The sequence below is a fragment of the Chelonia mydas genome, chromosome 1 (genome assembly GCF_015237465.2).
Source record: "Chelonia mydas isolate rCheMyd1 chromosome 1, rCheMyd1.pri.v2, whole genome shotgun sequence".
Classification (NCBI taxonomy): Eukaryota; Metazoa; Chordata; order Testudines; family Cheloniidae; genus Chelonia; species Chelonia mydas.
The window spans coordinates 210,182,361-210,233,558 of NC_057849.1; the positions used below are offsets into that span (position 1 = coordinate 210,182,361).

Consider the following 51,198-nt stretch of genomic DNA (forward strand, 5'->3'; position numbering starts at 1 on the left):
GGGCATCCCAGGTTCATTAAGTGGATCCCAAGTCCCAAGCCACATGCCTAAGAGAACTCTACTTGCCCACACAAGGCCCAACTCCAGTTTCCTTCCTCAGCCTTTGAGGAGGCAGGAATTAATCCCAGAAACAAATGCTGCATTCAGAGAAAAACCAACACTTATATCTGGGCAGAGACAAAACCTGGATTACAACAAAGAGGCCATTCAGAAGCCCTCATGGGCGGGTGGTGGTGTCACATACACCTCCATCCACAGCAGTGGTCCAGAATACTGAATTCCCAATGGCAGATGTAGAGAGGGATGCTCTGTAACCCAATTAAGTGTGAAGCTGGGCAGGAAACCTTTTCCTGTCTTGTGAGAATTTTCAATATTTCCCACCCCAATCAGAATGAAAAGTCAAAATCTTTAATATTTTACAAGCCAAAAACCTAAACAAAAAAAGATCAGGTCAATAGAAATCTTTCATTTAGACATTTTAAGATGTTAAATTTTAATTTTTATTACAATTAACTTAAATTCCAAAGCAAAAAGTCATTTTGAACCCAAAAGAGAAAGTATTACTGAAAGGGACCTTGACGGGTCATCTAGTCCAGTCCCTTGCACTGAGTCAGGACTAACTATTATCTAGACCGTTCCCTGGCAGGTGTTTGTCTGACCTGTTCTTAAAAATTTCCAAAGACAAAGATTCCCGAACCTCCCTAGGTAACTTGTTCCCGTGCTTAACTACCCTTACAGTTAAGAAGATTTTCCTAATGTCTAACCTAAATCTTCCTTGTTGCATTTTAAGCCCATTATTCCTTGTGCTATCCTCTGTGGTTAAGGAGAACAATTTATCACCCTGCTCTTTATGAAATCTTTTATGTACTTGAAGACTTATGATACCTTCTCTTCTGCAGACTAAACAAAACCAATTTTTTTCAATCTTTCCTCATAGGTTATGTTTTCTAGATCTTTAATCAATTTTGTTGCCCTCCTCTACACTTTCTCCAAATTATTCACATCTTTCCAGAAGTGTGGTGCCCAGAACTGGACACAGTATTCCTGGTGAGGCCTTATCAGTGCTGAGTAGAGTGAAGAATTACTTCCTGTGTCTTGCTTTCAACACTCCAGCTAATACATCCCAGATTGACGTTGGCTTTTTTTGCAACAGTATTACATTGACTCATATTTAGTTTGTGATCCACTATAACCCTTAGATCCTTTTCTTCAATACTTCTTGCTAGGCAGTCATTTTCCATTTTTGTGTATGTGCAACTGATTATTTCTTCCTAAGTGGAGTACTTTCCATTTGTCCTTATTGAATTTCATCCTATTTATTTCAGACCTTCTTCAGATCTCACTCACAACTTTAGCCCAGTGATTAGGGTCCTTACCTTGGATGTGGGAGACCCCAGCTTGAAGTTTCCCCTCCACCTGATGGGGAGAAGGGATTTGAACCGGGCTGTCACCTCTCAGATATTTGCTCAAACCACTGGGATATGAACTAGTTTGATGGGAGGCTTCTTCAATCTCTCCTTTTGAAGCTGTTGCACTTTGATTAAATAATGACAAAGTCATTGGCCCAGAGAGAGGAAGTGAGCCTGGGAATGATTCTGTAGCCTGGTGGTTAGAGCCCTCACCTAGGGGGCGGGACACCCAGGATCCAATTTCCCTGCTCCAATACTTTTTTTAAAATTATGTATCTGGAGAGGAAAAGTTACAACTGGAGACACTGAGAGAGTCCAGCATCACAATAGCCCAGAGGTTAGATTACTGTGAGAGGTGCAAGACCCCAGTTCCGATCACTGCTCCCCCTCAGGCAGAGGTGGGACTTGAACTGTGGGTCTCCCATACGCCCAGTGAGTACCCTAACCACTAGGCTAATAGTTATGAGGGAAGTGCAATTGCCTGACCCTGAAAGAGGGTTTGCAGCTGAGAATCCTAAGCACAGGAAGTCCTTCTTCCCCCATAATCATTCCTCCTTATCTGCTGTGACAATTATTCCTGATCAGCTACCCAGGTTTATATATATACTTATATAAGCATTGTATATTTAAGTGAAAGGTTTCCCAGACTATCTGGAGTTCTATGGGCATAGAGGCAATCAGGATTATTAAATACACTCTAACGCATAGAATACCTGAACAGGGTTACTTATAGGTCAAGGGTTAGTGTTCCAAACCCCATAACATTGCCCTGGCAGAAGTCAGGTCTGTCCTGAACAAAGGAAGGAAAGTTCCTTTCCTGAAATTGTATTTAAGGAGTAAACAGTGTCATCAAGGAGGCAGGGGAGACAAAGGACATTCAGACAGGTGAAAAAAACAGCAGGGAATATCCTTCCACATGGAATCTTTACCTCCTGGTTCTCAGCGGGAAACGTTTTTCAAGAGGGGCACTGAAATTATAGAAAGGAGGGACAAACATCCCAAGAATTCATTGCATTCTCTGCACCTGAGAAGAGAAAAGGAATCAGTTGTTGGCCCTGGGGAAGGGGTCCTGACCTGAGAGTTTGGTCAGTAATCTGCTGGAGCACGTGGCAAGAAAGTTTGCTTTCCATCTAAGACAGTTTCTTACGTAGATAGTAATAAATGTTTTATCTTTATTTTTCTGTAAACCATTTCTTTTATGCCTCATTACTTATACTTATTTAAAATCTATCTCTTTGTAGTTAATAAACTTATTTTACTGTTTTATCTAATCCAGAGTGTTTAGGTTGGAGACTTTCACTGTTGCACTGCATACTTTTAGCCGGTCAGATGAGTTTCTAGCAGAAAGATAGTGAGCATTTGCAAGTCTTGTTCGGAACCAGTATCCAACGTCAGGATTAACGAATGACAATGCACTTAACAGTGGCCTCCAATCTGCAGTGTGTGGTATCTCTCACTTACATAGAAAATATGATGTGACAGCCATATTTGTTCGCATAAACTGTGCTGTGTCTCCAGCATTCTTAACAGCCTCATTAAGTATTTCTAAAATTGGCTTTGACAGTGACTGGCTTGTAAGATTTTCTGCATGTCGATGCAGTCCAGAGGCTTGGTGTTTTGCAGCCTTTTCATGTAGGTTGTCAGCATTGGCATTACTGATTGGTCTGGCAAACCAAATGTGATGCTCCCCTCTGGTGTTATCTGGACCGGTGATCTGCTAGGTCACTCCAATCCTCGACTCTGGGAGCCAGCCTTACCCTGCTCTGCTGTGAGAACCCCCACTCCTGGGTTGTTCACACACAGCCTCTGGCATGTAAGCTGCTCCTTGGATTGTGTAACCAAATGACACTAGCCAATATCTCTGGTCCCAGACACAACCCTAGGAACCTCCGTCTTGCAGTGTCCAGTTATGCCCGCTGGACACTGCAAGCTTATATGAGTTCGTCAATTTCACAAAGAAATTTATATGCCAGGCTTGTTAGCCCAAGGGGAGTCTCTGACACTCTTCAAACCAAATGCACTGCTTCAGGTAGAATAAACAAATAGATTTATTAACTACAAAGATAGATTTTAAGTAATTATAAGTGATAGGCAAAAATTCAGAGTGGTTACCTAAATAAAATAAAATATAATCACGCAGTCTAAACTCTCAACCCTATTAGACTGGGCAGCAACTAAATTAAGCAGTTTTTCTCACCCCACTGGATATTGCAGTCCTTAACATACAGGTTTATTCCTTAAACCTGGGCCAATCTCCTGTGTTGGAGTTTTGTCTTCTTCTCAGTGTCTTGGTTGCTTGCAGCATAGGTGGGGGCAGGAGAATGGCACAGTGTGTGTCCACTTTGTCTGTTTTATACCCTCAGTCCATTTGCTTGGGGAGCACAAGTCCAGGCATGTCTAGGGGGGGCATTGCTGAGTCTCTCCAAGCAAGGTTGAGCAATTCCTCTGGTATGGCCTCATGCAGATGAGTCATTGCATTGTAGCTCCCTTGCTGGACAATGGCTGTTGATGGGTTGTTTGACATCCCGCCCGAGTGTTGGTTACTTTCCTTGCTGTTGCCTCTGGGGAGCTAATGTCTGGCTGATTCCCCAATTTACTGCATATTTTAGTGACCACCATACAACACAATTCTCATAACTTCACATGCATTAATGATACACATATATGGATAGAGAAATGATTTTCAGCAGATCATAACCTTTCCCCGATACCTTACAAGGCATGCTTTATATGTAAGATGACGATCATATGAAAATGAGGAATATAGGGGTTACAGTACACTCCCCCAAGGTATAGAATGTCACACCAATCTCCTCCACTTTTACTATATAAATCCATAGTACCCCCACATCTTGAATACTGCATGCAGTTCTGGTCACCCCATCCCAAAAAAGATATGTTGGAGTTGAAAAGGGTGCAGAACTCAAATGATTAGGGATATGGAACAGATTCTATAGGAGAAAAGATTAAAAAGACTGGGACTTTTCAGCTTTGAAAAGAGACGACTAAGAGACTTCACTTATTATTCTATGATTCTAAGATTACATCTTCTGTGTATCTGCCCAAATGCCAGGCATTTCCTATACTCATGCTAGTTGAACATCACTGACATTGTTTCCTGCTTTCCATGTTTTTGTCCTTGATCAATTTAATTTAATTTCTGTGAACTTTTCCCTCACTGATTTAGCTATTATACTCTCAGTCATACGCTCTGTGCTTTTCTCGGGGCTTTTTATTTGTGTTCCTGTTTGTTTTGCTACTTGGCATATACATATTGCCCTTTCTAGTGTCAGCTCCATCTCCCTTAGTAGCCATTCATGGACTTCTTTATTATTGCACCCAAGGACAATTTGGTCTTAAATTAGAGTTTATTTTCATATTCCATATTCACAGGACTGACCTTTTAGTTTTAAGTCTTCTTTATTATTATAAATATAGTGCCCTTGTGGTCAAGATGGGGAAAATATTTATTTACAGAGGAATGAATGGAGAAGAATGATAGAGAGAGCAGTAAAATAGGATTATATTTCACACGAGGACCTACAAGCCCAGTCATAACACAATACAGAAGGAGAGACACTAAGCATTGTGTCTAGATCCAGAGTTCAGGAATCCTGGGCAGAGTTGTAGTCCTGCAGTGAGTCTTGGGTGCTCCTGGTCATCTTTGGTGCCAGAAAACCTTCCTCAACAAACCTTTCCAATGCCCTTTTCTGCTGCTCTCTGCAAACCCAAAAAGAGTGGCAATCTCCACACTTAAATAACTACAGCCTCCCTCCTCATTCCCAGTGCAAAGTCACAAGGCTCAGTACTTGTGGCACTATACAGTTTTGGGTAACAGTGATACTGGATCTGGCTCCAGTTTATCCTTCATAGTTCCTTAGCCTGTGATTGCCAGAAGTTGGGAATGGGCAACAGGGAATGGATCACTTGATGATTACCTTTTCTGGTCATTCCCTCTGGGGCACCTGGCATTGGCCACTGTTGGAAGACAGGATACTGGGCTAGACGGACCATTAGTCTGACCCAATATGGCCGTTCTCATGTTCCCGGCATGGTGCTCCTACTTGCTCCTGTCCTGAAACGTCGCTGGCCACAGCTCTGTTCATTTGGGCTTTAGGCTGGTTCTCGGCTGCTTTGCTATATCAGGGCCTACTTCCTGTAGTTCCTCTTGTCTGGAGCTACAGTCACACACACAACCCTGTTGCTCTCCTTCTCTCCACTCCTTCCCCTTGGAACAACCAGCTCTTCCTCTACCTCAGAATGAGATATGAAAGGGGCCATGATCTCTGAACCCCAAGAGGGGTTACATCATAGAATCATAGAATATCAGGGTTGGAAGGGAACTCAGGATGTCATCTAGTCCAACTCCCTGCTCAAAGCAGGACCAATCCCCAACCAAATCATCCCAGTCAGGGCTTTGTCAAGCCTGACCTTAAAAAACTCCAAGGATGGACATTCCACCACCTCCCTAGGTAACCTAATCCAGTTCTTCACCACCCTCCTAGTGAAATATTTTTTCCTAACATCCAACCTATACCTCCCCCACTGCAACTTGAGACCATTACTCCTTCTTCTGTCATCTGCTACCACTGAGAACAGCCTAGATCCATCCTCTTTGGAGCCCCCTTTCAAGTAGTTGAAAGCAGCTATCAAATCCCTCCTCATTCTTCTTTTCTGCAGACTAAATAATCCCAGTTCCCTCAGCCTCTCCTCATAAATCATGTGTTCCAGCCCCCTAATCATTTTTGTTGCCCTCTGCTGGACTCTTTCCAATTTTTCCACATCCTTCTTGTAGTCTGGGGCCCAAAACTGCACACAGTACTCCAATTGAGGCCTCACCAATGCCGAATAGAGGGGAATGATCACGTCCCTCGATCTGCTGGCAATGCTCCTATTTATACAGCCCAAAATGATGTTAGCCTTCTTGGCAACAAGGGCACACAATTGACTCATATCTAGCTTCTCATCCACTGTAACCCCTAGGTCCTTTTCTGCAGAACTGCTGCCTAGTCACTCGGTTCCTAGTCTGTAGCAGTGCATGGGATTCTTCAGGACTCTGCAATTCTCCTTGTTGAACCTCATCAGATTTCTTTTGGCCCAATCCTCTAATTTTTCTAGGTCCCTCTGTATCCTATCCCTATCCTCCAGTGTATCTACACCTCCTCCCAGTTTAGTGTCATCTGCAAACTTGCTGAGGGTGCAATCCACACCATCCTCCGGCTCATTAATGAAGATATTGAACAAAAACAGCCCCAGGACCAACCCTTGGGGCACTCTGCTTGATACAGGCTGCCAACTAGACATGGAGCCATAAATGGGAGGCTGAGGCTAGCATTGCTGGTGAAGAACAGAGACCAGGATTGGCAAGAGAATATACATATGGAAGACCAGAGATGTGAATGGCCTTGAAGTTTGAATTTTATGGAATGAGAAAGGTGGAACCAGTTAAGGGACTGAAAGAAGGATTGATGAGGTCAGAAGGACTGGCTAGGATGACAATCTTAGTATTACTGTTGTTTCCAGCACTCAATGCAGCATGAATTTGTCGCTAAATCCATTCTAAATGCAATTTTGAAACATTTCTATCCCTCAGACTCTCATGCTGCTCTCCAGGAGCTAGGATTGGCCTGTCTACAGGATTAATTTTGAAAGCCTAAAATTTTCTTCTTAGCTTCTCCTATTCCTTGGACACCTCTCCTCAATAACATCTGACATCAGATAGATTACTTGTTTTCATAGAATCATAGAATATCAGGGTTGGAAGGGACCTCAGTAGGTCATTAGGAAAATAAGATAAGCCTTAGTTTCAGGGAAAATGGGGCACAGTGGGTCTCAAGAATTGTTTCTCTGTATCTTTTCCCCTTATTATTTTATTTTCAACTTAGTCATCATCACTTCCATGATTCTGAAATCTAAGGAGATAGAATCATAGAATCATATCATCTAGTCCAACCCCCCGCTCAAAGCAGGACGAACCCCAACTAAATCATCGCAGACAGGGCTTTGTCAAGCCAGACCTTAAAAACCTCTAAGGATGGAGATTCCACCACCTCCCTAGGCAACCCATTCCAGTGCTTCACTACCCTCCTAGTGAAATAGTGTTTCTTAATATCCAACCTAGACCTCCCACACTGCAACTTGAGACCATTGCTCCTTGTTCTGTCATCTGCCACCACTGAGAACAGCTGAGCTCTATCCTCATTGGAAACCCCCTTCAGGTAGTTGAAGGCTGCTATCAAATCCGCCCTCACTGTTCTCTGGTGCAGACTAAATAAGCCCAGTTCCTTCAGCCTCTTCTCGTAAGTTATGTGCCCAGCCCTCTGATCATTTTCATTGCCCTCCGCTGGACTCTCTCCAATTTGTCCACATCCTTTCTGTAGTGCGAGGCCCAAAATGGGGTGCAGGACTCCAGATGTGGCCTCACCAGTGCCGAATAGAGGGTGATAATCACTTCCCTTGATCTGCTGGCAATGCTCCTACTAATGCAGCCCAATATGCCGTTAGCCTTCTTGGAAACAAGGGCACACAGCTGATTCATATCCAGCTTCTCATCCACTGTAATCCCCAGGTCCTTTTCTGCAGAACAGCTGCTTAGCCAGTCGGTCCCCAGCCTGTAGCAGTGCATGGGATTATTCCATCCCAAGTGCAGGACTCTGCTCTTGTCCTGGTTGAACCTCATCAGATTTCTTTTGTCCCAAACCTCCAATTTGCCTAGGTCACTCTGAACCCTATCCCTGCCCTCCAGTGTATCTACCTCTCCCCCCAAGTTTAGTGTCATCTGGGAACTTGCTGAGAGTGCAATTAATCCCATCATCCAGATCATTGATAAAGATGTTGAACAAAACCGGCCCCAGGACTGACCCCTGGGGCACTCCACTTGATATCAGCTGCCAACTAGACATCGAGCCATTGATCACTACCTGTTGAGCCCGACAATCTAGCCAGCTTTCTATCCACTTTATAGTCCATTCATCCAGTCCATACTTTTTTAACTTGCTGGCAAGAATACTGTGGGAGACCATATCAAAAGCTTTGTTAAAGTGAAGATATGTCAAGTCCACTGCTTTCCCCATATCCACAGAGCCAGTTATCTCATCATAGAAGGCAATCAGGATGGTCAGGCACGACTTGCCCTTGGTGAATCCATGTTGACTGTTCCTGATCACCTTTCTCTCCTCCAAGTGCTTCAAAATGGTTTCCTTGATGACCTGCTCCATGATTTTTCCAGGGGCTGAGGTGTGGCTGACCGGTCTGTAGTTCCCCGGGTTCTCCTTCCCTTTTTTAAAGATGGGCACTATATTTGCCTTTGTCCAATTGTCTGGAACCTCCCCCAATCACCGCAAGTTTTCAAAGGTAATGGCCAATGGCTCTGCAATCACATCAGCCAATTCCCTCAGCACCCTCGGATGCATTAGATCTGGACCCATGGACTTGTGCTTGTCCAGTTTTTCTAAATAGTCCTTAACCTGTTCTTTCACCACTGAGGGCTGCTCACCTCCTCCCCATACAGTGTTGCCCAGGACAGCAGTGTGGGAGCTGACGTTGTCTGTGAAGATCAAGGCAAAAAAAGCATTGAGTACTTCAGCTTTTTCCACACCATCTCTCACTGGATTGCGTCCCCTATTCATTAAGGGTCTCACCCTTTACCTGACCTTTTTCTTGTTGCTAACATACCTGCAGAAACCCTTCTTGTTACCTTTCACATCCCTTGCTAGCTGCAATTCCAATTGTGTTTTGGCCTTCCTGATTACACCTCTGCATGCCCTAGCAATATTTTCATACTTCTTCCTAGTCATCTGTCCAAAGTTCCACTTCTTGTAAGCTTCCTTTTTGTGTTTAAGCTCACCAAAGATTTTTCTGTTAAGCCAAGATGGTTGCCTGCCATATTTGCTATTCTTTCTGCACATTGGGTGGTTTGTTCCTGCACCCTCAATAAGGCTTCTTTAAAATAGAGCCTGCTCTCCCGGACTCCTTTCCCTCTCATATTAGCTTCCCAAGGGATCCTGCCCATCAGTTCCCTAAGGGAGTAAAAGTCTGCTTTTCTGAAGTCCAGAGTCCATATTTTGCTACTCTCCTTTCTTCCTTTTGTCAAGATCCTGAACTCAACCATCTGAAGGTTATTGCTGCCCAGGTTGCCACCCACTTCTACTTCCCCTACCAGTTCTTCCCTGTTTGTAAGCAGCAGGTCAAGAGAAGAACAACCCCTGGTTGGTTCCTCTGGTAGCTCCACCAGGAATTTGTCCCCAACACTTTCCAAAAACTTCCTGGATTGTCTGTGCATTGCTGTATTGCTCTCCCAGTAGATGTCAGGGTGATTGAAGTCCCCCCTTAGTACCAGGGCCTGTGTTCTGGAAAGTTCAGTTAATGTCCGAAGAAATCCTCTTCTACCTCATCCTCCTGGTCTGGTGGTCTATAGCTCACGCCCACCATGACATCACCCTTGTTGCTCTTGCCTCTAAACTTAACCCAAAGACTCTCAACAGGCTTTTCTCCAGTTTCATACTGGAGCTCTGAGCAATCATACTGCTCTCTTACATACAGTGCAACTCCTCCACTTTTCCTCCCCTGCCTGTCCTTCCTGAACAGTTTATACCCATCCATGACAGTGCTCTAGTTATGTGAGTTACCCCACCAAGTCTCTGTTATTCCAATCACATCATAGTTCTTTGACTGTGCCAGGACTTCCAATTCTTCCTGCTTGTTTCCCAGGCTTCTTGCTTTCGTGTACATGCACCTAAGATAACTAGCTGATTGCCCTGTTTCTCAGTCTGAATGAGGATGCCTCCCCATTGCACCCTCCTCCTTGTGTTTTGTCCCGGTATCCCACTTCCCCACTTACCTCAGGGCTTAGGTCACCATCCCCCCGGAGAACCTAGTTTAAAGCCCTCCTCAGTAGGTTAGCTAGCCTGCCTGTGAAGATGCTCTTCCCTCTACTGATCAGGGGGATCCCATCTCTTCCTATCAATCCTTCTTCCCAGAACAACATTCATGGTCGAAGAATCCAAAGCCCTCTCTCTGACACCACCTGCGTAAGCACGCATTTACATCCACAATTCAACGATCCCTAACTGGGCCTTTTTCTTCAACAGGGAGGATGGACGAGAACACAACTTGCACCTCAAACTCCTTTATCCTTCTTCTTCCCAGAGCCACGTAGTATCATTGGTGCCCACGTGGAGAAGTAGAAAGGGGTAGCGGTTCAAGGGCTTGATCAGTCTGGGCAGACACTCTGTCACATCCTGAATTCTAGCTCCAGGCAAGCAGCACACTTCTCGAGTCTCTCGGTCTGGTTGGCAGATGGATGACTGTGACACTCACAATACCACTGAAAGTCTTCTGCGGTGTTGCTGGCAGTGGTGCTCACTGAAACTGGGTTGCAGCAATGCCTGCCACAGGACTGGCCTTACCATGAGGCTAAGTGAGGCGGCTGCCTCAGGTGCCAGACTGTGGGGGGAGGGGGAGTGCCACGAGGACCCAGAGTGTAGAAAATTGTGTCTGCTGCTGGTGCATATGTATTCTCTCTGCTCTAGATGCACAGAGATGGTGGAGTGCTGTGCTGGAGAAAGGAGGACACAAGAGACATAACAGGCAGGCAGGAGAAAAGGTGAGAGGGAATAACAGAAAGCAGCAGGAGCTGCATGGAGAAAGAGGAGGAGGAGCCTCTTTTCTACCTCTCTAACACCCCCAGGAGCCTGGACTGATTAACACCAGCTTCTCAGGGAGCTTCCTGTTTCCTGCTGCTTCCCTGAACCCACTTGAGGAGAACAGGCAGTCAACTGAAGTAGTAGGAGCCAGTTAGGCCCTTAAGACGCTGATATCTTCCCTCACTCAGGCCCTGCTACCAGCCTGCTTATTTGTCCCCTTCAACTCAGTGTTGAGAGCCACTATAGCTGGCACAGAACAGCAATCATGAGTGAAAGAAGAAAACGCCCCTCTGGGACAGCATTCAGAAAAAGAAAGAAAGCAAAGGAAGCTTTTCTATCTAAGCCGGAAGGAGTTCTCCTGAGATACATAGACACAAATGTTCACGGTGAGCCTTCCAGCCCCATTGAGGATGTGAGTGGTGAGGAGATGCCTGATCTTCCAGTTAGTCAGAGTGCAGGTGACCTGGCAGCTACTGCAGCACCCATATCTCCATCTCAAAGGGATGTAAACATGCACATTCCTGAAGAAAAGTGTAGATCAGAGGAGAGTGTGGTGGAGGCACAAGAAACAGCTGCTGCTGAGTTTAGTTCCTTAAGTCTAGATGATCCAGGACTGTGGACCCACTTGAGCAGTAGCCTGAGGGACTTCCTTGTACTGCATGGGCTGCAGCAAGTGAAAAACTTCATGTTCCCCAAAGACAATGAAAATAGAAGTTTCCATCCCACACATTACTGGTGTGAAATCCCCAATGGTGACAAAGTGGAGAGGCCATGGCTTATGTACTCAAAACCCCAGAATGCTGCATACTGTTTTTGTTGCAAACTCTTCCAGTCTAATGTTCCAGCCACATTGGGTTCTACAGGAACAAAGGACTGGAAAAATCTGGCTAGAAATCTGGCATGCCATGAGAAGGCAACAAATCACCAGAGAGCATTCTATCGGTGGAAAGAGCTTGAGATGAGACTAAGGTTAAAGGCCACCATAGATGATTAGCATCAAGAGAAGATTGCATCAGAATCTCTTTACTGGCAAAGTGTTCTGAAAAGGCTCATTGCCATTGTGAGAATGCTTGCTACACAAAATCTAGCACTGCGTGGCACTTCAGATCAGCTGTATGTGCCAAACAATGGAAGCTTCCTTAACACTGTGGAGCTGATGGCTGAGTTTGATGCTGTACTCCAGGAGCATCTAAGAAGAGTCACCACCCAAGAAATGTACGCACACCATTACCTTGGAAAAAACATTTCAAAATGAGATCATACATTTACTGGCAACAAAAGTCAAACAGAAGATTGTGGCAGATCTGAAGTCAGCAATATATTACTCTGTTATTCTGGACTGCACACCTGAGATCAGCCATACGGAACAAATGACTTTAATGGTGCATTTTGTAACAACAACAGAACCTAGTGAAAATGTCCCTACAATGGTGACTGTCAGAGAGAATTTTCTAGAATTTATTGACATTGATGATACTATAGGTGCTGGTATGACAAATATGCTTCTTAAAAAGCTGGAAGATATGGGAATTGCGATAGCTGACATGAGAGCTCAGGGCTACGATAATGGTACCAACATGAGAGGAAAGAACAGAGGAGTGCAGACATGGATCCGAGAGTTAAACCCTCAAGCTTTTTTTGTGCCATGCAGTTCTCATTCATTGAACTTGGTGGTCAGTGATGCAGCATCAGCTTCTAGTGAGGCTGCTGAATTTTTTAATGTAATTCAAAGCATCTATGTATTTTTCTCTGCATCAACTCATCGATGGCAAATTTTGAAGCAACATCCAGAAACATCCTCTCTGACACTGAAACCACTGAGTGCCACATGATGGGAAAGTTGAGTGGAGGCAATAAAGCCTATCAAACACCAAATTGGGAAGATAGATGATGCCATAGTTGCCATTATGGAGGATAATGCTATGACAGGAACTGTTCGTGGGAGAACAGTGGCAGAGGGAAATGGAATCACCAGAAACATACATAACTTCAAATGTCTGTGTGGCTTAGTGTTGTGGCATGACATACTGTTTGAAATAAATGTTGTAAGCGAGAGACTCCAAGGTGTTGACCTTGACATATCTGGAGCAATGGAACATCTGGACAAAGCAAAGTCATACCTACAGTATTACCGGTCAGATGAGGGATTTCAAAACATTTTGAAGAGTGCACAGAAGTTGGCAGAGGAACTTCACACAAGCTATTTTCCCACCCATTCAAGAATACAAGTCACCGAAGAAGAAGACATTTTGATTACGAGGAACAGGATAATCCCATAAAAGACCCCAAACAACAATTCAAAGCTGAATTCTTTAATGAGGTGCTAGATTGTGCAATACAGTCTGTTGAAGAACGTTTCATGCAGCTCAAGGAACACAGCAGTATATTTGAGATGTTGTATGATATTCAAAAACTCCTCACTATACCTGAAGAAGACCTACACCAGCAATGCAGGGCACTAGAGACAGTGTTGACACATGATGACATGTGCGATATTGATGCGAGTGATTTAGGTGATGAACTGAAAGCCCTTTCAAGATACATTTCAGCAGGATCAACTCCAAAGGCTGTTCTGGAATATATAGATTCATAGATACTGAGGTCAGAAGGGACCATTATGATCATTCTAGTCCAACCTCCTGCACAACACAGGCCACAGAATCTCACCCACCCACCCCTGCAAAAAACCTCTCACCTATATCTGAGCTATTGAAGTCCTCAAATCGTGGTTTAAAGACTTCAAGGAGCAGAGAATCCTCTAGTAAGTGACCTGTGCCCCATGCTACAGAGGAAGGCGAAAAACCTCCAGGGCCTCTTCCAATGTGCCCTGGAGGAAAATTCCTTCCCGACCCCAAATATGGCGATCAGCTAAACCTTGAGCATATGGGCAAGATTCACCAGCCAGACACCCAGGAAAGAATTCTCTGTAGTAACTCAGATCCCACCCCATCTAACATCCCATCACAGGCCATTGGTCCTATTTACCATGAATATTTAAAGATCAATTAATTACCAAAATCATGTTATCCCATCATACCATCTCTTCCATAAACTTATCGAGTTTAATCTTGAAGCCAGATAGGTCTTATGCCCCCAGTGCTTCCCTTGGAAGGCTATTCCAAAACTTCACTCCTCTGATGGTTAGAAACCTTCATCTAATTTCAAGTCTAAACTTCCCAATGACCAGTTTATATCCATTTGTTCTTGTGTCCACATTGATACTGAGCTTAAATAATTCCTCTCCCTCTCCGGTATTTATCCCTCTGATATATTTATAGAGAGCAATCATATCTCCCCTCAACCTTCTTTTAGTTAGGCTAAACAAGCCAAGCTTCTTGAGTCTCCTTTCATAAGACAGGTTTTCCATTCCTCGGATCATCCTAGTAGCCCTTCTCTGTACCTGTTCCAGTCTGAATTCATCCTGGGAGACCAGAACTGCACACAGTATTCCAGGTGAGGTCTCACCAGTGCCTTGTATAACAGTACTAAAACCTCCTTATCTCTACTGGAAATACCTCGCCTGATGTATCCCAAGACCACATTAGCTTTTTTCACAGCCATATCACATTGGCGGCTCATAGTCATCCTTTGATCAATCAATACTCCAAGGTCCTTCTCCTCCTCCATTACTTCTAATTGATGTGTCCCCAGTTTATAACTAAAATTCTTGTTATTAATCCCTAAATGCATAACCTTACACTTCTCACTATTAAGTTTCATCCTATTACTATTACTCTAGTTTACAAGGTCATCCAAATCTTCCTGTATGATTTCCCGGTCCTTCTCTAAATTGGCAATACCTCCCAGCTTTGTATCATCTGCAAACTTTCTTAGCACACTCCCACTTTTTGTGCCGAGGTCAGTAATAAAAAGATTAAATAAGATTGGTCCCAAAACTGATCCCTGAGGAACTCCACTGGTAACCTCCCTCCAGCCTGACAGTTCACCTTTCAGTAGGACCCGCGGTAGTCTCCCTGTTAACTAATTCCTTATTCAACTTTCAATTTTCATATTGATCCCCATCTTTTCCAATTTAACTAATAATTCCCCATGAGGCACGGTATCAAACACCTTACTGAAATCTAGGTAAATTAGATCCATTGCATTTCCTTTGTCTAAAAAATCTGTTGCTTTCTCAAAGAAGGAGATCAGGTTGGTTTGGCACGATCTACCTTTTGTAAAACCATGTTGTATTTTGTCCCATTTACCATTGACTTCAATGTCCTTAATTACTTTCTCCTTCAAAATTTTTTCCAAGACCTTGCATACTACAGATGTCAAACTAACAGGCCTGTAGTTACCCGGATCACTTTTTTTTCCTTTCTTAAAAAAACAGGAACTATGTTATCAATTCTCCAATCATATGGTACAACCCCTGAGTTTACAGATTCATTAAAAATTCTTGCTTGTGAGCTTGCAATTTCTTGTGCCAATTCCTTTAATATTCTTGGAAGATGATTATTTGGGCCCCCCGATTTGGTCCCATTAAGCTGTTCGAGTTTCGTTTCTACCTCAGATATGGTAATATCTACCTCCATATCCTCATTCCCATTTTTCATGCTACCATTATCCCTAAGATCCTCTTTAGCCTTATTAAAGACTGAGGCAAAGTATTTGTTTAGATATTGGGCCATGCCTAGATTATCCTTGACCTCCACTCCATCCTTAGTGTTTAGCGTCCCACTTCTTCTTTCTTTGTTTTCTTCTTATTTATATGGCTAGAGAACCTTTTAATATTGGTTTTAATTCCCTTTGCAAGGTCCAACTCTACTTGACTTTTAGCCTGTCTCACTTTATCCCTACATGTTCTGACCTCAATAAGGTAGCTTTCCTTGCTGATCCCTCCCATCTTCCACTCCCTGTAGGCTTTCTGCTTTTTCTTAATCACCTCTCTGAGATGCTTGCTCATCCAGCTTGGTCTACAACTCCTGCCTATGAATTTTCCCTCCTTTCTTGGGATGCAGGCTTCCGACAGCTTCTGCAGCTTTGATTTAAAGTAATCCCAGGCCTCCTCTGCCTTTAGATCCATAAATTCTTCAGTCCAATCCACTTCCCTTACTAATTTCCTTAATTTTTTAAAGTCAGCTCTTTTGAAATCAAAAACCCTAGTTGCAGATTTATTTTTGTTAATCCTTCCGTTCAGTTTGAACTGAATTAGCTGATGATCGCTTGAACCAAGATTATCCCCTACAACCATTTCTTCTATGAGGTCCTCACTACTCACCAAAACCAAATCTAAAATGGCATCCCCTCTAGTCGGTTCAGCAACTACTTGCTGAAGGAATCCATCTGCTATCGCATCTAGGAAAATCTGAGCCCTATTATTATTACTAGCACTCGTCCTCCAGTCTATATCTGGGAAGTTAAAGTCTCCCATGATCACGCAGTTTCCATCAGTATTTACTTCATTAAAAACATTAAAAAGAGCTCTATCCATATCCAAATTAGATCCCAGCGGACTATAGCACACCCCAAGCACTATCCCAGGGGAGGCTTTAATAGTTTTCTTCTCCAATGTAATTTTTGCCCAGACGGACTCTGTCTTATCCATTCCATCGCTTCTTATTTCTTTACATTCTACCTCATCATTGATATACAATGCTACTCCACCACCTTTACCTTTATTTCTGTCTTTCCTAAACAGCACATACCCTTCAATACCCGTAGTCCAGTCATGACTACTATTCCACCATGTTTCTGTTACCCCTATAATATCTGGTTTCACTTCCTGCACCAGTAGCTCTAGTTCCTCCATTTTGTTACCTAGGCTCCTCGTATTGGTGTACAAACATCTTAATTTTTCCTGTTTGGCCTCGCTCACATTCTGTGCCCTTTTAGGCACGGTCATTCTACAGCCAGTATAACCTATTAGACTTGTATCCACACTGCCCTTCCTCCTTATATACATTCTCCTACCCACAGCTGTATCCTTTTTTACTTCGTTTTCTTCCCTCTGAATGCTAAAATCTGGCTTGGAGATTACCTGGACATCTCCCAACCATCTTCCCCAAATTCCTAGTTTAAAGCTCTCTTAATCAGTTGTGCCAGCCTCCATCCTAGAAGTCTGTTTCCTTCCCTACTCAGATGAAGTCCATCCCGAGAGAACTGTCCTCTGTCCATGAATGCCTCCCAGTGGCCATACATCCCAAAGTCCTCATTATAGCACCACTGCCTAAGCCATCTGTTGATAGTCATAATCTTGTCACCCTTTTGCTGCCCTTTTCTAGGAACAGGCAGAATCCCACTAAAGATCACCTGAGCCTTGATTTCCTTAAGCGTCTTCCCCAGCCTAGCATAGTCTCCCTTAATACTTTCCAGTGAGAATCTAGCCGTATCATTTATTCCCACATGAAGGATAATTAGGGGATTCTTTCCTGCTCCCTTTAGGATCCCTTTCAACCCCAGGTCTACATCCCGTATCTTAGCACCTGGAAGACAGCACACCCTTCTATTCTCTGGATCAGCTCATGTGCACAAATAAGATGACCACCCTCTTTCCAAATGCTTTTGTTGCTCTGCGCATACTTCTAACACTTCCTGTAACAGTTGCCAGTGGAGAACGCAGCTTCTCCAAGCTGAAGTTAATAAAAACACATCTATGCTCCACAATGACACAGGAGAGGCTGGTCGGCCTTGCAATCATCTCAATGTAGCATGAGCTGGCCCAGACTGTGGACTTTCAGGAAGCAGTTCAAATCTTTACAACCAAGGTATGGAAAGCACCACTTTGATTATTCAAACAGTTAAAAATGCCAGTGTTTACTATGCAGACACGAAAAGTTACATTTGCTGTTCAGGCGTTTGAAAGTTAAGTGTTACTTAAAATTTTTGAACAAGGCATTTTAAGTTGTTAGTTCTCCTTTATTGGGGTAGGTAGCAGAGCAGTACCATGAGAGGAGTAGAACAGGAAGAGGGGCCCAAGCGAGGGGGCATGGAGGCGTCATTTGAGCTCCCTGCCTCAGGTGCCAAAATGTTGTGAGGCAGCCCTGGCCTGCTAACAGCTGCAGAGAAGTAAGCGTGCCATGGTTTTGCCTTCAGAACTGAGTGCCTGGAGACCAGATTTCCGTGTCCGTGATGTGATTTTCACGGCTGCAAATTTGGTAGACCCCTAGTTATGATTCAGGCAAACACTGGGGATTGTTCTTCTTGTACCAAATAGCTTCATTGTCTTCCAGATAATGGAAGTGTCTTGGCCACAGTCCACAGTTCCATGATAAAGCCAGGAAGAGCACTCAGCTCTCCACTGGGCTACGCTTGCCTCCCTGGTAAGTCAGGTAGGGAACTTGAACACAGAGACCACAGGCTAGACTCTGATTTCATTCATATCAGTATAAATAGGGAGTGAATGCATTCACTTCATTGGAGTTACTCTGGGTTTACACCAGAATAACTGACAGAAGAATCTCACCCCATGTTTTAAGAAGTACAGAGACACGAGCTGATCATTGGTTGCTTAGACAACCTTGCATAATAAATTCAATATTTAAGTGACCTTAAGCAGATTAAATTCACAGGTAAATCTATAAAAAGAGAAGTTCCTGTGAGCGCTTTGTGAGGGGGCAGCGCATTTCAAACTACCAGAGTGAGAACTTCCTGTGCAGTTTCAGATGGGCCATTGTAGTGTGAATAATTCTTCCTCTCTCAGCTCCTGTTGTCCATCTCCTTACAAGGCAGTGACAGGGTGACCCCGGACTGTCTCTCTCCATCCTCAAGGGATTTTCATGAAGGACAAAACCATTTGTGGCACTTCAAGGTCTAGTTCCTGCCCGGCAGCCTCCTATCAAAGAGCTACAAAGGTATGAGTTCCACATTCTTCAGGGACTGTCATTGTTAGAGCATGTAGTTGTAAGAGGCATAGTTTATTACTTTGATATACTTCAAGAAATCAGTGAAATTAGTGATTCTCGAATAGACATATGTCTGCCTCCTGTACAATATTTTTCTTCTGAGTACAAGTTAAGAGACAGTATGAAATATAGTACCATTTCATTATTATTATTTGTAATAAGTGACTGTTGAAGGATTTGTTATCACAGGTGTTAGAATTCTACATTTCTGTATTTTATGCATCTCTGGTGCAGTATGTAGATTATCTAATTGTATATGGCAAATCTAGCAGATCAGCATAAACTGGGGAAGACCAGAGATCTAATATCTTAATTTTTAGTAAGGAATTTGACAGTGTTTCTCAAGAAATCTTACTTAGCAAATTACTTCAAATAGTCTTGGATAAGAACATTATCACTGAATTAAAAACTGGTTGAAGTACTGTGAAAAAAGTGTAATGATAAATGGAAATAGACTGAGTTTAGTGTCAGGATCTTTGTTATTTATCATCTTTATCTTCATAAATAGTCTGGAAACTGGAGTACATAGCCTGTTAATGTAATGTAAACTAATGTCATGTAATTCTCAGATGATGCTAAATGGAGGGTTGTTGCAAACACAAACAAGATCAGATAGATAATCCAAACACATCTGGAAAGTTTAGCAAAATAAGCAGAACATTATATTAAAACTGTAACATCTGATGTAATAATCCAACACGACTATTCAGTGGTAGGGAGCAATGGAAGTCAGTAATGATGAAAGAAATCTAGGAGTGAGAATGGAGAACAGATTAAACATGTACTTGCAATGTGTTATGTTTCCAAAAAGGTAAATAACATTTTGTTCATATGTAGATGCACTATGTTACAGGATTGTCTCTCTATGGCTCTGATGAGAGTGTACCTAGAATACCACACTCAATTCTGTGCACTTCCATTTTGAGTCATTATTATTAGTATTTTATTGTTTATTTGTTGAACACCTAGTGTGTAGCTATCTGTACAGAATATAAGGGAGATGGCCCAAGATTTTCAAAAAATTCATGGAGGATAGGTCCATCAATGGCTATTAGCCAGGATGGGCAGGAATGGTGTACCTTGCCTCTGTTTGCCAGAAGTTGAGAATGGGTGACAGGGAATGGATCACTTGATGATTTACCTGTTCTGTTCATTCCCTCTGAAGTACCTGGCATTGGCCACTGTCGGAAGATAGGACACCGGGTTAGATGGACCTTTGGTCTGACCCAGTATGGCCATTCTTATGGTCTTATGTTCTTAAAAATGGGTGTCTGAACTTAGGTTCCTAAATTAATATATATAGGCATCTGAAAGTAGATTTATGTTAAAAAATATTGAGCACCCATCAGCCCCTCTGAAGTCTATGGTTAGTACTGGGTGCTCAGCACTTTTGAAAATCTGGCTGCTTAAATAGGCACCCACACATAGACTTGGAAGCTTAATGTTTAGCACCAATTTTTGAACATTTTGGCCATGGTCCCTAATCCAAAGATTTAGATAAACATGGCTTTTAAAAAAATAATTAAAAAAAAGGCAGAAAGTGGTTGGAAGTTTTGAAGGAATTCAGAGAAAAGACATGAACTTTATTAAAGGGGCTGGAGGGATTGACTTATAAACAAAAGATGGAAGAACTAAGTGTGTATAGTGAACTTTGTGCAAACCATGACTTAAAGGGGATGCACAATAACTGTTTAGAAATATTGAAAGTGTATCAGCATCAAAGAGGAAATAGATCGCTCAGAGTGGTGTGAGGTTGTAGAGCTAGGTGTAAAGGGAGGGAGGTAAGACAAATATGTTTCCCAAGGTAAGGGGTGGAAATCCCTCTGCAAGAAACATTTAAAATTAGACTAGATAAAGCTCTAGACAGAATCCTACGATAAACATATGAAAATATAAGCCCCAGTCTGTTTTCAATGCAGGATTGTTGTATAGACCATGGGGGGTGGGGGTGGGGAAGAGGGTCTCTATTTCACAGGCTAGAGAAGGGAAGCAATCTCCAGGCCCAAGTCCCTTTTCATCCCCTTCTTTATTGTTTACAACAATGAGAACAAACAAAAATGAGAAAAATAACTCAACTGAAAACACTGCTCATAATCCTCAGAGGCTTCCCTGCCTCAACCAGCCAATGGGAAAGAGGACTCCTTTCCCCTGTGACCTTTCTGGACCCTGATTCCTGTTCTTCCCTGCCATGTGAGAGTCAGGGGTCTCTTAACCGTTCCAGTCTGCTGCATTATCCTTGTTACAGACTTCCAAAGGATGAAATAAATGACATTAATATGGGACTGACATCTTCACTTCTATCTCTGCAGCATGAGGCCACATTCTGACCTCTTTTGGACTGTGTAAATCTGGACTAACTCCACTGATTCCCATGGAATTATGCCAGATGTACACAGGGCTGTCTCATACATAACTTGGTCCTGTGACTCTGTACTCGAACTCAGTGTGCATAGTACTAAAGGATATCACACAAGGGGAGGAGCAGATGGAGGAGGTGCGCCAATCAAGTGTCAGTTCTTGGAGGCACTGGAGTATAAAGTTTTGTTCCTAAATCCATATATAGGTACCTAAGGGTGGGATTTTTAACAAAAGTGCCTAAATGATTTAGGTGCACAATCCCTATTAAAGTCATTGGTATAAAACAGGGCCTCTAGAAACCTAAAGGGAGAGCAGAGAGGGGCATCCCTTGTAATATTGCACATGTTTGACATGTGCTGTCAGCATTTCCCCCAGCACAGCCATCCCTGTCAGCAAGGGGAGGGGGCCACAATCCAGTTCCCGCATTACCCAGAAATTGTCTGACTGGGGGCTCTTTTGCTACTGGCAGAGCTAACTGTTGCCACTAACGATTGAGTTCTCCAGCATTAGGAGCCAGATTGTGTCCACCCTCCCTCCACTGCCAGAGCAAGTGAAATTGTAGCTCTATCTTTGAAACTCCTAAATCTGTCCCTGCGGGGTTTTATTTATTTGTTTGTTTTTCTTTTCTGAATCCCTCTAGTTTGTCAGTGTGTATTAATGTGTTCCCCATTCAGAACTATGTGCCACATTCCCAGTGCAGTGAGAAGGAGGCTTGGTTCTTCCAAACCCTCAGTTATTCTGCTATTAGATCCTGACGATTGCTGTTGTTCTTCCTTAGTACATGTATCAGTTTCCTTCTGATCCCATTTTTCATCTCACTCTACTGAACCCAACTTTTCTATCTCAGAATGCACCAGAAATGAGTGAGCAGGCAGTGACCTATGTAGACCTAAAATTTCAAACTCTTTCCAAGGAGCAGAAGAAAAAGGCACCTAAGAACACCAGGGACAAAGGTGTGGTATGTTTGTAAGCATTTGAGACCATATCTGCTATTACTGATATTTTATTTTCCATGTTAAATCTCTTCCTTGAGCTGTACACATAGTACCTGACCTTATCTACTTATATTATTAGCTTTTTCTTCAGTGTCAGGCACAGTTATTTTAATAATTTGTTAACATCTGTCAGGCACTGAAATGCTCCTAGAATGGTACACTGTATTCAGGCATGGGGAGCAAAAGTTATCGTACCTTTGGACCCCTGGAACACAGTTCTGTGATTGTGTTATCGCAAACCAGTCCATGTCAATGGCTGTTGTTGATTTGCCCTGTGATCAAGGAGACACGGTCTCTTTAAGTCATGCCTTGTGGTTGGAGGATCAAAAAAGATGACGTGTGAATTCTTCTCTCCTTTCTGAAACCTATTTGTATGTGAATAAATTACCATTTTTTCTATGCTTTGCCTTCAATATCATGAAGTCATGAGTGATCCTTAATTGTCCACATTTATTTACCATCCCAGAGCCTTAAGATCATTCCTGTCCAGCAGAGAAATTCCTGAGCTACAGAGGATTTCCACTGAGCATCCAAGAAGTTGAGCAGTTAGTTTCTGAGAAGATGACATTTAAAAATGCTCTTTAAAAAACAGAAAAAAATGGGTTTTTTGAAATTTTACATTTCAAGCTTGTCATTAGCAGAATGAATGTGTCAAGGGTAGTCAAACAGATACATTATTTTAACTGGATATTTCCATAACTTTTAATTCTTAGCTTTTTAGCTGTAATTTTCTGATAATAGTGTACGTATGAAGAGTTATATAAGACACTTGAACAACTTTAGATGTTACAACACTTTTGGGTAAGACTCTGAATAGGAATCAGATATTGGAAACAAGCTGATAAGATGCATACGCTGAATTCACAGATGTTGGTTGGTTGACCCCAGTATACTGACAGGCTACTGCAGACCATTGTGCTTTGGGACAAAACCTTTTAATACCAAAGTTCTGCCATGTCCTACATACTGCAGTGACAGTTTTATAGCTCTATAGATTGTAATCAGATCTGTCGACTTTTGTCAGTGCAATGAATGAAATTCACTGTTTCTATGCTATAACCCACTAGAAATAAACGAGGAGGTGGTGACCTACACAGAACTGAAATGCCATAATGCTTCTGAGCAGCAGAGGAGACGAACGACTACGAACCCCCAGGGCAAAGGTACTGTGAGCTACATGCTGCTGACTCCACACATACTACTATTTAACTGTCCATCGTCTAACACCTTCCTTGAACTGGATGAGAACATTAAAAGCAAAACTCCATATAAAGAATCAGGATTTAAATACACAAAATCAATACAATCAATGGCTAAGATGCCACAAGCATTATCCACCTGGCTTCCTTGCACATTCTTTATATTAAGATATAAAATTAATCCTTACAAATAAATTCAGAGCAGTGCTATGTATCTATGTAATACAGGGAATTGGGCCATATTGTTCTCAGCTGCTGTATGAATGTTTGCAGGGAGAGGAGCAGAGGGTACTAGGCATGCCCTGCCTTCTATCCCCAAATGCATTGGCCAGATATTCTCTTCCCAGCTGCAGGGATTGTTCCCTCCTAGAATGTACAGAGGCATTGGCCACCCCAAAGTGGATGGAGGGAGAAATACAACTATGGCCTTATCTAGCCCCCACCCCCAGAGCCAGCGCTAGACATAAGCAGACTAAGCAATTGCTTAGGTCCCTGACCAGCTCCATGGGGTCCCCATTCACTTTTTATTATAAAAACTTTCCTGATTTAGAATTAGGGCATAAAATACCCCTGTTTAGAGCCCACAATGGACTAGCACCATCACTGCCTCCCCCACGAGGTAACACAGGGGAGCAGCTCCACCATCCTATAAGATGGTGCCGTGAGTGCTCTCCCCTTGCACACGTGAGAGCTCGCGGAGGGACTGTGCCGCAGAAGACACAGTCCCCACCTAGACTTTCTGCTGGTGGGGGCTCCACACTGGCCCAACATGGGGCTGTCCGAAAAGGCACAGTTGAGCCCTTAATGCTATTTTTAAGGTGCCCTTGAAGGTGGAGCTCCCAAGAGGGAAGGGGGAGCCCTTTTTATTCTTCCGAGAACTCCCTTGTTCTCAGCCTCCTTATCCTTACCCCACCTTAATGAGTGTACACGGTACTAGCAGTGAATGAACATAATGCTTCCCCTCTTTTATAAACCGCTTCATAGAAGCAGTTTGGACCACTGCACAGGGCTTCTAACTGGCAGCCAGGAGAGTTGGGTTTATTCACTCCCTTGGTAAGCCTGGGAAAGCACTTCACCTCTCTCTGTTTCAATTTCCCCATCTGTAAAATGGGGATAATAGTTTCCTACCTTTTTAAGTGCTACAGTTGAAAAGCTCCATATAAGTGAGAAGGTGGAAGGAATATACCTTAATGGTATTCTATTAGGACCCCAGAACACAGTTCTGTTGCCATCAAGTCCCATATAAAACAGTCTGCCTCCTGACTAAGGCTTTGTTAAGGCTAGATCCTGTTCTCCGGATATCTTGACCTGTATAACTTTGAACAGGGCAAGAGTTTTCATTCCATAGTTCAAGAGCCCTAACAACTTGTTCTGACAAATCTGAATATAGGTATAGGTGAAGGTAGGGGGAGGAGAATGAATACTTGTGTGTGGTTGAGCTGCATTTCACTAACACAGAGAATACGAATTGCTTATGCCTAGTTTGGGATTTAAAAGCCTTCCCCCATATAATTCTGTACTTCTCCCTTTTCTCTCTCTCAGATTCTTCTGCTCCATCTCCTGCATGGAGGCTTATAGCAGGGATTTTGGGGATCTTCTGTTTGGCTTTGGTCATAGCAGTGGGGGTTTTGGCTGCAAATGGTAAGCTTGAGCAAAGAAGATATTGAGCACCAGATTCTGTGCTGACATACAGTAACTCCTCGCTTAACTTTGTAGTTATATTTCTGAAAAATGCTACTTTAAGCGAAATGATGTTAAGCGAATCCAATTTCCCCATAAAAATTAATGTAAATGGTGGGGTTAAGTTCCAGGGAAATTTTTTTTGCCAGACAAAAGACTATATTATATATATATATGCACACACATATACACAGTATAAGTTTTAAACAATTTAATACTGTACACAGCAATGATGATTGTGAAGCTTGGTTGAGGTGGTGGAGTCAGAGGGTGGAAGAGGGTGGGATATGTCTCAGGGAATGCTTTATTGCTAAATAATGAACTAGCACTCGGCTGAGCCCTCAAGGGTTAACACATTGTTCTTAATGTAGCCCCACACTCTACAAGGCAGCAGGAATGGAGGGAGGGGAGACAGCATGGCAGAGAGAGACAGAGACACACACCATGTGTGAGAGAGAAAGAGAGATGTGCATTGCCCCTTTAAGTATGCTGACCGCACTCTAAGTACATTGACTTTTTAAGTAGATCAGCAAGTTGATACAGCAGCTGCTGCCAGCAAGCTCCCTCCATCCTGAGACTGGTCATGTCCCCCCTGCTCTGTGGAGATGGCCCGATGGGGTAAAGGAGCAGGGGTCAGGAGCAGGAAGAAGGGCATACTCTGACATTAGCATCCCTTTTCCCCCCATCTTGCACAGCAAGCAGGAGGCTCCCTGGGGCAGCTCCAAGGCAGAGGGCAGGAGCAGCACACGGCAGAGGGGGTCGGGACAGCTGAACTGCCCGGCAATTGATAGCCTGCTGGGCGGCTGCCGCACAGGGAATTTAGGGGAGCTGGGAGCTGATGGGGGGCTGCCGGTCCACCCTGGTTCCAAGCCCCCACCAACTAGCTCCAACGGGCTGCTCTTTCTGCAAGCGGTGGACAAAGCAGGCGGCTGCCAAACAACGTTATAAGGGAGCACTGACCAACTTTAAACAAGCATGTTCCCTAACTGATAAGCAAGGTAACAATGAAACGACGTTAACTAGGATGACTTTAAGTGAGGAGTTACTGTACTCCTTGTGTAACTGCTGGAGAGTAAATCTCATGAGGTGTAAGTCAGTAAAGAGCTGCAATGCTTAGCTCCTGTGAAAATCGGGCCACTTATTTAGATGCCTAATTATGGCTTTAGGGGGCTTGGTATGGACACCAGCTGGATTCTTTCACATTCTCTCCCTCACACACACCCAAACCGGGGACCCCCTTTGCAGAGTTTCTAGGGACAACTGCAGCTGACAAGCCTCTGGCATAACAACTCCAACTGGCCACATCTCCCTAGAGCTAGAAGGGGCAGAGGGTCCTCCAGAACAAATATGAAGCATAGACATTGTGTTGGACCCCTGCAGAATCATAAATCTGGGTTCTAAACCACTGGCTTCAGCCTCATGGGCCAAAACACATCCCCCGTGTGAGCATTCCTCTGGGCTGATACTGTCCACAGTGTAAGGTCTTCCTTGCAAAGATTCCAGGGCTTTTCACTTACCACTTTCTTCCTAAGTATCTGATTTTTCTGTTTTGAAGTCTTACTTGGAAAATGGGATTTTTCTGCTTTGTGGTCACTACAAACATTACCTGTGTTCAACCCAGATGTTGGAAATCAGGAGGTTTTCAATTGCTATATTCTGTAACTCTTCAGAGAGTCAAGATTTTCAGCCACACAGTGTTTTGTCAGGGGGGGTTAAGTTCAAAATGTTAATTTTAAGATGACTTTTAACAAGAAAAAGTATCTGACATTTTACATATAACATAACATGTTCTAGCAATATAACAGACACTCTGCCCGATGGCATAACTGCAGGTAGAACTTGGCCCTTTGTGTCCCTATAAAGCACAATATATTGATCTGTAAAACTGTGCTGCAATTTACTTTTAAGGGGTACATTATATTGTTATATTACTTTGGCTTTCAGTTTTTCAGATCTCCCTTGTACCATGTAGACAGCACGATAACCTCACCCAGCACCAGGAAATTACCCAAGGTAAGAACAGAAACCTGCCAATGGCTTTGAACAGGAAAGATACACATCAATTGGCTTCAGGAGGGCAATTTTTTTCTTCTAAAAATGTGCTGTAACTTTAGACTGAAATAATTTCATATGGAATTCCCAACACTGTTGCTACACTGATGGATATCAGAATATGACATTTTGGTTCATTAGATTCCAGTTCTTTTTATCCTTATTTACCAAAATTTTACATTCACTGAAAAACTCAGAAGCGAGTCTTAAGGGAACATAAGGGAGGCTAAGCTGGTTTAAGTCACATGTTGAAAGCCCATCAGAGAGGAGTGTAGGAAGAAAAAAACAGTTAACAGGAGGGAATAATACAATCACAGAAATGTAGATCGGGGAAGGACCTCAAGTGGCCATTTAGTCCAGTTACCTGCACTGAGGCAGGTCCAAATATACCTAGATCACCCTGACTGGTGTTTGTCTAAACTGTTCTTAAAAACCCCCAAAGATGAGGATTCCACAACCTCCCTTGGAAGACTATTGCAATGCTTTAAAATCCTTATACTTGGAAGTTTTTTTCTAATCCTAACCCAATTCTTCCTCTTGTTGCAGATTAAATTGATTACTTCTTGTCACCTCCCAGTCTTCTCTTCTGTACATTAAGCATGCACAGTCTTTTCAACTTTTCTCATATGTCAGATTATCATTTTTGATGCTCTCCTCTGGAGTCCCGCCAATATGACCACATCTTTCCGAAATGTGGCACCCAGAAATGGACATAGGACTCAAACTGAGGCCTTACCAGTGCTGAATACAGAGGGACAGTTACCTCTAATGTCTTACATATGACACATGTTAATACACCCCAAAATTATATTAAAATTATTTTGTAACTCCATCACATTGGGGGCCCATATTCAATTTGTGATCCACTATAAACTCCAGATGGCTTTCAGCTGGTTCCCAAGGCAAGAAAGAAATCTGTGCCTTGTGGAAGTTTTAATGTAAGTTGGTAAGAATAAGTTTAGGGGGTCTTTCATGCAGGTCCCCAGATCTGTACCCTAGAGTTCAGAGTGGGGAAGGAACCTTGACATCCCCTAGGGGGAAAACAAACAAACAGGATTTGTATATAAAAGGAAAGTGATGTAGGCACAGTAATAATTACTTTATTTGCTATAGAACAAGAGTCCTCATGCCAGCATCAAAATATGAGCAACCATGTGAATTTCAAGATTGTTTGTGATGCACTTGACCCAAAATCAAACTACAACAGAAAATATATTATTACAAATTGAACTTAATACTTCTAATAAAGTAACATCTAGAGGCCCCAATCAGATATGGGCCTCCGTTATATTAGATGTTGTAAAAACACACCATAAGAGACAGTCCCTATGTGAGAGAGATGACAAACTTAATACAAACGAACCATAATAAGTAAATTAAACAGTCAAGTGGAGGGAATTGGGGAGGAAGGACAAGGGTAACAGCAACAGAAGAAAGATAAATTGTATTTTTTTTCCAAGGGTGGAAGTTTCTTTGTCCAGAAAACTGGTTTCCCCATGGAGAGAAATGTTACCACTTTTCTACTGAATCCAAACCTTGGCTGGAGAGTCAAAAGGCCTGCTCTTCTTCTGGCTCCAGACTCCTCCTGATAGAAAACAAAGAAGAGCTGGTAGAGTATCTTTCTCTTTGGAAAGCTACATATTCAAAACAGCTGATAGAAGATTTGTGAGTGAAAAGAGGATTGTGGAAAATGAGATTTGGCTTCATTTGGTACCTTGCTTTATGATGATTTTTTTTCTTGAAGGCAAATTACCTCATACCTCCTCTTCTCTTCCCAGCATTAGAGCCATAACTGAACCCTAAATTAATTTAAAAGGCACCTGATACAAAGCAAAACCCAAATGTCTCCTGTATTTTTAATATTTATGGTACATCTATTACTGTAGCATAAGAAAAACCTGTACATCACTCCGGGCATTTTCCTCTGTCTCAGAAGTGATCTAGGGGAGGTATTGTCCTCCAAACAAGATTGCAAATAGAGATTAACCAACAAAGAAAGCTGTCACAATTTCTACAGCAAACACTTGTGAAGGAAATGAAGAATGTGATCAGGTTGGTTAATGGGGCTGATCAACCATGAGTAGGGCCCTACCAAATTCACGGTCCATTTCACTCAATTTCACACTCATAGGATTTTAAAAACACTAAATTTCATGATTTCAGCTATTTAAATCTAAACTTACACGGTGTTGTAATTGGTGGGCCCCTGACCCAAAAAGGAGTCATAAAGGGTCGCAAGGTTATTGTGGGAAGGGGTTGCGGTACTGCTACCCTTACTTCTGCACTGCTGCTGGCGGTGGCGCTGCCTTCGGGGCTGGGCAGCTGGAGAGCGGCGGCTGGTGGCCGGGATCCCAGCTCTGAAGGCAGAGCCACTGCCAACAGCAGCGCAGAAGTAAGGGTGGCCTGGTGTGGTGTTGCCACCCTTACTTCTGTGCTGCTGCTGGCGGGGCGCTGCCTTCAGAGCTGGGCGCCCAGCCAAGAGCCGCCACTCTCTGGCCGCCCAACTCTGAACGCCAAGCAGAAGGGTGGCAATACCGTGACCCACCTAACAAAACCTTGCGACCCCCCTGCAACTCCTCTTTGGTCAGGACCCCCAGTTTGAGAAATGCTGTATCCCCCATGAAATCTGTGTAGCATAGAATAAAAGCACACAAAAGACCTACTTTCATGGGGGAGGCCAGATTTCATGGTCCATGATGCAGTTTTCCTGGCCGTGAATTTGGTAGGGCCCTAACCATGAGGCTACCTCTGGACATAGGGACCTGTTAACCACATCACTGTACCTGATATCCAGACAGTTGTGAAATGAGCAAATACCTGATGTACATACACCCATGAAATGAGCAGGGAAAGGAATGAACTGGCTTTGTCTTTGTACAGGACTTCATTAGCCCCCTGGCAACTTCTCACTGGATAGGACTGTCACGTGAGAAGACCGACAGACCGTGGATGTGGGGGAATGGCACAGCTTTCTCCACTGACGGGTAAGTTCCAGACACAACTAGAAACTTCTAATTTCAATGAAGTGAATTGACAGTGCTATGACAGAGAGAAACCCAAGCTTCAGTAAAAAGGAGTGCAGTATGTTATCACTGAAATGTGTTTTTAAATTCTATGGGGGCCCAAATCAGCAGAGGATGGTGCAAGTCAAGGTTGAGATGTATTGATCAAAAGAAACACCAAAAGTGGAGGGGAAGCGGGTGCTGCAGGTCAAAAATGGAGTGCATTGGCACAACTGAGGGCAGTAGAAATTCAAGAAAAAAGAAGAGTAGAGAGGAAGTTGTGTCATGGCAGAGGTGCACCGGCAGTTAAGTGAAAAGTTTGCACAGCATGTGATGCACTACTCCTGACTCTAGCCAATGCAGTTATTCCCTCAAATTCATAAATACCAAATTTCTGATGTTTTTTTAATAATGGCCACTCTGCTTCTCCACAATTGTTTTGTTATTATTAAAATTATTTGTTTTTGCCATACGTTTCAGCTACAGACATTTTAACCTTTGAAAAAATAAGGTAGTAATAGAGATATAACTAGAATGACTTGAAGTAACATTTTATTCTATCATAGGTTTGCAGTAAAGAAAGGATACATTGATGGGAACTGTGCATATGTCACAGGTCAAGAGCTCTCCTCTCGTCCATGCAAAGATGGAAAGCGCTATATTTGTGAGCAGCTGGTTCTTTGGCCAAAGCCTGAGATATAGGCATGAGATGGATCATGGAAACCATGAAAACTGGGGCATCCCAAACACCGTGACAAATATCCCCCAATAAATACTACCACTCTTATCTTTTCCTCTTCAGAGGCTGTGTTCATATTGTAAAATTGTAACACATTTTGCTGTGACCACATATTGTTCATGAGTCTGTCTCAAAAGGAGCTGGGAATGGCCACTCAGAGTAAAAAGCAGATAGTTAAATCTGATAAACCACAAGTCTGTTGGATACTCACAGCCGATCAGAGCCCTCCCACTAGAATCTGGTTTCTTTTTCCTTGTCTAGTTCAATGATAGTGAACTAATTACTGTTTTAAAATAAACTATCTGGTTCAAATAGTTTTCTTTTAATAAACTGGTAAAAAAAATCTGATTTAGTTGCCACCTTTTATATTATTTTTTTTAGTTTTTTGCATTTCATTCAATCACAAAAGAATTGCCATGATGAAGCAGTACAAATACAAGGACAACATTGATCAAACTACAAATACTTTTGGGGGGAAAATAGTTTGAAGGAGTTCTTGAAAAGTGTGGTGGGATGGACTGAGATGGATGTGAGGGGCAATCAATATCCCTGTCCATGGGGCCAACACAACACTGGTAAAACCACCTGCCCCATCCACTTCCCCCTTCCCTCCACCCAGCTGCTCAAATCACTAAGCAAACCTATAGGTGCATCATGTACAAGATGAGAGCAATGGAGAAGCCCTGCTGTGAGCTGTTGTAGTCACCAGTGAAGAGGTTCTCATTGACATCACTGAATAATGAAACATGCTGTTACACAAAGTACACATTTTGGGAGAGGATCCCACTTCTATATCATATTTCATGGACTGGGCATGGTCAAAAGGGATGTTCCTTAACTTCACCACCTCAAGCCCAGTAAGCTCTCCCTGGTGCAAAGGTATCCTTACACCTCATGACCCAGTCAGTCCCCCTTTGTCTCCATTGGAGAAATGTTCCATGCCAAGAACACTATGGTCTCCCTAGCCCACTAGTGACACACCCCATGTCCGCTTACCAAAGTGTTCCCAGTGATTTTACATTTATGCCTAATGCTGTTGGAAGTAGGCTTGCTTTCAACAGCGCTACATGCCATGTGGTCCCAAACAATCCCAATTTGAATGATTTTAGAATCACTGTGGACAAGCTCTGGGTCAAGGAGTCCCCCCAATAATTTCCATTGCACAAGAGTGGCCTTTCAAAATCTCCCAGAATCCTCTGCTTCTCAGTGTTGTGCTGGGAAAAATGGAATAGGTACTCACAGGACATTGCAACTTACAGAATTAAAGCAGAGGTCCTGGAGATGCAGGAGAAACCTGCAAATGGGCAGCAGAAGCATGGATGTAGTGGAGATGCTGAACCATTTGTATTTAAACCCTTTCTCCCCTACCCATTTGATAACTAATGGCTCAGTTCCAAAGTGTAAACAGAGCCTGTGTGTTTCTGAAATATTGTCTGTGCATAATGGAGCTGATCCTCTCAGTTATTTCTGTTGGGATGCTACCAGTTTCCTGTAAGGCGGGGGGACCAAGTTAGCAGCATCAATTACAGTGTGAAGCTCTGCACAGTGGAAATAGCTATAAATGACTGTGTTTGAAGTCTTGGTTGGTTGGTTGATTGTTTTTGTCTGATTTTGTTTAGAGTATAAGAAGAGTCAGAATCTGAGGAATGCAGAAAACACTGCAGAAGGGTCCTCCAATCTGATTTTTTGCACCTTCCACTTTCTAATGTTTACTGTTGCACTTACACAAACACATACACATGGAAATGTTGAATTGGTTTTGTAAACAAATATGAGTTAATGTAAAGGTAAAAGTTTAGAATTTTACCCCTCTTCACCTTCTTATTTGTAACCTGTTCTGAGTGCGCTGGTCAGGGAGCAGGGCTTCTGACAGAAAATTCCTATATGGCATAACCCGATGCCTTTGAACGGCATTCTTGTTTCCATTGTTGGAATTGGTGGCACTCGAAAAAGAGGACAGTCAGATGGTTTCTCTCCCCTGGGTATTTAAATACCAGGAAGGAGTAGTGGAGCAGAACTAGAACTGTCTGCAGCTTGAGAGAGAGACAACATATGTTCACTTTGACATCTTTCCTTTTTCAGTGTTCTCACCAAAAATTAGCTGAAATGTAACAATGCTGCAGCATGATGAGGCAAACATTCATTCTCTGTTTAAAACTTCATGCTCTTTCTTTTGTTAAGATTCAGGAAATGCATTTTGGTCTCAGGCCCATTATCTGTGGAGTGGATCCACATCCCTCCTGGACAGTGAAAGTTAGTTGGATCACAGTTCTAATACTGAGGAAAGTTCTCAATGCCTCAATCTGAGAGGGAAGGACCCCGCCATGATTATGTGTGGGAATGTTTGTCTTAGTATAATCTTCTCTTCATATGAACAACTTGACTGAGTAGCAGTTTGCCATAAACCTCCTTTTTGTGGGGTAGGCAATAAGACCTTCATCTACTCTCAACATGCTCCTGGGATTACACTGATCTTTCATTTGTGCTGAGCATGATTCCTGGCCTAATACATCTTGAACACCAGACACAGAAACAGCGTTTTCATTAATGAATTGGATGATGAAGTAGAGAGTATGCTTATTAATTTGTGGATGACACGAAAGGGTTGCAAGCACCTTCGAGGACATGCTTAGAATTCAAATTAACTTCACAAATTGCAGAACTGCAGAATTAGTATGAATCAACAAGATGAAATTCAATGAAGACAGGTACAAAGTACTGCACTTAAGTAGAAAAAAAATCAGATGTACAACTATTGAATGGGGAATAACTGGCTAGGTGTTAGTACTGCAGAAAAGGATCTTGGGGTTGTAATCAATCACAAATTGAATATGAGTCAGCAATGTAATGCAGTTGAGAAAAAGCCTGCTATCATTCTGGGTGTATTAACAGGGGTGCTATATGTAAGGTATGGGAAGTTATCAGCCCATTAGACTTGGCACTCAGGAGGCCTCAGCTGGAATAATATGGGCTTCTAAGGGAGATTGCGGAATCCCTGTCATTGGAGATTTTTAAGACCAGCTTAGACAAACACCTGTCAGTGATGGTCCAGTTGCACTTGGTCCTGCCTCAGATTCTTCAACTGTATTAAGATTAAAGGCAACAATTGCTAGCGATTCCATATTAAGAAGAGTTGACAGAGAATTCAGCAAAGGGTCTCAGAGACAGCAGGATGGTGTGCTGTCTCCCTTGAGCAAAGACATGAGATTCATCTACAATATTGGACAGGATTCTGAATTCATCTGGCAAATCTCCACTGCTGATGAGTGACATTGGAACCAACAATATGACATCATATGGAACTACCCAGGTTATAAAATATTTCAGGGATTTGGAAGGGAGTTAAAGAAGAGGAAAATGCAAGTGGTCTCAGAGGTCCTGCCGGTGCAATGAATGAGAGAAAACAGCAGACAAAAAATACCGGAGGTGAATTGTTGGCTGCTCAACTGGTGTGAAGCTGAATTTTAGTTTTGTGGAACACTGGGTCACATTCCAGTGTGAGAGGAGACTGCATGAATGAGACCTCTGCATCTCAGATGTAGTGGGACTAATCTTGGTTGGAGACTACTTGGAGCAGCCAGGAGAGCAAGCAGAAGATGCTTAGGGTGTATATGCAGTAGAAAGTCATAGAATCATAGAATCATAGAATATCAGGGTTGGAAGGGACCTCAGGAGGTCATCTAGTCCAACCCCCTGCTCAAAGCAGGATCAATCCCCAACCAAATCATCCCAGCCAGGGCTTTGTCAAGCCTGACCTTAAAAACTTCCAAGGAAGGAGATTCTACCACCTCCCTAGGTAACGCATTCCAGTGTTTCACCACCCTCCTAGTGAAAAAGTTTTTCCTAATATCTAACCTAAACCTCCCCCACTGCAACTTGAGACCATTACTCCTTGTCCTGTCATCTTCTACCACTGAGAATAGTCTAGAACCATCCTCTCTGGAACCACCTCTCAGGTAGTTGAAAGCAGCTATCAAATCCCCCCTCATTCTTCTCTTCCGTAGACTAAACATTCCCAGTTCCCTCAGCCTCTCCTCATAAGTCATGTGTTCCAGACCCCTAATCATTTTTGTTGCCCTTGGCTGGACTCTCTCCAATTTATCCACATCCTTCTTGTAGTGTGGGGCCCAAAACTGGACACAGTACTCCAGATGAGGCCTCACCAATGTTGAATAGAGGGGAACGATCACATCCCTCGATCTGCTCACTATGCCCCTACTTATACATCCCAAAATGCCATTGGCCTTCTTGGCAACAAGGGCACACTGCTGACTCATATCCAGCTTCTCGTCCACTGTAACCCCTAGGTCCTTTTCCGCAGAACTGCTGCCTAGCCATTCGGTCCCTAGTCTGCAGCGGTGCATTGGGTTCTTCCGTCCTAAGTGCAGGACCCTGCACTTATCCTTATTGAACCTCATCAGGTTTCTTTTGGCCCAATCCTCCAATTTGTCTAGGTCCCTCTGTATCCTATCCCTGCCCTCCAGCGTATCTACCACTCCTCCCAGTTTAGCATCATCCGCAAATTTGCTGAGAGTGCAATCCACACCATCCTCCAGATCATTTATGAAGATATTGAACAAAACCGGCCACAGGACCGACCCCTGGGGCACTCCACTTGACACCGGCTGCCAACTAGACATGGAGCCATTGATCACTACCCGTTGAGCCCGACAATCTAGCCAACTTTCTACCCACCTTATATTGCATTCATCCAGCCCATACTTCTTTAACTTGCTGACAAGAATACTGTGGGAGACCGTGTCAAAAGCTTTGCTAAAGTCAAGAAACAATACATCCACTGCTTTCCCTTCATCCACAGAATCAGTAATCTCATCATAGAAGGCGATTAGATTATTCAGGCATGACCTACCCTTGGTGAATCCATGCTGACTGTTCCTGATCACTTTCCTCTCGTGTAAGTGCTTCAGGATTGATTCCTTGAGGACCTGCTCCATGATTTTTCCGGGGACTGAGGTGAGGCTGACTGGCCTGTAGTTCCCAGGATCCTCCTTCTTCCCTTTTTTAAAGATTGGCACTACATTAGCCTTTTTCCAATCATCTGGGACTTCCCCCGTTCGCCACGAGTTTTCAAAGATAATGGCCAATGGCTCTGCAATCACATCCGCCAATTTCTTTAGCACTCTCGGATACAACTCGTCCGGCCCCATGGACTTGTGCACGTCCAGCTTTTCTAAATAGTCCCTAACCACCTCTTTCTCCACTGAGGGCTGGCCATCTACTCCCCATGTTGTGATGCCCAGCGCAGCAGTCTGGGAGCTGACCTTGTTCGTGAAGACAGAGGCAAAAAAAGCATTGAGTACATTAGCTTTTTCCACATCCTCTGTCACTAGGTTGCCTCCCTCATTCAGTAAGGGGCCCACACTTTCCTTGGCTTTCTTCTTGTTGCCAGCATACCTGAAGAAACTTTTCTTGTTACTCTTGACATCTCTTGCTCGCTGCAGTTCCAGGTGCAATTTGGCCCTCCTGATTTCATTCCTACATGCCCGAGCAATATTTTTATACTCATCCCTGGTCATATGTCCAATCTTCCACTTCTTGTAAGCTTCTTTTTTATGTTTAAGATCCGCTAGGATTTCCCCGTTAAGCCAAGCTGGTCGCCTGCCATATTTACTATTCTTTCGTCTCATCGGGATGGTTTGTCCCTGTAACCTCAACAGGGATTCCTTGAAATACAGCCAGCTCTCCTGGACTCCTTTCCCCTTCATGTTAGTCCCCCAGGGGATCCTACCCATCCGTTCCCTGAGGGAGTCGAAGTCTGCTTTCCTGAAGTCCAGGGTCCGTATCCTGGTGCGAACCTTTCTTCCCTGCGTCAGGATCCTGAACTCGACCAACTCATGGTCACTGCCCCCCAGATTCCCATCCACTTTTGCTTCCCCCACTAATTCTTCCCGGTTTGTGAGCAGCAGGTCAAGAAAAGCTTCCCCCCAGTTGGCTCCTCTAGCACTTGCACCAGGAAATTGTCCCCTACACTTTCCAAAAACTTCCTGGATTGTCTATGCACTGCTGTATTGCTCTCCCAGCAGATATCAGGAAAATTAAAGTCACCCATGAGAACCAGGGTGTGCGATCTAGTAGCTTCTGCGAGTTGCTGGAAGAAAGCCTCATCCACCTCATACCCCTGGTCCGGTGGTCTATAGCAGACTCCCACCACTACATCAACTAGTCAAACTAACTAGAACCAAATCCTGCAGAACCCCCATTAGAACCACCCATGTTCAGGGATGATTCCTCCTGACAACTACTTTTTTGAGAAATGTCAGTTAGCTAGGTCTTAATTCATTTAGCATATGCTTTATTGGTACTCTATAGTGCTAGGTTTTTATCAGAATGTTATGGGATAGTAAGTTAAACACCTTAAAAATGTCTGGCCCAGATCCTCAAATGGAATTAGGCACCTAAATACCTTTGAGATTTTGGCCTAAGTGCCTAAGTCTCTTGGGTGCTTTTGAAAATTTTACCTACAGTGTTTAAATACATAATCACAATTTATTTTATATGTCTCTGGCTTCATTCATTGTGCAGGAGGTACATACTTTGAGGCACCGGGTTGTAAGAAGAGAGATTTTCTCTTGTGAGTAAGGGACTCTGGACTGCGACTCAAGATAGCTCAGTGCTGGTCTTGGGCCTTCCACAGATTTCCTATATGGAGTTGGGTACAACTGTGTCATAATGCACATGTGCAATGGGGCCAGGTTCCCACAGACAGCCTTAATTGGGGCCTTTCCTAATACCTGAGTGCTTGACATTGCAACCATAATATTTTTTAGCATGGTTTATTTTATTTTAATATGTATATACAAGACTCTGTGTAGTCCATGGTTCTGTGGCTATTTCATATAGGGTGACCAGATGTCCCGTTTTTATAGGACAGTCCCATTTTTGGGGACTTTTTCTTATATAGGCATCTATTACCCCCCATCCCCATCCCGTTTTTTCACAGTTGCGGTCTGGTCACCCTATTTCATATGCTCTGGAATCTACACCTTCCCTACCCTTTGCTGCTGAAACTGGGTTATGCAGATAACCTTGTAACTGTGAAGTGACTGTATCCAGTTTAATGTTATCTTCCTGAGCTAGCAGACTACTTTCAACAATAGCTCTAACAGGTGTTAACTGCCCCATTCATCGTAGTGGGCTGTTGACTCTGAATCATAAAATGACAATTGGGGTGGTTGAAAATTTACCAATGAAAGTTTTTTCAGACTGGAAATTCAGTAATCACTGAAATAAATATTTTTGTTGACAGTTCCTGCTTTCCTTGAGAAGTTTTGATTTTTCATCAGAAAACCTAATTCCCCAAAACTGAATATTTTCAGCTGAAAATTAAATTTGTTCCCATTTTTGTCTGTTCTGCATCTTAGATGCATCTTAGATGCTTAAAATAGTGATTCAAGTATTTGAATGTCCTAAACATCAGACCTTGCAATCAACATATGTTAGGTCTCATTATTGCCACCTGACACATCAAGATGAAAGATCATTTGCTCAAAGTGTAGGTGAGCCATTAATATGAGAACTTCTTGTGTGATTTCAGCCAGAATATAGTAGAGTGAATCATTGTCTTTCAACTCACACTGATCCTCTTTAACAGGGGAGTGCGAGTAATTTTTTTCCATCTCCTTCTTGCTCAGATATTTAGGCAGAACAAGGTTTAATACATCTTTTCACATTTTGTTCCAACACTCCAGCTGATAGACCTCAACACACCAGCACAGATATCGTCACTGGGGACTTTGAAGATTACTATACATTGCTATACTCTCATCTAATTCAGCAAAGGAGTGAGAAAAGTGTCTATTTTGAAAGATCTTATATACAACTGTAACTATTCCATTTTTTTATTTGTCTTGTACAATTTAGTACAAGTTTCAAAACTAAGGCTACATTTTAGTCACGGGTATTTTTAGTAAAAGTCATGAATAGGTCACAGGCAGTAAACAAAAATTCATGGCCCGTGACCTGTCCATGACTTGTATTATATATAGGGTTACAAACTTTGGTTGGACGAATTCTTGAATGTTTCATCGCATGACATTATTTTTAATTAAAGATTAATCTTTAATTCCTGGAGAATCCAGGACAATCCTGGAGGTTTGGCAACCCTAACTATATACCCTGACTAAAACTGGGTACTCTGGAGTGGCAGGGCGGCCCAGGGGCACTGCGGGTACTTGGGGAGGGGCAGTTCAGGGGGTGCCATGGGCGCGTGGCCCAGGATCACTGCTGGTGCTGGGGGCGGGGTTGGTAGTGCTGGCAGGTCCCTACCTGGCTCAACATGGCTCCCCGGAAGCGGCAACATATCCCTCCCTCCGCTCCTAGGAGCAGGGGCTCTGCACACTGCCTCTGCCTCGAGTGCTGGCTCTGCAGCTTCTATTGGCATGGGAAATACGGCCAATGGGAGCTGTGGGGGTGGTGCCTGCCGATGGAGGCAGCACATAGAGCTGCCTGGCTGCGCCTCCACCTAGGAGCTGAGGGAGGAACATGTCGCCGCTTCTGGGGAGCCCCTTGAGGTAAGCGCCACCCAGAGGCCTCACCGCTCTCACGCTCCAACTCCCAACCCACTTCCACACCCAAACTCCTGCTGCTGCTGGGGGTAAGGGGGTGCATAGTCCCCAGACTGCCCCAGCAGTGGCCGGTGCGGCTGAACCGAGGGCTTTCTGAGTTACCCAGGTGGCCCTCAGGCCAGCCGCACCAGTTACTGCAGAAGACAAACTAGCAGCCTTAATCAAAACATACATATGCAGTCCATTATTTAGTGTTTATGCTGTAGCATATGATTTCTGCATTTGTACTGGTGTGTGCTTTATATCACTATATAATGATCATCACCAACAAGGGAATGCAGTAGATAGGTTATGACTTGGTATCAGTAAAGTATTTGTACAAAGTCTCAAGAGGTATTGGAAATATTGTTCCTAATTGGCTTAGAAGTGAGCATAGTCTTTTTGACTGAAAATTATCTAAGGCACCACAAACAAAGGGTAATCATAAACATCAAAATATTGAATCAAAGATTTGTATTTGGTCAGGTGCTGTGGGGATTCAGGCATCTTCTTATAGTGGATCCACATGAAAAGTTTCTTCCATTTTTAAATATTCTACTGGTTTGAGAGACGATATTCCAAATGGAAGACTCCTTTTAAATGTGACCACTGTACTTAAGATCTGTGCTTATGGTCTGGAAGAGAGTGTAAGCAATATATTAATAAAACTTGAAATGATTCTAAATTGTTCTGAATCCTAGAAAAGTGAGGGAAACAATTCAAAAGGACAGAGAAATGTTAGCAATATGCATGGGCAATAACCAAATGAAATCTAGACAAATGTATAACCCTTCTGCAACACAGCCACAGCTGAGATCAGCTGCATTCAGTCTGTTGATGGTATCCAGATATAATCTCTTGGGTACTCTGGGCAGGCCAATTTCAGTAGCAGGGCTGCAGCTTTTAGTTCTTTCCCTTGTTATTCTGCTAGAGCCTGAGTTCATTGACCATCAGAGCATGGTGCAGAGCTAATCTTATCACTCTCGGTTTAGCTTGAAGGGAGTCTTCTGCAAGAATGGCCCTCCGACAGTGTTTCTGAATTATTTCTGTCAGCCCATTGCAAGGCATAAAGCTGTTTCAAAGTGGGAGAAACTTTGCTAAAATTCTTGTAACAAATTTGAAAATTAGAATTTTTTCAACTGCTTCTATAAATGGCAATAAGTAAATATATACATATAGTTCATGAATTTTATGATTATATTTTCTTGAAAAAAATGGTTCCTGTTTTTCACAGAAAAACTGCAAAGTTTGAATTGTTTTGACTCGCTCTGGAAATTATATTTACTAGAGGGAGAAACTGGTCGTGCGAGCTGCAAGCGAGCTATTTTTATCATTTTTATTTTCATTGGGTTTGCAGTGTTACCAATTAGAACTTAATTAACAATTCTGTTCATGACACTTTAAAAAGAAAGAAAAATGTAGAGTATTCCCTGTGGAACCCTGGTGGAGTCTCCACGATCCTACCACACCCCAGGTAAGGAGCAGCGAAGGTGGAGCACCAGGCCTGCCTACAGAGGCTGCATAGAAGCAGACAATCAGAGCCAGGCAGGCTCAAATAAAAGGAACTGCAGGCCCTAAGCAGGTCAGTTCCTGCTTGGGATCAGAAAGGTGAGGAAGGGCTGGACGAAAGAGAGAAACTCTCCAGGCAAAGAGGCCTGGAACAGATGGTGACAATCCAAGGACCTGTAATCCTAAGGTAATGGGAGAAGGTGATGGGACTGAGTGGGAAGCAGCCCAGGGATGGCAGCAGCAACTATTAAGGGAAGCGGTGTGGCTACTGCTAACGGGGTCCCTGGGTTGGGACCTGGAATAGTGGGTGGGCTGGGGTCTGCCAGTGGTGAGGTGGCCTAAGTCCTGAAAAGGGGACAGGACTATTTACTAAAAGCCCAAGAAAAGGGCTGGAATTTAAACAGGCCCAGAGATAGAGCTGAGGACCCTGGTGAGGGCTGACCATTTGTAGAATGCTGTTACCCCAGAATGGGTTCATCCATTCAACTGTTGTCTGTGTGATGTAGCCAGAGGGCTGATCCACTGAAGTTCCACTTAGTGAGGTCAACAACTTACCAGGGGCTCCAGAAATGGGGAAAAAGAGATTGCAGCAGCACACCCAGCTGACAGGAGGCACTCATGAGAGGTGAGTGCCCCTGCTCCTCATCGCACTTCCTCTTAGTTGTGTATGTGCTGCAGGGCAAATGGTAGTAAAGAGCAGCAGTAACTTATTTTATGCAATAAGGTTAACATATCTATAAGGGTCATGTATGCTGCATAGGAAGCAGCTGTGTTTCCACAGTCATCTTTCATATATTTAAAGTTGATTGGCGAATCTTCTCTCTGCAGCTGAAATTGTTGGTTTTTTTAAATCTTTCCCTAATATGATAAAATTCTGCCTTTCTATAGTTGACTTTCGTACAATTTTATTCCTTTAAGTTTATTTGTCCCCCCCCCTTAATTTATTGATGCATAATTATAGCCTTAATTCTAATGTATCTAGGCCTCAGACTGGCTTCTTTAGTTCATCCTATTATGCCATAAAACAGATCACGATGTACATTGCTTGGCATACATTTATCGGATTCCAGCATCCACATTGCTCCACTGGCAGCTTTTCACTGGATAGGATCATCATGTGACAAGATCTACAGGCCCTGGATATGGGGGAAAGGCACAGCTCTCTCCACTTATTGGTGAATCCCAGACACGGCTAGAAACTTCTCATTTCTATGAGGATTACTTTACAGCATTTCTGTGGTGCCAAATATAAAGCCTAAGGAAAGAAGATCCCATGATCCTGAGCTTAGATATGTTTGCAATAATGTGAGTCTGAGATCGAGTATGAACCAAATTACCCCTTATTCAAATCAGAGTCCAGTTTCACTAATGAATGAAAAATACTATACAGTATACAGATAAAATTGTACTGCTGTCTCACTTATGGATGTAATCTAGATTTTCCTTCCCTTCATACATTGTTACAATTGGCCATTTACATGAAGACCGGATCTTTGATTTCTCAGGATTCATGAGCTACTGAAACTTAAATTTGATTTTCAAGAAGTCGATGTGAGTTTGTTAATGTCTTGTCTTAGTCCACATTGGTTTTGAGATGCTGACTAATGTAAAATTTGGTATGACTGGCTGATTGGAATAGTAAGGGGTGATGCAGTCTTGTATATACCTTGCTAGCTTTTTATGCATTTATACCACTCCCTTCATCATGGTGTGGGTGTACATGGAGGTCATGACTGAAGTGCATTGACAGTACAAGATAGGAGAGAAATCTAGGAGTGCAGCTAGTCAGAAGTGAACTGTATTTTTTTAACTCCAGGAGGGGCCCAAGATAGCAGAGGATGGTGCAAGTCAAAACTGAGATGCACTTGTTGAAATCCATAGGAAATGCCGCACCAGAAATGAAATAGCAGAGGATGCTGCAGATCAGGAATAAGGTACTTTGACAGAGCTGAGAGTGGAATGGGACTCGGGACTGAAAAATGGAGATCTGAGATTTTGTGTGATGGCAGAGGTGCAATTCTAGAGTTATATAGAAAGTTTATACAGTATCCACTGCACTACTCCTGCGTAGCCAATGCAGTTATTCCCTCAGATTCATAGCCAAGCAAACTAACTAATAAATCTTTGAATAATGTTCCCTCTGCTTCTCTATAGTTGTTCTGTTATTACTAAAACGGTTTGGAATTCCCATACTCCACGGCATTTAGATTCCAGAGTGATTAGTCTCCTTAGAAAAAACTAAAATAATGATGTTGATACATCTACAATGGCGGGAAGCAACATTTTTTTTCCGGTTATAGGTTTCCTGTAAAGAAAGTATACACTGATGGGCACTGTGCAGTTATCAGCGGTGCGGAGTGCTTCTCAAATTACTGCAAAGATGTAAAGCGCTCTGTTTGTGAGTAGCCAGCTCTTTTGGTGAAACCTCACATATCAGCACAAGATGGAACTTGGAAACCAAGAGAATTTTATCCTGGGCAATTGCAAACACAGCAACAAATATCTTTTTATAAATGCTACTGCACTTGATTTTCTCTTCACAGGCTGTGTTTATATTGTAACATTTCAATATACGTTGTTGTGATCACAGAGTGATCACGAGTCAGTGCCAGAAGGAGCTGGGACTCAGCCATTTACAGTAAATATAAGATAACAGTTATGGAGAAGCCCTGCTGTAATCTCTTCTACTCATAAGGACAAACTGTTGTTGTCATAGTAGGAGAAGTAAGGGTGCACTTGTGTAAATTGCAAAACTGTGTGTAGTTGGGGAAGGGAAACCTACTTATGTACCATAGTTTAATGTAAAGCTCTCCCTGGCCATAGTCAAAAATGATGCCAACATTCTTAACTTCATCTCTGAATGACCTCTGTTGCAATATGTGGCAGACAGAGGGAGCAAAAGCATAAGGACAACCTGCCCATACCAAGAACTCCATCTTTCCAGGGTTGAAGACAAAATTTCCCTGACACATGCATCTGAGAAGGACCCCAGGCTTAAGGCTGATTTTTTCAGGATCCACTGTGAGGAATTTGTCCAGTATTCTAACCCGAGCAGTCTGTGGTTGGGACAAAGATGTCCTTGCTCAACAAGATGGTCCTGCTGCTCACAACCCAGTCACTTCATCCTTGTCTGTACTGGAGAAATGTACAAAAATGGTAGGAACCCCGTGGTCTCACTAGTACATTTATTATCTTGTGTCCACTCAAAAAAGCACTCCAGATGCTTGACAAATACAATTTGGAGTAGACTTGCTTTCAGCTGTGTTAAATGCTGTGTGATTCTCTTAATCCATTTTCTTCTGAACTATTTAGTGTTAGTGTGAATGGAAGTTGTTCAACCATTCCTCAGTGGTGGCATTTCAAAAACACTGCTTTTGCGAGTTGGGTTGGGTGAGGTACCAAGAAACCATTGTAACTGAAAGGGTATAAAACAGTGCTGAAATGGCTCTTAACATGAATCAGCATGGCTAGAGGGGATACTTTTAATCATTCCTAGCCTGCTCATTCAGTAACAAACAGTTCAGTTCTCTAGTGTGGAAAGAAGCCTGCTGTAAGTTAGAGAAGCATGACATTTGTGAGACGTTGCATGTGCATAACTGAGCTGCTACTCTCAATTGTTGATATTTGACCACAGCCAGTTTCCTGCAAGATGAGGTAAACAGCTTACCTGCATCATTTGCATTGTGAAAGTGCTGCACCATGGAAAAAGATAGAAACTACTGAAGTGGGGCTCTCCTGTATTAGTTTGCTGTGTGTTTCTCTATGAAGGCCGAGAATCTAAAGAAGCAGAGAAAACTCTGCACAAAGCCTCCAGAAACTGAGGGGTTTTTATCTTAACTCTTCCAGATTTCTAGTGTCTGCACGCATGTGCACACACACACAAATTAATCTAGAAGAAAAACATTAGAATTTTACTATTCTTAGCTGAATTGTCTTTAATTCTAAATGTTACCATGCTCTGAATTCTCTGGTTAGGTGCAGGGTTTCTCATTAGCAATGTGAGCCTGATGTTTCCTGTGTGGTATAAGCCAGTGCCTTGAATAGACATTCGTATTTCCTCTGCTGGTTGCAACTGACCCTTTAATATGAGGATAGCTAGAGAGCCACATTTAACAGGAAAGAGTAGCCACATGTAACCAAATTGTTTGTTTGCCAGCTAGAATGGAGTCAGCATTTGCTGCCTGTGACATTTTTCCCTGTTCAATCTTCTCATGAAAGATCAGTTTGGAGAGCATGGTCCTTACCTTCGTAAGAGTGTTACCACATAGTGGGTTGAACACCCAACCTCTTGTGGTTGAATTTAACACTGTTTCTCAAGCAAGCCTGATAAGTATTTGTTGCTTTCAGACCCCACAGCAGTACTTATGGAGTGGACCCAGATCCCTTGTGGACAGTTCAATGCAGTGAGGAGTTCCTATCTCATGATATGAACAACCTTATTAATGACCAACCAGCCTTTAACCTTTTTATTTTGTGGGGGACAGGAATTGGTAAGTAGTCAGTGGGTGGCTTCAGGCACACCAGGACTTGATGGGCTTCTTAGCACCTTTACACTTTCTCCTGCATTGGCTAATGTGGCTGACAATCTGTGCTGGGGATGGATAATAAGGAAAACTGTGCAAATAATTGCTCTTTTTGGTTCAGTGGTGAGAATGAAACAAAGTTAGTTCAGGCTGACCTCAAATAATTTTTACATTTTTTTTTTAACAGCAAAACAATAAAGTACAAAACTAAACATTTTCTTTGTGTAGGGTAGAGTTTTAAACTTTTACAATGTTTCATTTGATTGTTTTCTTCAAAAAAATGAAATTGAGGAAAATTCTGAAACAAAAATTCCAAAAATGTCAGAGTGAAGCATTTCAAAATTTCTGAAATGTATTTTTATTCAACAAAACCAATTCCCTGAAACTGACTGAAATTCACTAATTGTTTCAGTCAACCCAAATCTGCATTTTTCTGTAAAATAAATATATAAAATAGTTTGCATGAACACTTTTGCCCAGCTCTAATATTAATGAATTGTCTGTCACGCTGTCTGAAATGGCTCACTACCGTGAATGCCTACCTCTGGGCAGACTGTCAAAAACAGGGCAGACACCCTAAACTAGTGATACATTATATAATTAGATTTCACCAACCCAGTGCTAAATGTGAACTACTGGATCACTACAACAGTCTCACCATGGAGTCACAGACAGTCCCCCTAGACTCTCCAGTCTATCTTGTCACCCAGGCAAACTGGATTTAGCAATAAATGGTCACTTACCCCACACCAAAAACAAAAAAAAAGGTTGCTTCGAGTCCTGTGAGACCACTTACTTTATTGCAGATCAGTTGGTACGCTAGATCTTACACCAAAGACAATGCCTATAGCCAATTCTGTAATAAGATATCTAAAGGCTTATTAACTAGGAAAGAGAAATGAGAGAGTTGTTTACAGGTTAAAGCAAGCAGACATACACAAATGCGTTATAATGATCTGTCACTTTAAAGCGTCTTTCAGGGTGGACCCAGGGGCTAATCCCGGAAGACCTCTGGCTCCAGCTTGGTGTCTCTGGTCCTGTGAGAGTTCAAAAAGCAAAGGGATGAAAAAATTTCCTGTGTCTTTGATTTAATTCCTTCATTCGGCCTCCAAGTCCATAGGATGAGCTTCCTTGCATGTAAAATTTTCAAGGTGCAATAGAGCCATTATCCAATCCTTTGTATTGTGATGTTCCTTGATGTCCCATCGGATTTTGGTACTACTACCAGGTGGGCAAGGGGGTGGGAAGAAACTTTCCATCTGGGTCCCAAGTTTAGGGCAAATGTTTTCAAAGTTATGAAGCAAACTTAAATATTTCCTTATAGTGTGGAATACAGATGTTAGAGGGCTTATTCCTTCACCCACTTACTTCCCTGGTCCTTCTCGCATGAACAGAGAGCAACAATACCCAAGTCCAAAGGTGCAAACAATTCGATGTTTATTGGGGTGAACTTCCAGCAAGCATGATTCCAGTTTCCTTCCTTAGTGTCCCCCTTCCCAGCTCTGACACCACAGAGCCTTACCTGTGTCCCTATTCCCATTCCCCCACTTAGCCAAACATGATTCCAATTTCCCCACCCCCATTCCCTGTTCCCATTCCCCCCTTACTTCCTGATTGACTGCAGACTATGTAGTAAAACTTGAGTTCTCTTTGCTATACCTTAACCAATCATTTTCCTGAAATTTAACTAACCAATCCTAACATACTGTAACATGATTAGCCAACCAATTATACCCCACTACCTTAATTAGTTTACACCCAGCAAAATTAATTATACAGCAGACAGAAACAATCACAGAACCAGACAGAGATTATACAGACAAACAATAGGGAAATGGGGACTACAGTGATAGAACAACACAGAAATGAGGATTTCCCATCCCAGTATTGATAAGTGAGTTCTTGCCAGACAGGATGCTATCAAACTAAGTTTCCTTTTACATCTTCTAGGCACTTCCCTTTCTCTGAAGGTGACAGGCATTATCAGGAATACAATCCTGTCCTAACAGCCCAATAGCACCTTCTGTCCATGTGACTAGTTTGGAATGTGAGGATGTGACCGGTCGCTTCCCAGTTTATGGCTGCCTGTTGCTTAGCCAAAGGCCTTAGCCTAAGAACAGGGCCTCAGACTGTCACAGTTAAGAGAAGACTCTTACACCGGCAGACAGTGATTTTGATTCTTTCTTTTATACCTCTATAACTAGCTAAGTGATAAGAATACACCTAAATTAGAGTACAGGCCTTTACAGACAGGCCTAAATATCTATATCCTAACAACAGACATTTCAAATAAGATTAATGCATGCAGTAACTTACAAGCATTCTATATCATCTAAAAAATAAATACATTCTTATAAGACTAATACCTATTTTGAGCATAAATAAACTGGTCTGGTCTCCAGCTATGAGTTTGTTAGTTCTTAGCTAATGCTTTCAGACTTGGCAAGAGCTGGCATCTGGCCTGCCCGCATCACACTGTCCTTTCTCGTTAATATAATACCAAAGAAAATAAGGAAAAGTTCAAACTCATCACATCTTTAGATCATACTGTAAGATAAATCTCTTCTCTACCAGTGTTTCCCAGAGAGCCAAGGCAGAAGAAAAATCTGCCAGTAAATTCAAAGATAAATGAAACCAGCAACTAAATCAAAGAGCAGGATGCAGACCTAAGCCCTGGATAGATTTGACTGTTTTTCTGCATTCCCTGTATACAGTCTAGATACTGTGATGGACACTTTGGAGATGTCAGTAAATAGATAGGAGGAATAAAAGGCTCAATGATGGATCCAATAACACCCCATGACTTCAAACCTATCTCTGAACACAGTATGGTTTCAGCAGAGGTAACAGTCATAATCCCTGTCAAACCCATGATTATTTCTTTACTTGATAAGGTCATGCCTTGTGAGAACGTGGATTGGCAATTTCCAGGTAAAACCTGGTGCTGTAGGAATTGTTGGTAGTTCAGCAGTGGGCATTTTTCCTCTGCATCAGGTCTGATCCTCATTGCCCAACATTGCAGTGAGAGGTGCTGTGCTGGTTTAATGTCCTTTTTACGAGATGCCAAATTGTGGCCCTAACCACGTGTAGTCATTATATTGACCATGTGGGACACAGGGTAAATAAACTCAGCTGAATATCAAAATATAACATGGAGACATTGCACTTAATGGTTTTCATATTTTTCTTCATTACACACCTCTGTATTATACAGTTCTATGAAGCTGCCCCAGAATGCCAGAACTGAGCCATCAAGAGCTGACCTACACAAATCTGGCTTGTCACGCTCCTTCCAGGGAACAGAAAAACAAAGATGCAAGAATACAAAGAGCAAAGGTACTGTCTTCATAAACTGCTGACTATGTACTTTCTTTTGCTGACCATTATCAAACCTCTTCCTCTTTTCACTGCCCAGCATTAGATATTTGGAATGGTAAAGTAAAAATGTCCCTCTGTATGTCACACAGAACCCTGATATGGGGGGAGGTAGGTGGGTAACAGCACCTAGAACCAAATAGGGGTGACATACATGGAGGTTTGAAGATAGGGACTCACAGCTTGGGCAAGAATGACAAGTACCTATTTCCTCCAAGAATTCTCACTGGCTGCTGGATCCTCAAGGGTATTTAGGTGCCCAGCTCCCACTGAAATCAATGGGAGTTAGGAGCCTAAATACCTTTGAAGGTGAGGGACTGAGTGACAGTTATATTGGGGATGGTTATTAGACAAGGTCAGGTGAGTCCTGGCTTTGGGATGCAAGTGCTGACCAGATAAATTACAGTCTGACCCCAGAGTCTCAGGACAGGTGTTCACTCTGCCCAACTTTATGTTGATTTTCTTCTCATTTGACTCTTCAGCTCCAGCTCCTCCCTGGCGAATCATTGCAGAAATTCTGGGGATTCTCTGCCTGGTATCACTGGGAGCAGCAGTGCCCTTGGCTGTTGAGTGTAAGTATTTGCAAGAAAGACACTAAAGGCCAAGTTCAGATATTAATTGTCACTAGTCTCAATACAGACTGACACTGCTGAAAATAACGAGGTTACTGTGGATTTATGGTAGTGACTGAGAGCAGCATCTGGCCCTAGGGATCTGCTCTGAACTATTAGAAATAATTTGAAGTAACCATTCTCCTTATCAATGCACTTAATTCTCTTTTATTGAGACATGTAAATGCGGTTTTTGTCCTGTTTTTCCCTAGTGCAGGGATGGGTGCAGAAAGGAGGTGCAGAGCACATTGGATGAGGAATGTACAAAGAGCTCCGTGAAAGCTCTGATAAAGGTTGCTGTGAGTCTTGACATTGGCTTATGGTGTCTTTGCTGTACTGGATGCCCATCTATTTGCATGTCATGTCCAGAGTGGGAGTTGAATGCTGTCTGGAGTAAGGTAAAATAGGGAAAAGGCCCAGAAGTGGCCAGTGAGACAGAAGCAAGCCCAGGGTGGAGATTTGTTGTGATTTATGAGGGACAAACAGGAACAGCAGCAACAGTTCCAGGAGCATCTACTTCAAAGTCACAGGAGAGGTTATCTAGGCTGCACTGACTAGTCTGCCAGTAAATCCTTGCCCTTCATTATCCAAACAGGGACTGAAAGATTACCCACCTGGCTACTTTTGAGGAGGTGGTTACTGTAGTGCAGTGAGAAGGAATCCTGAGCCATTGGCTCCTCTTCTAATAGGAGAGGTGAAACTATGCTTTGGACCTAGGATACTATTACAGATGATAAGGCTGTACAGGCTGCTAATGTAGGGTCTCTGCAGAAAAATATTGTCAGCCATTGTGGAATGAGCCGTACTCCTTGGGAATGCAGCCACATGCTGTTGTCCAGCAGTATTAGAGTAGTACAAGGTTGAGACCCAGATGCTGTTGCAATTAATTAATGTACTGATATTGGAGCAGTTTTCAACAGCTTCCCAGTGAAGGTGCTCACAGCTGACTTTGTACTTTCTTTTGCTGACCATCATCAAACCTCCTTTCACTGCCCAGCATTAGATATTTGGAATGGTAAAGTGAAAATGTCCCTCTGTATGGTACCAGCCGTCCACATTGCCCGAGGCTGTACAGTAAAAGGCAGTTCTGAAGGCAGAGCTGACCCATAAGCCATTGTGATTTTGGTCACACTCTAGCACTGAAAGGCAGTTGGAATGGGTCAAAGATGGGCCACTGAAGAGAAAAGAAAGAAAATACATTGGATTCTAAGAGAAGGAACAAAAGGGACAAAAAGCCTCACCCGAAATCCTGAGGGGCCCGCCAGCCCCTCCTGTCGTCTGTTCCAGTGTAGAGGATGGGAGCATTTTAAAAAGTGCTTTGTGGAATGTGACTGTAGAGAGATATATGGTACTACAAAGGCCACAAGAGTCAGGTCTCTTAGGGTTTCCAGAAGTAGCCATGTTACAGTGGGTGAGGGAGCATTCTCTGTATTCAATCTACAGTGCCCCTTGCAATCCTCTGGGATGAAAGAAGAGAAGTATAAGATACATTTGTGATCCCTTTACAGGTCACTCCAGTATGGAGTGGGTGGCTTTAAGAGGTGGCTTTTTCTCCAGAACAGAAAAGAACTGGAATTCCAGCCAGGAATTTTGTTCTGCAGAAGGATCACATCTATTGGTAATCAGTGATGCCCAGGAAATGATAAATAACTGTGCACTGTGATTTGTGACTTGACACTGTTGCAATACCA

At 42.9% G+C, this 51,198-nt stretch overlaps 1 protein-coding gene across 1 annotated transcript; it reads left to right on the forward strand.

Annotated features, from left to right (window-relative positions):
• The first annotated feature begins 18,714 nt into the window (after positions 1 to 18,714).
• On the forward strand, positions 18,715 to 31,193 carry LOC102930455 (natural killer cells antigen CD94-like). The gene is made up of 8 exons (XM_043546655.1): positions 18,715 to 18,849; positions 22,106 to 22,211; positions 23,321 to 23,416; positions 24,995 to 25,093; positions 27,077 to 27,145; positions 28,645 to 28,793; positions 30,065 to 30,168; positions 30,753 to 31,193. The coding sequence occupies exons 1-8, from the start codon at positions 18,775 to 18,777 to the stop codon at positions 30,886 to 30,888; spliced, it is 834 nt and encodes a 277-aa protein (XP_043402590.1). The 5' UTR covers positions 18,715 to 18,774; the 3' UTR covers positions 30,889 to 31,193.
• The last annotated feature ends 20,005 nt before the right edge of the window (positions 31,194 to 51,198 follow it).

Bases quoted from the DNA above. Each gene is read 5' to 3' on its own strand.
- LOC102930455 (XM_043546655.1), top strand. From the start codon at position 18,775: ATGAAGGACAAAACCATTTGTGGCACTTCAAGGTCTAGTTCCTGCCCG. The intron at 28,794-30,064 runs GTAGAGTATCTT...GTCTTTGTACAG, and splicing joins TAGAAAACAAAGAAGAGCTG to GACTTCATTAGCCCCCTGGC. The intron at 30,169-30,752 runs GTAAGTTCCAGA...ATTCTATCATAG, and splicing joins ACAGCTTTCTCCACTGACGG to GTTTGCAGTAAAGAAAGGAT.